Source organism: Urocampus carinirostris, chromosome 4, assembly GCF_059441175.1.
Source record: "Urocampus carinirostris isolate Australia breed hairy pipefish chromosome 4, RoL_Ucar_1.0, whole genome shotgun sequence".
NCBI lineage: Eukaryota > Metazoa > Chordata > Actinopteri > Syngnathiformes > Syngnathidae > Urocampus > Urocampus carinirostris.
The window spans coordinates 33,960,028-34,032,116 of NC_142352.1; the positions used below are offsets into that span (position 1 = coordinate 33,960,028).

Consider the following 72,089-nt stretch of genomic DNA (forward strand, 5'->3'; position numbering starts at 1 on the left):
AAGTCAAGTGTACTATTATATATTTTGGGGGATATTGTGATATTTTGAGATGTTATATTTGAGTTTTGGCATAATCGTCAATACTGAAACAAGTAAATATTTGCAATATTTCCGTGCATTTGTGATGCATCCAGAATTTATGATTTTTGACAATAGCTGTTGTTATTGCAACATCCGTTGCAGCCTGGTCATCCCAGAAGGGGGACTATCTCATGTGCAATTAATCCCATCTCAAGGTTTCTCCATTTTCTTCATGTTGAGGTTTTTGAGTTCTTCCTTGCCCTCATATAGGTTTTAGATCAAGGGATGGTTTAATAATAGTCTGTACTTTGCTATAATCTGTGGTCTGTGCAGCCCCTTGAGACTACTTGTGCTAAAGGGCTATACAAATAAACTTGACTTGACATGTTTTTTTAATCACGACAACACTTCAAGTTTAGTCGTGCCAATTGTCTTACATTCACATTTAAGATTTAGCTTTTCCCCCCAATTTTTTAAATATTTTGTCTTTCAATTTCTGTATTGAAATGACATAATTTGTCAAGTAATTGTAAAGCCTTAAGTGTAAACTGAGTCTGGCCCAGTCTCTTTCAATTCATATTCCAAACTTAAACGAGTAATTTACAGTCCAAATTTACGTAAACCATCTTCAGCTCTAAAGCCTTCCACCGGGGTAATCGAGAACACGACAAAACTATTTGGTTGTCTTGTCTGGAGACAATAAAACAACTTATCATTCTGACAACACTGACATGTTCACAGACACAGAAATTATCATTTGAACAAGAGACTAAACATTTTACACACACACACACAAAATGTATTTTTTGCAGGTAATCCGTAGTGTTTTGCTTTTCGTTTGCTGTGTTTTGAGAAATGACAAACTGCACTGTGAACTTCAAGTCTGATCTGAGAAAGCTATACTAAAGCGATTGTGAAAAACAATACGAATTAAATATCAACCCCAATAACAAAATGGGATTTTATTTTATATGTTGCGTCCTGGGCAGCATGGCGGCGCAGTGGTTAGCGCATGTGCGCACAGTTCTTGTCTTGGGAACCTCCTGCGTGGGTTCAAATCCAGCTTCTTCCTGTGCGGAGTTTGTATGTTCTCCCCGTGCTTGCGTGGGTTTCCTCCGGGCACTCCTCCCACATTCCAAAAATATGCATTTCAGGTGAATTGGCCGGTCCAAATTGTCCCTAGGTGTGAATGAACGAGTGAGTTGTCTGTCCCCGTGTGCCCTGCGATTGGCTGGCGACCAGTTCAGGGTGTCCCCTGCCCACTGCCCGATGATTGCTGGGATGGGCTCCAGAACCCCCGCAACCCTACTGAGGATAAGCGGTGCAGCTAATGAGATGAGATGAGATGAGATGTTGCGTCCTCATGATTCCTGAAGGTTAGACGGAGACAATCGAAAATAACTGTTTTCATTTTGTCGAAGAGGATATTATTATTTATTTATTTTTTTGCTCGCCAGAATATTTACTTAACCACCGAACCAGAAAAAGCCTTTCAACTGGACATCTGCCTGCATGGATTCCAAAATTCAGACTCGGACATCTGTCAGAGGTCACCGACCTTGGGAGTGGTCTGGCAATCTTTTTGAAACGTTAATCTACAGCGCAAATTTATAATTAAAGTACAGTGTGTGTATCAATCCTGCCATCTTGTGTTCAGAGGCTGCACTTACATGTGTGCGTCTGACATTGATGAAAGCATAGATAGATAGATAGATAGATAGATAGATAGATAGATAGATAGATAGATAGATAGATAGATAGATAGATAGATAGATAGATAGATAGATAGATAGATAGATAGATAGATAGATAGATAGATAGATAGATAGATAGATGGATAGATAGATACAGTATAGCAAAGGCAAAGGCGTACAAAAATTTAACCATCTACAGTGGTGGTAAAAGAATGACTCCTAAAAAATTAATATAATAAATCCTGAAACAAATAACCCTCAAAAATGATATGCTGCATATGTAAGGGCTAACCTTAAACTAACTAACTAACTAACTAACTAACTAACTAACTAACTAACTAACTAACTAACTAACTAACTAACTAACTAACTAACTAACTAACTAACTAACTAACTAACATCTTGGATTTGATGTATTTGGTTTTAGTTACATTGAATGAAGTGATCAAGTGTTTAAATAAAGCTCTTATTTTTAATCCAACTCGGCCATTTTATAGTTTTGAGGACGTGTTTTATAGAACGTCCACAAGGACGTTAAACATGAACAAATTCAAAGTGAAGTTGAACACTTAGAAGGAATCCTTTTTTAAAATATCTATATATTTTTTAAAATAATTCACACAACTATAAGATAATAACTACTGCATTTAAGAGTCAAAATCGTACAGATAAGAAAAATAAAGCCTTTACTTTTGATAATTACTTTTTAAACGTTACCATGTATTGCTCATTTTTACCCGAGTTTTTCCAGTAATAAAAAACTGTAACACTCCGGTAAGCTAATGTTTTCATGTATATGTAGAATAAGGTTTTCGCAATAACTGTAAAATGTTAGTAAATCGAAATACGCTTAGATTTTTTTTATGTGTACATTGGCAAACAGAAACTGTGTTTAAAGTTACCGATACAATGTGTAATATTTGACCACTATATGGCACTGCATTGTCTAATGCGAATAAAAACCAGTGCCAAATGAGCACAGCGTAGCAGCAAGATTCTAGACAAACATGGCGGCTATAACGGATTTCGCTATGTAAAAGAAATTGACATCACTTGACCTATGAATACTTATCTAAATTAACATTTGTATGATAATTTATGTATTTTTGCCCATTATTCAAATCAATGTTTTTTCACTGAATGAAGGGTTTTTTGTACCACAAGGAGGCAATACATATTACACACTGTCCCTTTAAAACATGTCAGCCTGGTCATCCTGGAAGGGGGATTACCTCATGTGCGGTCCTTTCTTAAGGTTTCTTCATTTTCCTTATGTTGAGGTTTTACTTGATTTGACGTCAGTGAAAAACAAAAAACAAAACAGAGTTTAGACTGTTTAGTCCGCTAGAGGGAGCCCGAGTTCCATATATTGATGATCACAACTTTTAATGTCCAGCAAGGTCTCAAACTCGCAGCTCCCAGGCTATTTTGTGCCATCGGGATGATAGCGTGAGGCTCCATTTTAATATGAAAGTTAAAGATACAGATGCCGCTGTATTGTGTCGTGCAACTTGTCTTTCAAATATTCTTAATTCTTTCCATCTGTATTTTCTGTTTTGGCTCTTTTTATAATTTAAAAAAAATTATTTGATGCATTGTACAGTTTTAAATGGATAGTGTGTATTATTTGAGTACTAGATGTTGCTGTATTGTGTGGTGCAACTGAAAACTAGTACAAAAAAATTAAAAGAATACAAACTACAAAGACTCAAAGTGAACATGAAGCACTATTTTTCTTTTTTTTTTGCCCATTTTTTACCACTAGGAGGCACCAAACAATACACACTGTTCCTTCAAGTACAGCCCTAGTGGATTATGAATACATTTATAATTGATTGATTTATTTTCATATTAATTCCGAATGTTTTTTAAAGAAATATTTTTAGGGAAACGTGTGGGGAATTAAAAACAAAACAATATTTAAGAACAGAGAATGTTATCCCAACTTTTTTTGTGGAAAACCCAAATTGGGCTAACCTCACCCAGACCCTTATTTTTACCGCGCCCATGTAAATTGAGTTTGAGTTATAGGTAAGATCAGGCTTAAAAAATCCAGCCTAATCCAGGCATGTGGGTATTAAAGCCAACCCAGCCCGAGCTCGACCAATTAACCTGATTTAAGGGACCGAGCCCAAAGCAAACCAGAATTTTTATATTACATTTGTAAGGACTCAGTAAAATGAGGGGGATTTTTGCTGACTAAAAAAAAAGTCAGCGAGAGAGAAGCCTGGCACGGCCCGGGCATAATGATAGCCGTTTTAGGCCCAATTTTCAGATCTTACCTTTACTTTAAGACCCCTGGAGTACAACATTGTTAATCAGCAAGACTGTCCAGAGCTGACTCACAGTCGAGGTGGGCAATGTTCAAGCAACATTAACACTCTTTTCAAGTGACTTTCTTTGAAGTTTTTGTCTTTTGGCATTACAGAGTGAAAATGTGAATATTGCCATGGTGTCTGAAAGCTAGAACACCCTAGAGCTTCCCATGAATCAGAAATGTTTTTGTTTAATTTGAGGATATTTCAAATGGCATGCCGGCCTCACATGCATCTTTGAAGAGCTGAAAGGAAACTTGTGGTCCTGTGTGCAATTTGTGGTTTATTTTCCGTCTCCAATCCATCCATATAATTCCTGTCTATTTCAGCGAAAGAAAAAAAGCAATAAAGATTTAAACTATTCAAGCCTCTCAGTTGTAAAAGAAAATCTTGGAAGCATATTTGACTGTAGCAGGCATGGCTTTTCTCCCCGTTATGCTCATGAAAAATAATTTAAAATGGACAGACAGCCGTAAGAAAAACTAAACAATCATTTTCTTGCTGTTGTCCTCAGAAGGAATGACAAAGATAACCTTGTCAAGTGGTCTTTAATAAAAGACAAATGATACATTGGGGGGAAGTTGACTTATCATTGGTTTGGTTTTACGAACAGATGATTCATGCCAAGCCCGTGTGAGTCAACCATAAATGCACATGCAAACGGAACACACACACAAGCAGAACATGACTGATTGACTGAGATCCATGTACTCGCCAGACAAATCAGCACAATTGAGGAATATTGAGCACATTACCGGTAAAAGGTTATGGACAGATCACAAAACCATCAGAACTGGCAAAGATAATTCTCCAGGGCACAGTCCAAGGGGACAGGCAGAGAGGGAGACTGAAAAGGATCTGGGCTGACAACATTAAGGAATAGACTGGTGCCAACTTTGCCACGACCCACCACTTTTAATAACACGCTCCTCAAAATTTTACCACATTATGTACCACTACTGAGTGGCAGACATACAAACCTGCTCAAAACTCGAGGGCATCGAAACTGTTGAGCACATCTTTATATGGCAGAGTTAATATCTTTGCTGGTTTACATACATTGGTGCCAACTCGTTTGTATAAAAAGTAAGTGAACTTATGAGCAGAACTGTATGTATCACTATCAACCCGACATTTACGTTCATAAATTTAGATACATATCTAAACTTTTGAGCTCAATTTCATGTCATTACAAGTACCGGGCATACAGTGGTGATTGTAGGTTTGAATACTCGACGTAAAGTATCTATTCTTATGAAGAAAATTGCATTTACTGTTCTTCGATTCAATACTCGTTAGTATACTGTACTTGCAGATCTGGTCAAAGGTTTTCATACAAAGTAAATAAGCCTATGAGCCCATTTGTAGGTAGCACCATTCATTCATTTTCTAAAAAAGTATATCTAAACCTATAAGCCCAACTGTTTAACCATCAAGCAAAACGCATCGATAGGCATGTGTTCATAAGTTTGCATGCAAAAGAATGTAAACTTAGAAGCACAATTGTATTGTGTTGTGCTATTAACACAGGTATTTAAACCGTATATGCAACCTATCACGTCTAGTTGGCAGGCATACAACTTGTGCTCACAAATTTAAATAAATTAAAGAGAGAGTGTGTATTATTTGACCACTACATGTCGCTGCATGGTTTAGTGCAAGTGAAAGCTGGTGCTGAAAAGCACAAGGAAGAATACAAACAACGGAGATGCAAAGTGACCAAAACGGACCATTTTATTTCTGAGGTTTTTGAGTTTTTCCTTCCCCTTATGTAGGTTTCAGATCAGGGGATGGTGTAATAATGGTCTGTAGTTCTCAATAATCTGTAGTCTGTGCAGCCATTTTTGACTCCTTGTGATTAAATACAAATGAACATGACTTGACTTGGCTATTTTGCACAGCCTTTTCAGGTCTTAGGTACTGTAGCAGCAGAATTGCAGATATTTATGTCAGCTCCCTTTAAGTGAAGCTCATGTTATGTAAATTAAATGCTAATATATTGACATAGAAGTATTAAAAAGGCATGTTTGATAGTTTGTGTATTTTTGCCCAATATTTAGATAAATATTGTTTTTATCACTATGAAACACTACATTATACACAGAGTCCCTTTAAGGGATTAAATGTTTGTCCCTTTTGTCACAACAGTAGGCAGTCGGTCGCACATGAGAGTCATTGTCCTACTAGTGGTAAAACAACCCAGTTGTGACTGGTACATAAACCTTCGGTAGGAAACTAAGGACTATAATTAAATATTCATCCGAACTTTCTTAAAGTCCTTGTAAGCACATTTCCAAGTCTGGTCTTTGTTCTCATTAGTAAGCATTCAGGCCTCTTTGACATCTTTATTTTATACTAATAGTAGTAGAAAATGCTCTTGCTGGTAAGACATTGATTTAAATGGTTATTATTTATCAGCTACTCGTGGTGATCATTCATTAACATTTTTTTTGCTTTGAAAAATGAGCAAAAATACATAAATAGTCATTTATACATGCATATTTAAAAATATATTGTTAGTTTGGGAAATGTGTATTTATTTTACATAACATGAGGCCCACCGAAAGGGAGCTGACATCCTTGTCTGCCATCTTGCTACTTCGGGTACCCCCCCCAAAAAAGCTTGTGAAAGGTTGGGAAAAATAATGAGGAAAAAATGGTTCAGTTTAGTCACTTTGAGTAGTTTGTTTTCTACCGTGTACTTTGTAACTCCCTGTTTCATTTCCAGTACACAATACAGCAACATCTAGAGGTCAATTATTACCAAGTGTCCCTTTAAGAATGCATTATTTTGTACTTACAATACAAAGCGTGAACTAGTACACGAGCCTTCAGGTAGCGATCAACTATATTGAACAAATGTTTCCATACAGCAAACTACTAATCCATTTTAGCAAGCAAGTACAACTTTGCCCCATTAATAACTGTAGTACCTAGTATACCAAATTTGGTTTATTAATGAGGACAAATAGCTAAATTCTTAAAGGTGTTCATTTTAAAATCATATTATTTGGACAAAAGTGGCACTAGGAGTGGGAAAAATAACAGATTTATTCAGCAAGTGCAGGCAAGTCTTTCCACAAGTGTGCTGGATTGTTTGATTTGTGAAAATACAAACTTTACAGTACTAGTACGTGAACCTTTAATTGTATACAGTGATACGGGGTACAAAAAAAGGCTTGAAACACGCCTCAATGAGACACAGTTGCAGGATGTTACAGCTATCACTATGGAAACGGATACAGGAAACAGGAAGTCTATGGTCAGAAACCAGGGAAGTGACACCAGCAATCAATGGCGTGTGAGCGAGTAGCGGGCGGGAGAGACAACACAAGTTTTGGGAGTAACGTGCAACAAGTTAAGGCGTTCCTGGAAGTCAATTACTTTCCTCGGTAACTAGTGCTTTAACGCGTTATGAATGTTTATAACCTAACCGTCATTTCAACATGGTGCGTTGCTCTGCTACTATTTAAAAGCAGTTGATGATTCGCAACCTTTTCTGTTCTTTAATGGTTTACTTACGCTCACAAAGCGAAATTCAACCATTGAATGCTGACTAGTACAACTTAGAACGAATGAAAAGGGATCTTTGCCATACAAGTCACATTTATTTACAAGCAATGGGGAAAATATGTTTATGCTTAGCATTGTGTGTCTTAACCATTTCCTTTTAACAGTTGAGCGAAAGCAATTTTACACCAGAACCAACTCACCACAGTATGGAAACTCAACACTGCTCTCCCGCGGCCTGAAAGAGCATTTGTACGTATTTATTGATTAGAACCATAACTTTGGATACAAATTACCAAGGGACTCGCTTTTTTTTTGACATACTCAGAAGTTTGTGGCGGACCAGATAAAATCCAACAGACCAGATTTGGCCTGGGGACGTATGTTTGAGAAGCCTGGTGTACTTGTTCTCTCATATAATATGATTTTGTGGGTATTTTTAAGCAGTTTTACGGTGTCAGCTTCAATGTGAGTACCGGTATATACAGTAATTTGTAACTAGAGAGCTACTTTCATAGTAACGCTCTTCTTTAAGGTTTCAGTAATCAGGGGGTAATGCAATTACTTTTTAATGAATTAAATAGCAACTGTAACTAATAATTTTTTATCTATTTTCATAAATCTTAAAGTGTCCCCTCGTCCAGCAGTTTGTTGATGCCGTTGCAGATCTTCCTCAGAGACAGTCTGTACTCGTCGCTCTCCCCGTAGAGCTCGGCCAGAAACTCGCAGTGGGCGAAGTGATTGAAAACGTGGTCGATGCGAGCGTGCGAGCGAGCCGTCAGGTGCTGCTCGACCAGCGTGTGTAAAAGGTCCCGGCACTCCAACAGGAGCTCGGACAAAATATTCCGGTCAAAGGTGTAATCCACCTCGTAGAAGGACACCGCCGTCATGGCCGCCTGGTTCATCTTCTTCTTGAAGCGCTCCACCGTGTCCAGCTCGTCGGGGCTGAACTGGTGGTTGCGATACAGGATGCCGATCTTCAGGGCGATCTTGATCACGTCCTTGATGATCTTGTGGGCTTCCTTCTTGCTCTTTGTGAACTCGCGGCTGGTCTTGTAGAGCTCGTCCAGGATCTCGCTGCTGGTGTCGTCCGTCAGCATGTTGGCCACCGCCATGGTCGCCATCTTGCTCAGGATCTTCTTCTGGGCCTGCAAGGCCAGAGAGCGAGAGTTGAAGCTCTCGTGTCCTTGGGAAAGGAGAGGAAAAAGCAAGGGATGAGAAAGATGCTCAATAACAGGAGTTAGAAGCTCATAGAGATGGCCACCCTTAGGTGTATGCACAGATAACTACATAGTGATTGAGGTCTTGCCCAGTTTGCCGCTCTGAACTTCTATAATAGTCCTCTTTTGGAACGTGACTTCTTTTTAATGTATGTACAGGGTTCGTGCATGTATTACATGGCCTAAGTCAAGCACTTTTTAAGGACTTTCAGAGCCAACTGTCCAATTTTTCCAGGAATATTTAAAGAACAAATCTGATGTGAATCATGTATTTTGCAGAGCTACATACAGTACATACCAGCAATTTACTTGCAAGATGTTTAATCTTGAGTGTGCATTTTTAAACACATATTTTTTGAGTAAGTCGCAAATCTATTTGTTTTTGAGACAAATCTCTCCCCATATACTGTATGTGGATAAAAATGACAGTAACATGTAGATTACATTTTCAGTTGCAGTAAGTTCTTCCCATTCCAATTTACCACTGGGAAACGTTACTAGGGCTGCTTGATTAACTGAAATTGAATCGATATTGCGGTGTGACGTAGTGCAATAGTATAACCGCAAAGCACTGCTTTTATCTCCAAGGAGTTATAGTTCCAGTTTGTTAATTGAGGGATGGAATGTTTGGCCAAACAGAATTGGCACATTTTGGCGTTTAACAGCGCTGGCCAATCAGAAGCAGGGTTTAGTGGCATTAGTCAATAAAGGTGAGGCAAAGTTTGCAAGACGTGTGTGTGCGACTTTGACAGGCTGGTGTAAGCTGTCAGTCGGTCAAACAGTCCTTGCACAAATGGCGACTAAAACAAACGAGACAGCTCATAGCTATAGCTGCTCTTTACATTCAAAAGGAATTCATTAATTAAATCGGACTCTGAGGAAAGTTGGAAGAGTGCAAATAAATGCTGATCACCCACGGGTGGTCCATGGATTAGTGATGGGAAAATGAAGCCCCATAAAGCAGTGAAACCCTCAGGGTATATGCGCCACACACCCGTAGGGGCTTCAAGATGATTCATTACCTCGACTACGGCATCATGTGGACAGAAAAATGTATAACATGTTTTTGGACCCAGGTGGTTTCTTTAATGAAGGAAATTTCACCAGCTTTTGAAAAAACTCGTTCACAGGGTACAGATGAAGCAGAGGTGCATAGATGTTTGATAGCAAGATGGTAAAAACTCATATTTCTGTGATTCAGTTTGATGAAGGGGACTTTAAACTCTTATTTCGAACCACACTCAAGGCAAGCAAATTATTCCCTGAATCTGTCACGTGGTACACCTGCTTTGTGGGACTTTCCACCTTCCCATTCAATTTAGCACTGGGAAATGCTTCGAGGGCTGCTCGATTAACCGAAATCGAGCAGCCCAGCCCTCATCAACACACACCTCGACTTCCGATTCATGAACCACTTATCCAAAATACTTGGCACATGCTTCAGGGATTCAAGTCGAGGAGCAAGTCACTACCCTGGATTTTTGTACTGTCCAGGAAAATACTGAGGCGGCGTTGTAAGGGAAAGCTAACAGCCAAGCTAACAACTCATAAACCACCACTGATGAACGTGGCTAGTCATCAAGGCCAGATTCATTACCCATGAAGCAGAGGACTTGGAACTGTGATTCGTTGAAAATTGCTACATTTGTGATTATTGTATTTTAATCATCACAGAGACCTGACAAAGGTCACGGTTATGCTACACGCTTTATACTACACTAGCGTGCAGCAGGCCTACCATTCTCTTACACTGAAAGAAGACATCCTTCAATGTTGTACTTTTGTATAATGACAATAAAGTCAATTTATTCAACTGCAATTCTGTTTTTATTTGTAGTTCTATAGTTGTCTTTTGTGACAGTAGTTTAATCTCAGTCGGTAAGGATGTAAGTTTGCATGTCACACGATGTTTAAGTCCTCCCACAAAAATGAAAAATCGCATCGAAATTGCAAGTCAGTTCTAAGAAATTCACTATTAGGTTTTTTTCAAAATTGTGCAGCCTTAAGCGCTACCTTATTTTTGCATAATACATTTCCATAATTGATGCTTTATCCTTGTATTAATACACATTTCATAGTGCCCTCTTAAGGTGTAGCATGCCCCTGTCCTCTTGTGCCGACTCGTAAGGAGCGATGACGCTTCATAGGACAATGCCCTAAAAACTAATGTCATCTGCAGTAAATCAGGAGAGACAAAGAAATGCAATGGCAAAAATAAGACACCAGAGAGCGGTGCCTGTGTCATTTTCAAACAGACTTGTTGAGAAACATAAGTATTTACAAGCACTCTAACCCAAATTCAATGCTTAAAAACACATTAAAATTCACACATTTTCAAGGATTTCAAGCACCCGTACAAACTCTCTTTTATATATATATATATATATATATATATATATATATATATATATATATATATATATATATATATACATATATATATATATATATATACATACGTCATGAACCGGAACAGGATCAGGACCTAAATGCATGACGTTTCTCACACAAGCCTTTTATTTTACGGGATATTGGGGGTGAAGCACGTTAGGCAGAAGTCTGGCGTGGAATGATAGGAAGCCAGAGGCCGACGAGATCGATACCAATTGCCCAAGCAGATATCAGACAGATGGGGTCGATACCGGACAGGACAGGACAGGCAGGATCGATATCAAAACAGGAAATCGAAAATAAACAGGACAAACTAGACGGAAACAAAACTGGAAACCGATATTAAACAACGGGACAGACAGGATTTATATCAAAACAGGAAATCTAAAATAAACAGGACAAACTAGACGGGAATGAAACTGGACAGGAAATACTAACAGGAAACAGGACTGGGTCAAAACCCACGTCTTGCGGGGGAGAGGTTTGTTGATGGACTGACAAAGGGTGAGTGAGAGCACTGAGCTTAAATAGATGGGAAGCCAATCCGTCAACAAGCCGCAGCTGGCGCCAATTGGGCGCCATGGCAACCGTGACACAGTATGTATTTATTAAACACTTGATTGAGGTAAAAAAGGAACCTTTATTAAAGGTCAACAATAAAAAAATAGTTCAGTGTTTCTACATTTTTCAAACTAGCTCAATGTTACAATAGTTCCAAAGTTATTCTATGGAAAGTAGAATTCATAATTCTTGTACTTTAAGAACTTTTTTTGAATGAAAACTTTTATTTCGAACATAAAAATAAAAAAAGGACAAAAACAAAGAGTCAAAAACAAAATAATGTCACATAACATGTTCGAAAAGGGGTAGTCAGAAGCAGATGCTTATTTTTCCTACCCCTTTATCTTCCCTATTAAACACATTTTACAAATTCTCCTTTCCTCTTATGTCTAATATAACAAAATCTCGTGGATATACTTATTACATAGGTCAGATATCAATAATTATAATAGTTACAATAATCACATATTTTATACACTAATCTTCGCAATACCCATCCCTCAACGTCATAATGCGCAGAATGGCACTGCGGCACCAGTGATAATAACAATAAAAATAAACACAATACTTATAATAACAGTTCTGATGTAATTACAGCAACAATAACAACAAGTTAACCATAGTTTGAAATGCAGTATTTCCAATCTCCCTCACAACGGGTCAGGTGCAATCGACATTTCGTTCTGTGTACATTGTTACACAGAATGACAATACAAGGAAATTATTATTATTATTATTATTATTATATCCCATTTTCTTCATTCCTGTATTCTGCCAGTAATGCTTTTTTGTATTTAAATTTGAAGAACTTAAAGAGAGGGGCGCCTAAGTCTGGATCGTGGGCCATTTGAGTCACTTTTCTTTTTTTTCATTGCAGATTCCGATAATATACAGTACGCTAATATTGTCTGGAATTCTACGTAGTCTGTCTTGTTGTAAGTAAATAGGTGCCATGTTGTGTTTGTAAGGTTTATTATCGCTTAATAAGGAATATTTTCAATCATTAATAAGGGGACCAAGTAGCGGAGGTTGACTGTTGATTATACTGAGCACTTAGTGTACACTTAAAGGGACAGCGACTCATATTTAGTGCCTAGTGGTACAAAAAAACCTCCATTCAGTAAAAAAAACCATTGATTTGAATAATAGGCAAAAGTACATGAATTGTTATACCAATGTTGATTTTTAAAGATATTTATAGGTTGAGAAATTTGCATTTTTTTTTTACAAAGCGGAATTCCTACCTAGTAGTCCCCGTCATGTTTGTCTGCCATCTTGCTGCTACTCTGTGCTCATTTGCCACTAGTTTTCATTGGTATGACACATACAGTGCCCTCTAATGGTCAAATATTACACAATGTACCTTTAAAATTTATGTTACTGTTACTTTAAAGGTGTTTTTCGGAATTTTAAGTTTTGTTACTCTTTGTCGCCATCTCCTGGCTCAAAGTCATGATCGCGGTTCACCCATAAAGTATGTGCATTTCTTAGGTGTGCTGAAATAAACTCTTCCCTTTTCAACTTTATGGGTTATTGGTTGGACTGTATTTGAGACGGGCCTTTTCTTAACTTTGCCATTTTTATTCTACACTAAAACAACTGTGATGACGAGCAAGAAATCCCTCTTTCAGCTGCTGTCAAGGTTGCCCGTTGCCCTCACTTGGGCCCGCAGGTTTGGCGCCAGCTGCTGCTCGTTGCCTGATTGGCTTCCCTCCTATGTAAACTCAGTGCTCTTATTCACTCCTTGTCAGTCCGTCAACAAACCTTTGCACTTGCAAGACTTATATTTTGACTCTGTCCGGTATCCTGCTCGTGTATCCAGCATCTGGTATCGGTCCGCCTGTCTCGACTTTCCAGTGTCTTGCTCCAGTCTCCAGAATACAGTATCGACCTCGTCTGTCTCGTCCTGTCCGGTATCTTGCTTGTGTATCCAGTATCCGGTATCGATTCCGTCTGTCTCGTCCTGTCCGATATCTTGCTCCAGTCTCCAGTTTTGCTCCTGTCCTGTGACTTGCTCGTGTATCCAGTATCCGGTATTGATTCCGTCTGTCCTGCCTTGTCCGGTAACTTGCTCCAGTATCCAGTATCGATCCCGCCTGTCCCGTATCTTGCTCCAGTCTCCGGTATCGATTTCATCTGTCCTGCTCTGTCCGGTATCCGGTATCAATCCCGTCTATACCGTCCTGTATCTTGCTGTTGTATCTGGTATCGATCCCGCCCGTCCCGTCCTGTCCGGTATCTTGCTCCAGTATTATGTATCGATCTCGTCTGTTCCGTACTGTCCAGTATCTGCTCCTGTATCCTGTATCTGATTTCGATCTCGTCTGCCTCTGGCTTCCTTTTTTCCCGCGCCTGACTTCTCTGTCTCACTTCTTCCACCCAGGGATCGCCGAATCACTGGCGTTTGTGTTCACGCGCATGACTGCCCCATTCCCGTAAAAAAAACCTTGCGTGAAATCGTTACGCGTCCGGGTCCTCTGTCTGTTCGAGTTCTGACAGCTGCAGCTTTTCCTGCTTCATAATTTGTTTTGCGAGTCCCGAGCTCCTCTGATAAAAGTAAGATAAAGGAACATAGGCAAGGTGGAAAGAAATTAAAAAGGCTCTTTGAATTCAGTTGGGCATTGTCAACAAAAACTGAATAGAGAAAATCTTCTATTTTCAACATTTTAGGGACCTCTCAAATGACACACCCCACCTATTGATAAACATACACACTAAAAATGTTTTTTTTTTGCCTGTGGTAGTTTTCTTGCGCAAACTGGACGAACTGATGCTGGCAGTATGCGGTCATGTGCGATGAGCAGTCTAGTAGTAGTCTTTGGGACAGCTCATAAACTAGAATTTTCCTCGTATAGCAAGCATTGTTGTAATATTTAAATATGTCACATTCCATATTTAGTTATGAATATATACTTACCTTATATGTAACTTCTTCACTTATCTGTAGTTATGTAACTTCATTTGTTATTTTATTAAATCCTACTTCTTTGAGTGTAATACAAAATATTAGACAGGAAACATCCATTTCAGTTCATGAGATGTCTAAACAAGCATATTCCTGAGAAGATCACACCAAGTAAAGTCCTGCTGTTGTCCCTTATAAGAAAATACAATGGATTTCCTCATTAAGGGTTGAGCGGCTTGAGTAACATTTCCCCAAACATGACATTGTGCTCATTAGTAAAATAGTGCTCCATTCAACAGTATGTTTGATTTATATATAGATTTTCAATCAGTTTATGGACTGTCCTTTCAGTCTTTGCACAAGTGAATTGCTAAAACCATTACATGTTAGTTCATTTATGCCCGGAATATAATCTGTAAATATAATCTTCAAAGGAGCTGCTCATCTGTTTTCAGCCTCTATTTTGAAAAACCTGCCTTCTTGGTATTTGGAACGAACAAACAGAGGAAAAAGCCATTCCTCAATATCATATACCGAAATTCTTGTGTTTAGAGGTGCTCTCACAAAGAGGTACCACTGTACATGCTTTTATTCTTTAGTTTTTCTTTTTGAGCAATTCTGTTAAATTAAAAAGTAAGCAAGAATATTGCTTAGTTTATTCTACACCATGTCACCGACTGGCCATCTCATAGCGTAACAATGGATTCACTTTGAAAAAGGAACAAGTGGAAAACCTGCATTGAGATAATATAAGAATCATAATATACTCACGTAATGCACAGCTAGCCTGCGTGAATAATGGACTTAAACACACACCCCACCCACAGCTCCTGTTAGCTTTCCTAAGCAAGTCGCTAGATTCACTACACAGCTGTGGAAATATTGTGGAGCTGAACACATGTACTGTGGAGTTGTGCAGTGCAAGCACATTCTAAAAAAGGGCGGCGGCCTTCTCGGAGTTGGCAGCAATGCGGTTTTAGGCCCACCGAGGAAGGAATTATTACTATCTACAGTGGAGAACATCAAAAGCTGTAGAAAGATAACAACATCTGTCCACATGCGGCACGCGTAGCTGCGGCTATACTTAGCCAAAGTATTCAAAAACACTGACTTCCGGCATTTGGATTTGAGGAGCTGAAAGACGAAAGGTTCAGAACATTGTTTTCTTGAGCAGTTTTCAACAAGTCACCCTCCAGGACCTACCAGACCCCCTTAATTATAAGCCGTGACCTGAATCAAAAAACTAGTCCCACTTCTCAAAATTATGAGATAAAAGGACTGTGCAGTTTAAACAAGATATAGTAGATAAAATTCACATTAAAAGAAAGAAAAAAAAAAGAAGACAAAATGACCAGCAAAACCATCCATCCATTATCTGGAATGCTTATCCCCAGTAGGGTCGCGGGAGTGCTGGAGCCCATCTCAGCCATCTCCCGGCAGTGGGCAGGGGACACCCTGAACTGTTTGCAAGCCAGTTGCAGGGCACACAGACAATTCGCTCGCTCATTCACACTTAGGGACAATTTGCACTGGCCAATTAACCTGACATGCATGTTTTTCTGAATGTGTGGGGAAACTGGAGTGCCCGGAGAAAACCCACGCAAGCACGGGGAGAACATGCAAACTTTATCTGGTTCGATCTCATGACTTTAGAAGTGTGCCACATATCCGCTAACCACTGCGTCGCCGTGCTGCCTTCCAGCAAAACCTAAATAACTTCTTAATAACTGAATTCGCTGTGTGTTTAATGGATTTCAGAATGCTTCACTTCTTTGTTTTTTTTTTTTCAAGATAATAAAATAAACATCTCATTTTCTGCTCTGTATTTGCATTTGGTCAAGCAAAACATTCGCAAACAAACTTTGTGGTGCGAAATGGTAGGTGTTAGAAGTGAAATCAGGCCTAAAAAATCCACTACAACCCGACCCAGCCTGCGAGTGTTGAAGTCCAATCTAGCCTGAGCCAGACAAATTAACTTGGTTTAAACGACCTAACCTGAAATAAACTTGAGATTTCCGTTTTTATTTGTGATGCCTTTTTTTTTTTAAATGTGAGGAGGAAGAGAGCTTCTCTCTTGCTGACTTATTTTAAATTAGCCACCCGTCGTTGTTCTTTTTTTTCTTTACTTTGTGGACGATCTCCAAGACGGATTTTGTGGCACAGAGAAGAATAAGCTAAGAACAATGACGGGTGGATATATATTTTTTAAAAAGTCAGCATGAGAGAAGCCCAGCCCGAACCTGAACATTTTAGCCCCGAGCCGAATTTCACTTCATTCGTTTGTTATCATTTTTTTGCCAAAGTGCAGGCCTGCAACCCACTTCAAATGGGTTTGGGACCCACTGTTGGTCATGACCAAAAGAACAAGATTCTGGATATAATCGACAGAAATGAATTTCTCTCAGAGGATCCAGGTGAGGTGGCTCGGGCCTCTGATTAGGATGCTTGCCTTGAGGGTTGGCACAGGTATGACCCACCGGCAGGAGGCCACAGGGACGACCCAGGACACTATGGACAGACTATGTTTCAAAGTTGGCCTGGGAACGCCTTAGACCCCGTCGAACGAACTAGACGAAGTGGCTGGGGACAGTGAGGTCTGGGCTTCCCTGCTGAGGCTGCTGCCCAGCGACCCAATTGCAAATAAGCGGACTAAAATATATATATATTTGAAGCATATATTGTGAATCTCTGTGTGGTGAGAGAATCAAATCCCTCGTCCAAAACAATGCATTTTTTTCCCTTTGACCTACAACAATTTTTTTATGGTTCCAATGATACTTGTAGTGTTATATTGAATTAGGTGGCACTTACACTCTGTTAAAAAGTTTAAGGACTGCTGAAGTTCTCCATTTCAAAGCATTTGTCTGTTAGCGCTGATCCACCCACAAAATGTTCAAAGCTACAAAAGCCGGTCGTTGGCATTTTGTGAGTTACTTTCAAGCAAAATGACATTTTCCTGCTCATTTCGCCTAGCCTGATATTAAACAGCCAAAAGCAAATGTCTGTCTGCAATCATTTCAAAATACAAATGACAGCATGCGCCCTATTTCTGCTCTTTTTTGTGGCATAACAGGAGGACGAGCAGCAACACTGAAGGAACTGAACGTCCGGCTCGAGCCGGCTTTGAGGTTGTTAAGCAACACAACAAAGGAAAGTTAATGGACAAAGGAGTTTGTTTTACTTGTTTGAGTTGTAATATTGAAATCCATCACTGCCTATTCATGGTTGTATGAGTTCTCAGCTATAACCGTTTTTTTAATTTCAGTTATTTATTTTTCTTTCACTTCTTATTCGGAGTCAACTTTATGAATATCCATATAATTTAATGTAGTTATTTACTTAAATAGTTTGTGTGCTATTCACTTGAAGTTTCAATGTTTCCATTCACCCAGTTGTTATACCGTCTTTACATTGTTCTCAGTCATTGGCTGGTAACCATTTTTGACCCAAAAAGCCACAACAGCAACGTATTTGCTTGAGCAGAGTTCTTTTGTAAAAATGTTACAAAATACTGCAAACGAGATGTATTTAGGGGAGTGCTCTACCAGTATATGTGCAAAGATCTGCCCAACCCTTCTTTTTCTTTTTCCTTTTTTTTAAGTAGCTCTGGGTGTTTGGCTGGCATTTTTGGATGTTTACAGTTTGTTTTTTTGGGTTTTCATCATAAAGTACCTCAACAATGAACATACACTGTTTAATGAGCTTCCATATAAAGAATTCCTTAGAGACGTACAGCAAAAAACAGAGTATGTTGGTGTGGCAACGACTGTAAACTGAATGTAGGTTTTAGATCAGGGGATGGTGTAATAATAGTTTGTAGTTTGTATCTATCTATCTATCTATATATATATATATATATATATATATATATATATATATATATATATATATATATATATAGCTATGTGTGTGGGTGGGTAAAGCTGAGATTTGGACAATTTTCCACTGACTTATAGCAATGATTTTTTTTAGCTATTTTGGCTATTTTTAGCTATTTTAAAAAGTGCACGATAACAGCCTAGTTCTGTACTCACAAGAAAATAATATGATTTTTATTTGTTTTATTGTAATAAAAACAACATAAACAGAACTGCTCAACTCCAGCATTTGTTTTATCCTTCACGTCCCACAACCCGGTTGTTAAACAGACAAGTTCTCCTTCAATTGGTGAACCAAACGTGACACTTGGATGTCCCTCAAAGTTTGGATTGCTTCTTGTAAGAATTGATTGGATGAGTCATAGTAGAAAGCAAATGAAAATGAGTAAATCAAATAATAAATTGACTGGTACTTGATTTAGACTCAATCCCATTACTTCCCCTTACTCTCCATTTTGCCCCATAGCAATTTTCATGTTCACAAGGAAGAATGACTGTCCAATGTATTGTTCTTTTAAATTGCAGACTTTCAACATTTTCCTGGTTTAAGAGTAGACTGTTCATCTTTTCCTTCGCTAGAAACCCATATCGCTCACCAGGCTTAAAATCAATCTTTTTAAGACACACTCAGTAAAAGTCTGTGCAACTAAAATGTGTATAGCCAAGTGGGACAATAGCATCTGTATCCCACATCTACTTCTTCAGGCATAAAATTAACCAAATTTAATTTAATAGTTTGATGGAATAATTGCCGAGAAAATATCCGACAGCTTGTCAGAGATTCTTGCGGTTAACTTATTTTTGGGTTTCATATGAGGCAGAGTCTGTTTCAGGATTTCATAGCAGACACCAAAAGTCATCTCCTTGGCCTGGGCAGCTGTGTCTTGGCGGTGTTTCGAGACCGCCAGTCACAGCGGACATTCCGGTTCTCGTATAAAAAGTTGTCAGAATTAGAAGAACTGCAAAGGGACCACATGGCCACCCTAACATGCAAGTTTATGGAACAAATTAGCACCATTGCAACAGCAAGTCTTGGAACCCCTCATATGAATCTTGAGGTCCATACTGTGCAAAATGAAGTTGAACAGGACCACAGACGAATATCCTACCAAAGCGCTTGCACGGGAATGCTTTGAAAGATTTTTTTAACATCAGGATTAAATAGGTGGCTTTTACCAGACAGTCCCTCTTTGTTCAAGCTGCTTATATTTGGAATACTGAGTCAACACTTTGTGCGTAGTTAAGTCAAAAACGTGGGCAGTCGCCAGGCATGCCTACTGAAAAACCTGATGGCTCAGGCTACAAATGACATCTGTTTTTTTGTTAATCCAAATATTTTAAGACATGGATTCATACCTGTCAACCTCCACGGCTCCATGCCCTTACAAACTATCGTATTTTCCCTTACAAAATACAAAATAATCTTACACTATATATTTTTTTAAAACGTGTTTATTTATGTAGTTTAACATGTTATATTTCACATGTGTTTCGTTATATCATATATATTGTTAATTAACATTTTGTTGTGAGATACCGAGTTGCTCGACATGAATGAGGTTTATTATAAAAAAAATTCAAAAATGAAGTAGCTTGGACGTTCACTGTAGAAGGAAAAAATACATGCAAATATAATTAAGTAGAATAATACATTTTCTTATTCAAATTATCAATCCATTTTCTGCATTCAATTATTGTTGTAATATACTGATTAAAGGGATAACACAAACCTGTCTTTTTTCATTTTCTCCTTTTATACTTTTCATTTTCCTTTATACTTTTCCTTCTCCTTTTTTCTTAACATCTTTATACAACATAATAATTCGTAACATAATGCATCAAAGCAGGTGAGCTGTTTGAGAGCCGGCTCTCTTTAAAGAGTTGAGCCGAAAAAGCCAGTTCTGTAAAAAGAGACGGAATTCCTTTCACCACACAACTCGAACTCGTTTGACTTGATTGATATGTATATGGTACCCATCATTGACAAATTTGCGTTTTTCCGTACAGATTTTCTCCTACGTCGTACACGTCCTAAAATGCATAATAAACGTACTTTGTATGGCAAAAACGTACAGGTTGACAGGTATGTGGATTAGTGACAGGAAATATATGTACAGAAACACATCCTAAAACAGAGTGAGCAGGAATATGATGTCGCAACTATTTGGGGCGGCTCAGGAGGTAAAGCGCTCGCCTAGGGATCAAAATGTCGCAGTTTCGATTCCCGGCTCCTACATGTTATATATCGAAGTGTCCTTGGGAATTCCTAATGCCCCTGATAACAGGTAAGTTGCTTTGCATGGTTGATGCTATCGGTTAGTAGGTATGTAAAAGGGAAAAGTGTGAAGCACATTGTCAAGCGCTTTGGGAGGTCTTTATTGACTTGAAAAGTGCTATATAAATGCAGACCATTTACATATTGGCAGATTGACAAAAATTACAGCATTATCCTTTAAAATAGGAGTAACATGCATTATACATGTGCATGCAGATGCAATTCTGGTTTTCTTCCTTAACAAAATCAGGGTAACCTTAGCTCTTTCTTGATATTAACGCCACTATTTTTAAAGTCAGATAAGTTACCCCAGATGTGAAAACTGTCAAAAAATGCCGACTTTGAATTTTTTGTTTTTTTTCTGACTCAGCTGCTTTTTCTCACACAGACATTCTACTCTCTCAGCCCATAACAAGTTTGGCCAGGATCCCAATCTTATACAAGCAATCAGGTAGGTCACGTCTAAACGCGGGGGATGCTCTAATGACGTGCAGCTAGTTAAATGGAAATATTAAAACATTTTAGCTAAACCATTTCAAAGACAATGTCTAAATGAAGACACGAAATATTCGATTCTGGCTGGATCAGATATCTTCCACACGTGCACGCAGCTGTTGACAAGGTACAGAACGTTTAGCACTGGATGACACCAGGTGCCTCATGCGTCACAAGTGCGTCCTTTGTTTCGCTGCAGGACACAAACACATGCAAAAAGCATGACGAGTGCTCATGTTATGCGTGCAGAGCACACACACAAGAGAGAGCAGGGAATCTATTTACGACAGGATGAGAACCCTTTTGTCCTCCCTCTAAATATTTTTTCTACCAACAGTCAAAGCAATAGAATGCTTACAGCTACAGTATGTTGGCAAGTAATAATGGTTCATATCAGGTATTTCTATTTACAGGGTTTATAAACCTTTTACATGGTCAAATTAAAGCACTTTTTAAGGACTTCCAATTGCAATTTTGTAAATCATGTATTTAGCTGCACTACAAATGTATCTGCAATTTGCATATGCGATTTTAAATCTCACATGTGCATTTATAAGGACATACCATTTTTAGTAGATAGATAGATGATTTTTAGATCTTAGTAAACTGGGAATTATTTGTTTCTTTTAAGACAATTCTCTCCCCATATAGGTGTTGGGTAAAATGACAGTAATATGTTGATTTCATTTTCAGTTGCAGGAAGTTCTTCCCATGACAATTTACCACTGGGAAAGGCAACCTTAAAGCCCCAATGTGTAATATTTGACCAACAGATGGTACTTTATTGTCTAATGCAAAAGAAAACCAGTACCACAGAGCACAGCGTAGCAGCAAGTTGCCAGACAAATACTGCAGTGACTTTAGGGATTTCACTACGTGAAAGAAATATAAAATCTTTTATTTTTTACAAAAATGTATATTGGTATTATAGTTGATGTTCCTTTGCCAAGTCTTCAAATCTTCAAGTTTGTTTTTACTGATAAAAAGTGTGTATATACCACAAGGAGGCACTACAAATTATACTCTTTCCCTTTCATTTTTTTGCAAGGCCCATTGTAAATTTTCAAAATTGTTACATAATCCTTGCACTAATACACATTTCATAGTACCCTGATTAGGTGTGGCATGCACCTGTCCTCTTAGGCGTGACCCGTAGCACGATTGTATTTTAATCATCACGGAGACCTGGCTCAACTGGAGGTTACCCAATGCTAGCAGCTAGCCAGCCTCTCTCTAAATTGCTTCCTTGCACTGAAAGAAGAAGCCCCCCGATATCATTGTACTTTTGTATAAAGATATTAAAGATTATTCTTTCAACTGCAATTCTGTTTTGTGTTTTTATGACACTTCATAGGCCAATGATGTACAAGCTAATGCCATCTGCTGTTAGTCTTAAAGGAAGAAAAAAAATGCATTGGCAAAGCAAAGCCACCAGAGAGCAGTGCAATTTAGGCAGATTTATTGAAAACAATCGCAAAAACTTCAAGCATTTACAAGCACTTCACCTACAACTCAAGCACTCTTCAATCCTTAGAAACACACCATTAAAACTTAAGCATTTCTAAGGATATCAAACAGCCATATGAACCCTGTATTTATTTTCCTTTTTTTTTTACTGTGTTCATTATTTCTCTGACGTGATTGGCCCATTAAGGCTCCAACAATTCTTTCCAAATGTCAATGATGAGAACTTCCTGAGCATGGTCTTCATTGCCATTAATAGCTTGCTCAGACTTTTTCAGACCAAGCGCTTTGAGAGGGGAAATAAGGGCACTCATACGGAGATATGAATTCCATCCAGTCACGAGGGGTGAGGTTTGTTTTTGATGAGGGATTCAGAGAACAATACTACATCTTATTCACCATTTGATTGGCAGACCAAAAAGCAAAATAAATACTCTAGCATGAGAAAAACGTGTTATTTTCCTACCTTTATTTACAAAAAAAGTCCAAGTGTTAATTCTTTTAAATAATCAATAGATCAATAGGTCATCCTCCTTTATGAAAACAAATACTGGATGGCTTGACTTGCTGTTAGCTTGCTAATAGAGTACTCAATCGCCACTTTGGGCTCCGGTTAGCGCTGGTTCACTGGTTTGGGGATTTGGAATTGAATTGTTATTGATATAACATGTTGTGCATTGTGTTCTGAGCAGACAGCACACAGCAAATGCTATTACAGGGGGAATTAGGGAGGGCTTTGTGTGTTGGGTGGGAGTAATTGTTTGGCTGCATGTCCGGCCTACTGGTATGGCTAAGCCACGTCACAACCCTCACACGGTTCCCCTGCGGAGCCTGTATCTCAACCCTGCCAGATCTATTACCCATGAAACGGATGACCTGGAGCTACAACTCGTGGGAAACCGCTACATTCGGGACGATTGTATTTTAATCATCGCGGAGACATGGCTACACTGGGTTACCCAATGCTAGCAGCTAGCCAGCCTCTCTCTAAATGCCTCCTAGCACTGAAAGATGAAGCCCTCCAATTTCATTGTACTTTTCCATAATGACATTAAAGGTTATTCGTTCAACTGCAATTCTGTTTTGTGTTTTTATTTGTAGATATTTGCTGCAGTCGTATATTCTCAGTCAGTAAGGACGTCATATGGGGGTAAGTTTGACCCTTGAGGGCTTTTATGACGGTGCAACACTACTTTGCAGATTTCAATTTCCCAGGGATTCTGGTCCGCATTAACCACAGTAGCCGAGATATTTAGAACTACTATCACTAATTTGATTGTTTGGGGCTAAGGCGTGTGCCAAATCAGAATCCCTGGTCTTACTATCGCCCGCTGCCATAGGCAAGAGCATGGCATTCTTCACTCTGCATGTGCACATACTAGTTGTATTGACAGTATTCATATTATAATGTGAACATTCTGCTATTTTCAAAAAGAAAATCTCAAAATTGTGAAGTAAGAAGAGAAAGAGCTTTGACACTGAATTAAAATAACCATTTCATATATATTTAATTATCTATTTCCATGATGACCGGAGAGGCTATGCCTTACCTACCTCTCCTGACTGCATGTCACTTTTTGAGAGGGATGTATACTACCTCTTAGATACATTAGGGTATTGTGCATTATTTTGCACCCCCTAGTGCCGGTATGTAACACATAAGGCCCGAAGGCCAGATCCGGCTTGTTTGATGATTTAATCTGGCCCACCATGAATTACTAATGCAAGCCGAATGATGAAGCGTTATACTGAAAAACAAAGCTAAAAATGTGGGGGTCACATTCTTTTACTAATCTGGCCCGCCTGAGACGAGAAAGTTTGGATAAGGCCCCAGAGCCAAACTAAGTTTCAATCCCTGTAATAGCGATAAAAAAAAATTTTTAAATCTAAAAAGATGATTTGAATAATTAGCAACTATGATATAAACATGCTTAAATAAACAAAACTATTCTACATAAGATAACACTAAAATAAATGGAAATAATAAATAATGAAATATTGAAAAGCAAAAAAAATAAAAAATGAATGAGAACGGCATAGTTTGGTCACCTTGAGTCTCCATAGATTCTATTCTTCCTTGTACTTTCTAGAACTAGTTTTTTGTTCAGGGACATATAGTGGTCAAATATTACACAGTGTCCCTTTCAAAGTAAAGTTAAATTTTATGTACGCTTGTTGAAATTAAACTTTTATGTATTTTCTATATTATCTTTGTAAGCCACTGATGGTCTTTCTCACCCTTTTTTGTCATTATTGAACTTTCTAAACAGTTAAAAGAAAAAAAAATCACTTTTGGAGAGAGAGAGAGAGAGAGAGAGAGAGAGAGAGACAGACAGACAAAGAGACAGAGAGCGAGACGGACAGACAGAGACAGAGAGAGTGTGTGCGTGTGAGAGATAGTCACAGAGAGAGAGAAAAAGAAAGAGTGAGAGAGAGAGGAGAGACAGAGAGAGACAGATACATAGAGAGAGAGAGAGAGAGAGAGAGAGACACAGAGAGAAACACACATAGATACAGAGAGAGAGAGAGAGAGGGAGAGAGAGAGAGAAAGAGAGAGAGAGAGAGGTGCCTCTTCCTGGACCAAAGCGGTACCCTAACATCACAACAAAACTCAATGCTTCTTTATTGGCTCATAAATCACGCGACACAACAAATCGATGATGAAATTAGTTTTGATAATAGATTTTAACCAATTTGTGATTCCTTGTTCCAGCCCTAAAATATATGAACCGGTTTGGTTATCTTACACGGGGCTAGAACCGGCCCACGGTGGGTGGGGCGGGGTTATCTTTATAAAAGCTGAAGTAGTTGATACAGCCCTATCAGATAAGATGGACTCAACTTTGGTACTGGTACTAAGCAGAGAAATACTTGGGTCAGCTCCTGGTCGAAAAGCGCCACACCAGGGGTAGCGAACACGTGGCTCTAGAGCCGCATGCGGCTCTTGGCCAATAAGAATGCGGCTCTTTGCCTCATCATATTTTCTATATACTGTGGCTCTTTGCCTTGTTTCATGTTTAGTTTTTTTGTGTGTATTGAGGGAGGACGCTTTCCTTGAAATCTACACAAGAACAATACGTGTTGTATTGTAAGGAGAGGAGTGTGTTATGGAAAATAATGTGTGTCTGTCTGTCATGGCAGGTCAGTGCGTGGTGTGGCTCTTTGACTCTCACAGTTAAAAATTTCGTCTCTTTGTGTCAAACGTGTTCGCCACCCCTGCGCCACACCTTAATAGACAAACACCGCCATGCTAAACTTCAGAGAACATTTGCTTTAACGCAACATGCATGGCAGCTTGTGTTTTAAATCCGTATCAATCTCTCCTTTTTTAACTACCCAGCAGAAATTCCATATTGACTGTTTGAACTGATGTTTTCGCAAGGAGACCAGCACTAGAGGATTGATCCAAATATTGATAATATTGATACTAAGAAAGTACTTGGATAGGATCACTACTTCACCACTCCACCAATTCATTTAAAGCGCTGCTTTCCTGGTCTGCTGCATCTTGCCTGCCAAGCAGAAGTTTAGGGCCAAATATACGGGCCCCCCATACCAGAAACGTAGTAGTGTCGTGAGGACTTTTTCTTCTTTTTTTAAACAACAGAAAGGGATAAATCCAGGTGTAATTTGTGTGGTAAAGTGGTCCGCTTCTGTAGCAAATTTCCATGAACATTTACACATATTTTCATCCTACAGAGAGAATGAGGTGCGAACAAAAAAGTAAACATGTAACTGTTCCTGAACAAAAAAACGTGAATTCATTGTCACTATGGCAACAGAGCCAAAAGGGATTCCCTCACTGTTGATTTTTTGGTTTGACTCTCTGGCCTTTGTCTCTCAAACAGTTATTGTAGTAGAAGTATCTTATTTTTTATACTGTTAAAGGTTTTTACATTCTATTGTTTACACCTGAGGTCTCCAGGGTGCTCCCAAAAGACAGCCCCCAGGCCTGTTCTGAAAATAGCTTACCAGTGCTGGGTCATTGTGATTTTCTAGTTAAGTGATTTTATTAGTGTGACTAAGTCTATTTAATCCGACTTCCAATACCTTATCTGGTATTAAAATACTAAAATCATAGCAATAACATGGTAAGTTGTTATTTTAGAAACACATATGAAGCTAGGTTCCCATTGTGCAAGTTAGCTACAAAGTAGCCCTCATCTTAAAAGGTTTCGGAAACCCCTGGTTTACATTTTTTGCACTGTCTGACATTATTTTCAAAATATTCTGCAACAGAATGTCACGGTTGCTCATTTCCCTCAATTGGCCCCGCCTGTTTGGCGCCAGCTGCGGCTCCTTGCCTGATTGGCTTCCCTCCTATTTAAGCTCAGTGCTCTCGCTCAACCTTTGTCAGGCCGTCAACAAACCTCTGCACCCGCAAAACGTGTGTTTTGACTCTGTCAGGTATCCTGCTTGTGTATCCTGTCCGGTTTTGGTCCCGTTTATCTCGTCCTGTTTGATATCTGACTCCAGCTTACAATATCTGGTATCGATCCTATCTGTCCCGTCCTGTCCGGTATCGACCCCGTCGGTCCGGTATCTGCTTGTGTATCTTGTATTGATCTTGTCGTTCTCTGGCTTCCTGTTTTTCCACGCCGGACTTCTGTCTTACTTCTTCCGCCCAGCAATCGCCGAATCAAAGGCGTTTGTGTTCACGCGCATGACTGTCCCATTTCCGTAAAATAAAGCTTGTGTGAAAACGTTACGCATCTGGGTCCTCCTCCTGTTCTGGTTCTGACACAGAAGGTATAGTTGACATTGTTATAGTTTTATTATTGTTACATTGCTGTTTTTCAAGTCAAGTCAAGTCAGGGTATTGCACAGACTATTATTTCAGACTATTATTACATCATCCCCTGATCTGAAACCAACATGAGGGCAAGGAAAAACTCCAAAACCTCAGCATGAGAAAAATGAAGAAACCTTGAGAAGGGACTGCACATGTGGTAATCCCCCTTTCAGGATGACATTGCTGTTTTTTTTTATTTGTGTTTCTTTGATTTTGTTATGAAACAGTTGTAATAGAAAAACATCTATTGTATGCAGTTTAAATTCTAGTCGTTTAATAAAAAATGAAACATGTTCAGTTCCTGAAATTGTAAAAGGGTTAATTGATCATTACATTTCCAGGCAGTAAGTAACAGTATCCGGGCAGCACGGCGGAGCAGTGGTTAGCTCGTGTGCGGCACAGTTCTGAGGTCGTGGGAACCTCCTGTGTGGGTTCAAATCCAGCTGCTGGCCTTACTGTGCAGAGTTTGTATGTTCTCCCCGTGCTTGCGTGGGTTTCCTCCGGGCACTCCGGTTTCCTCCGGGCACTCCGGTTTCCTCCCACATTCCAAAGACATGCATTTCAGGTGAATTGGCCGGTCCAAATTGTCCCTAGGTGTGACTGAGCGAGTGAGTTGTCTGTCCCTGTGTGCCCTGCAATTGGCTGGCAACCAGTTCAGGGTGTCCCCTGCCCACTGCCCAGAGATGGCTGGGATGGGCTCCAGCCCCCCCGCGACCCTAATAAGCATAAGCGGTACAGCTGATGAGATGATGAGAAGTAACAGTATCCAATCGGTATCGATCGATAGTACCATGTATTTACCTGGATCGGATTGATACTGAAATTCCTGGTATCGTCAACCCCTAACTAGCACGTGAAAAATCTACGCGGTGCTCTTTCTGGCAATTTGAAGTAGCAAAAAAAGGTAGCTAATTGACAAAGAAAATGGTCTCCACACAGCGTTGTGTATGTGTGTAAGGAAGATATCTTGTTCTTGGTCACGCCATGTGAAATTTTCCTCTCATTCCAAGCTGAAGGAGGTCACGCACCTCGCTATTAACAACTACTCAGCATGTAGACCGGCAATCGGGCCTGCGGGGTGTGAGGAGATCATTCTCATTTAATTCCCCGAGTCTTCTGAACAGCACAACTTAAAAGTCTTATGCATTAAATGGATGTAGACGGTGTATTATGGACAAAAGTAGTGCGTACATGTTTTCTTGAATGTCCTGCCTCTGAAAGATTGCTGGAAATAACTAAAAAGGGCTATGACAAATAGGTTGCTGGTGTTTATGTGTCTTGGCTGATAGAGCACATGCTAATTAAGTTCACTTAAAGGGACAGTGTGTTATATTGAGTGCCTACGAGTGGTATAAAGACTTTTATCCAGTCAAAACAAACAAACATTGATTTTGAATGCTAGGCAAAAATACATGAACTATTATACCAATGTCAGAAATTTGTATTTTTTTCACCGTGGAATCGCTTCTTGGATCATTGCCATGTTTTTCCGGCATTCTGACGCCACTCTCTCCCCTTTATCACTTGCCCTTGCTCGTACCAGACAACAAAGTGCCATCTATTGGTCAAGTATTACACATTGGGGCTTTAAACAATTTATTCGACAAACAATGATGATTTTACTTATGTAAATGATTTGTCTGTAACCTGGATATATATATATATATATATATATATATATATATATATATATATATATATATATATATATATATATATATATATATATGCAATATAGATCTATATTCATGGAAAATGTTAAGAATGTTCGTGTCATATTTTTTTCTCCATCAGAAACCATTTCATTTTCCATTATCAAACATTTTTGAAAAACGCCTGTTCCTGACCCCCGCCTAATGCAAATGTTATTATGCCAATGCTGCCTGCGACTCGAAAATTTTTGCCCAACTTGTCAATTTTCCGTGGCAGAGAAAACGTCTTTATACAACAGGTATTGTGGATTTCAATTTCCCATCATTCCCTAAAGATGGGAACGAAAATGTTGTGTGTGCATGTGAGTGGGTGGCATGAATATACACAGGTGTAAGAACACAAATCTGTACTTATGTCATGTCATTCAGAAACGGGTGACAAAAACAATATAAATCCGGATTAGGTGTTGAGATTGCAAGAAAAACTAAAGTTGACAAACATTGTAGCTTCTGTCGCATTCCCTTTGCGTCATGTTCACATTCCCACTGACTGGACACATCTTTCCTCCTCCTTCAATGTCGCCTCTCACTGTTTTATATTGCCCATCTCTTCCGCTCACTAAGCAAGGAAGTAAATAAATGTTTTCCGGTCCCGTTTCAGTCTATCTGTCATTTGCCGGGCCAATTCTCAGCGTGGTGTAGCTTTGTTTTTATAAAAGAGACTCACATGGCCCCCACGTCAAGCACACTACGTACAAACAAAAACAAAAGTCCTCGCCTTGCCAAGTTGCCAACCCTCCACGTAACTCTGGCCTCTTGGCTTTATTTACTGGTTAACCCATTTGGACTCAGTGGAAGTGCAACTGAGCCAAGGAGAAGCTTCATTAAGGAGAGTGGGGTAATGTCCTCAGCTGCGCCATTTTCTTCTACCCCTAATTTCTCTCAATCATGTTTTTTGGGATCATTGACCTTTCTAGATTACGATCAAGAGAGACGAACACATATTTACTTTTGCGGAAAGGAAACAAGAAAGAGGGCTGAATCACACAGACGTGTCTTTCTGTTTTTTTCATTAGTGTGTTGTACCAAACAAAAAAAATTGTAAATCACCACCATTCTGGCAGTAGAAAAAAAAGAATTTAGGGCATCACGTTTCATTCACTTGTCCTCGTTCCTCATGGATTAAAGGAAACTTCAGCGACCTGACCTTGACGCCTATGAAACAATGAGAGAACAGAAGCGTTTTTTGATAGATAAGTACCACTGTTCAATTCGAAAATATAAATTGATAACTTGATATGTGGGTCGAAATAGAGTAAAAAGGTAGTAAATGTTGAATAAAGTACCTACTGTCAAACCTCTGGTTTTGCTCCTGTTATGTATTATATAAATCATTTTGATAAAAACATGGGCTAATTTCTCTCGTAGAAATGTTTCCAGACGTCACCACGGTGTTTTGTATGCATATTTGTATGCTCGCCGTTTTCTTAAATATTTTCAGGCATTTCTCGTCTGCACTAGTTCTAAGCCACCTGTTTGGTGCAAGCCTAAGCGACACAAAAAAAACGGTCGGGGGTTGATGCTGAAGCCCATGTCAGTTGTGATTGGGCAGTGGGCAGAGGACACTTTGAACTGGTTGCCAGCCAGTTGCAGGGCCATCATAATTTAAATCAAGTTAATATTTTAGTTGTATTTAATGCACCCTATGGTGATCTAAATATTTATCTTATTATTTCATTTTTTTCCTTTACTTGACGTCTCAATTTATCAATAACTATTACACAGTCTCTACATTGCTCTAAGTTGTGTTCTCATTCAGTGTTGAGGGCCTTTATACTTACCTTGAGTATTATCATTATTATTATTCACCTGCATGATTCAGTCTGGACGAACGACCATTGGAGCAGAAATTATTTAAAAACAATATATGGGATTTTAAACTGCAATATTTTCTACTGTTGGTTGTAATATCAAACATTCATAAATGATGGTGCATTCTCCAAATACGTATTAAACAATATATTTTTTGTAGTGTATATCAAATTTAAAAATGACAGTTACAAACTAAAAATAGCATCTGCATTTTCTCAGTGTTATTTTCAGTTTCACAAGCACTGTAATCTGACCCTGCGCTTAGTTCAATGTTGCGCAGTCACTTTGTGGCTTGTGAAGCACAATTATAAAACCAACCTTTGGGCACATCTGCTCCTCTCACATCTGGAATATCTAACAGCCACGAAGATTATAAATAGCTTGCGGGATTAAAAAAGAGTGTCGAAAGAATCGCTTGACATACTAAATCATCAACTCTTATGTGGGCAAGTACTATATTGGAACTATATGATGACACATACATGGTAAAACTGGTGCTCTAAATGTTAAAGTGGAGAAATTCAATGAAGCGCGGGTAAACGGTGGGGCTAACTGAAAGTTAGCCAATCAGAATGCAGAACACAATCCACGCTGTAAACAGTGAAAAGTAAACGGTAATAGAGCAAGGGATTAATGTATTTATTCAGTCAAACTTGTCATAAAAAGTTAGCTAGTTGACTATCACGTGACGTTAAAGCTAAACTGCAGACCTCAAGTTGTATGATATAGAATAGCTGCCCGCCATTAGGCAATGGCATTAACTACATGTTTTCTTAACTAATTATTCACCTGAGATTTGAACAAAGACACTGGAAACAATCAAAAAGCAAAGGCTTGAGGAGCTCCCGTATCAACTTTTGTATCATCTTTCCAAAACTCTGATGGGAAAGGCCCAACAGCGACTCCAGAGGGTTTTTAGAAGAAGCAACCTGGAACAGAAGCTGCTGGTGTCCTTCCACGAAGCCACAGTGGAGAGCATTCTGGCAAATGTTGGGAGCATGGCAGCAGACAGGAAAAACATACAGAGGGTAATCAACACAGCCCAGTGGATCATCTGCCTCCTTTGAAACAAGGACAAACAAGCTCAGAGACAGCGTCTTCCCTAGGGCCATCATCACCCGAAACAAGCACACAAAACTGTGAAGACGACTTTATTTTTGGGATTTGTTTGCTACCAAATGTTATTGTACTTCTTTTAATTGCACTATTGTTACGATGCATTATTTAAAAGGGCGCAATAAAAGCTAATGCAGTATTGTTATAACTTAAGCCAGTCTCTAAGCACTGTGTTGTAAATATGTTTTGCCTACTTATCCTAACAGTCTTTTGTCTGTTTTTCTCTTTAAAGTATTTATTACGTGTTTACCCTGGATTGACATGTCTAATCACAAGGGATACAATGTTTATTATATTAATATCAATGACAATAAGGACAAATCAATTCAATTAAATATTTTCCCCTGCTTTGATTGGTGTTACGTTTTCCCCTTTAGCCTTGAGTAGCCACAAGTGTTGATTGCAACACTCGAGTGCTGGCGGCGTTCTCCTCCAAGCACTACCGCTAACTAATGACCAGGAAATAACTGCGCTTCACGTCCTCTCTCAAACACACGGTAGGAGTCATTGCAGCCTCGGCGGGAAGCTTTTCCTCTGGAAACTTAACCCTCTCCACTGATTCCGCAAATCCAAACCCACACCAGTTGCATCTTATCCAAGAGTATGAGAAAAAATTCCATACTTGAACCTTCCTTTCCTTATCCTTGAAATAAATACTGTAAACCGCAAAGATATCTGTGGTTTGCTTGAGTTTCCTGCAGGGTTTATTGGCGAGCAAGAGATGAAGATATTTCAGTACTGGGGTGGGGGATACTGGGAACTTTAGTATTAATCCAATCCACTAATGTTGATCAATACTGATCTGATACTGATATTTTTTGCTCGGAAATGTAATGATCATTGAACCATCCTCCTCGAGTTAGTTTATACTTACTAGAAACACAGCACAAAGATTTTAGATATGCAAAATGGTTCATTTTTTATTAGATAAGTACAATTTAAACTTTAACAGTATAAACAATTATAAAAATTTAACAAAAACACAAATATAACATGTCAACATGTCAACTATACCTTCCATTGCATAATATTTTGAAGATAATGTCAGAAAGTGCAAATAGACTAAACAATACTATCTTAAAACCATTAACAATCTAAAAAAACAAAATACTTCTACTAAAACAATTGTTACAGAGCAAAAGTCAAAAGAGCGAAACCCCAAAAATCCGCAATGTAACTAACAAGCCTTTTTGGCTCGGTTGGCATAGTGACAACGGGTTTACAGGTTTTGATCAGGAACAGTACATTTTGGGTAGCAGCTCATTGCTCTCTGTATGGTGAACTTTTTTTCCATGTTTATGATAATTTCTCACAGTAGTGGAAAAATTTACCACTCAAATGACACCTGACATTGTCCACCGTGCGCTGCACTTCGAATATGCCTCTTTCATATTTAGCTTCTGATAAGGGTGTGCCCCTAGATTTGGCTGTCTCTTCTGCCTTGCAGGCAAGAAGCAGCAGCAGGGCAGGTAAGAAGAGGTGCTAAAACTGTGCCTGTCAGACACACAACAGGCACAAACTTAGACCAGGAGTCTCCAACATGGGCACCAGGGTGCCCACTAAGGACAGCTGAGGGGCCCGCGGACCTGTTTTGAAAATAGCTCACCGGTGATGGGTCATTGTTATTTTATAGAAAATATTTTTCACGTGGTTGACTGACTGTGTTCAATCCTATTTCCAATAATTAACCTGGTAACAACGAAGTAAAGTAGTGGTTGTTGTAGAAATACAAATGAAACTGGGTGCCCTTTGCGCTAATTAGTAACAAAAAGTAGCTCTGGGCTTGAACAATGTTGGAGACCCCTGACAGGGAGAGTGGCCAATGAGGGAGAGAAGGATTATGCAATCAACATACATGTCAAAATTTGGGGAGGGGTGAAGTATCAATCCCAGGACAATAGTATCGATCCGATCCAAGTACTTGATTAGTATTGATCATAATCGATATTCCGATCGATCTGCCAACCCTAATTGTAAACCACATAGACATCTGTGTTTTGATTTGTGCTTCCTTCAAGGTTTATTCACAAGGAAGAGATAAAGACATTTGTGGACTTGAATGGAGCGCCCAACAATGAAGCAAAGTTTTAAATGTTTTATAATGGATTATTAATGATCTCATAAAGAAGCTCCCTATTTGGCAAGTTTGTGCTACAGCTTCAATTCTCTTCTAGCACACATAATATGTATTTTCCTTATTGATTCTCCACTCGGTGTAATGTGTTGTGAAGATTCATTAAGAGATCCTCTGCTACTGTAAAGTGTAATGATCCACTTCTATTTATAATTTAGCAAAAGCAAAGTCAGGCAGGGAAGCAAGCTCCACATTAAAGTCATGAGGCTATTGTAACGGTGAATCCATGTTATTTCATAATACTGGTAAACAATTCATTAATTGTTTACCCAGCTCAGTGATGTGTAGTGAGGTTTGTGTCTGGTGAAGCACGTTCAGATTTACAAATAAAATTTGATTGGCAGGGCAAGGAAACAATATATAAACTGTAGCATAGAAAGAATAAATTGTATTGTCTTAACTTAAAAATGAGGTATATTCGCTGCTTCTTTTGAATAAAAACATTAGATACTGGTAGGCTTGACAAGCGTGCATGCTGCACTTCGCATATCCTCCACAAAGATAAAGAAACATAGTCACGTCATGTTTATTTGTATAGCCCTTTAAGGGATTTTCGAATTCTAAAACATACAAAATGTGAAAAATTAGTACATGCTTTTGGCACAATATCTGTATGTATGTAATTGGTCTATTCCAATTATTAACCGAGATAATGCATTTTAAAGACAGTCTGTCTCATCTTTGACTTAGTGAGCTCTGACGTCACGTGAAGCACAGCAGCCCCCTAGCAAGCCAGTCATCTTATTGGTTTACATGTCAACTAGTCAAAAAGGTTTTGAGTGTTTTGAGCTAAGTTTTAGTAGTTTTGGTGGAGAATGTCTTGGTGTTGTGTCGTATATGTGTGCAGCAATGGTACAACAGATGGCGAGCAGCCAAAATGGAGCCAACTGGCAAAAAAAAACCCACAGGCATGCTAACTGCCTGCTAAAAAAGTAAGGCCGGCTGACCGAAAACATGCAGTAGGCAGCCCAGAGAACTGCGAGCCAACAACAAAAATTCTACCAGCAACAAACACGAAACCAGCTAGGAAAAAAGCAACGAGCATGGCAGGCAAGCCAGCTAGCCGACTGTGAATGGGGCTAACCTAGACCAAATGTAACTAGAGGCCTTGGGAAGCCCGCACGCTAATGGGGAGCTATCTGGACAATATTATATTCATCGCAAAACATGCAGCGAAAAACAAGGAGGGAAAAGTCACAATCACATACCTAAGAGGAAAATAAATATACGCTGTACAAGACGGCAGGTCGACTTATGGCTATTATTAGGCAGTTTTAGGAGACCAGTTTCAATGTGAGTACATACAGTAGTTTGACTACATAGTTACTTTCAGAGTAGCACGCTACTTTTGGGTGTCATTTATCTGTGAAGGTGAAATCATTACTTATTAAATAAAGCATCTAGTAATTGTAACTAGTAACTTTTTTCAGTAACGCATGCAACTCTGCTAATAAGCATGAGTGCTTCTGTTGTGCCAGACTTAAATGTGTGTGTGTGTGTGGGGTTGGGGGGGCTTGGCATTTTTTCTTTCAAGACACCTCCTTTGTTGTACTTGCTATTTGCCAAGGTAGTGTTCTCATTCAAGCCAAGCAGTTTGAATAATCACCTTAATAGTTCACGAGTCAGCCGCTGTTGGCATCGTCACCCAAATAAAACCGCAAACCTCAGTGAGGAAAGCTTAAAATACCTCAGTAGGTTAAGTCTCTCTTCCAGAAAGACATTTATTTGCTTAGCATTGCAAAGAATTCTGAAGCAAGTCACATGATGTATATAACACCCGCAGGTTAAAGTTTGCTCTTTGCAAAAACATGGGAAAACAAACTCCCGAGTTGCATTTTCCACATTTGGCTTCGCTCTTTTCTCTTTGTCACCCCCCCTCCCTTTTTTCCAGTTTAAGTTTAAATTTTCCAATAGCGAGGAGAGTGTGGGGTGTGTCGTGTGCAAGGGTGCAGTCTCCATCTGCGGATTAGATTTAAAAAGTTGGGGGATGCACCCACTGGAAAGCTCTTGGGTATTTATTGCATATTTGATGGTCAGTTTCAGGTTCTTGTACGGCTTTGCTTTTTGCCCTCAAGCAGCAAAATGATCACGTTGCACATGTTTTTTTTTTCTTAATGTATCTGAGTATGAGTGCTGTTTTCCCCCTCTGGTGCTATTGACAGTTTGACGAAAAGTTACTGTGCTGCACTAGCCCGTGCACAAGTCACAGTAAAAGGCAGAAGAGAAAAAAAATAACGTAAAAAGTCACAGTATTAAAGTACAGATTTTGATAAATATTATTTTTCCTATTTTACTTTATTTTTAGTTTTCAGGTTTACACACCATTAGTGCTGTTAGAATTTTAGAAAAACGGTCTATTAGTCCTAAGAGTGATTAATTCATGTGCTAATTTAAAAAATATACATTTTGTTTCTTATGTTACTTTACTTTGACTTAATTTACACCACTGATTTTATTTTCAAAATGTTGTGCAATGAAAGGTTCCGTATTTCCGGGACTATAAGGCATACCTGATTATGAGAAGCACCTTAAAAAAAAACACACTATATGCATATGTATATACATACGACTATACTCTCATTTGCACAACTATACTGAGAATGCTCTTGGTTTAGCCAATCAGTTCCAGAGTTGGCATCTGACGCCAGCTAGAAGGCCTTGACAAATGTCACCAGTTCTACTACATGTTGTCACAAAAGTGAATACACCCCTCTGCAGAGATTTCATCATTATGTTTTATTGAACAACAATGAACAAACATTGCTTTGACACTGTCACGACCAGAACGGAAATAGGACCCAGATGTGTAATGTTAATCACAAATTTATTGAAAAGGAGAGGAAAGGCAGCGCGGGAGGCAAGACGCTCACAGAATTGGAACGTGTTTCAAATGCGGAAGCGGGTCGTCCGGAGCTGGAGATCATAGTGTGGTAGACGGGAAAAAAAACGCGTCGTTAGCCGGAACGGGAGATCAAAACGTGGTCGAGGTCAAAATAACGGGTCGTAGCCAGAGACAAACGGGGAAATCAGGAACGGACGAGTGGAACACGGATGAAAAACGGGACCGACGGGAGTCAGAGTCAAGAATGCTTGCCTTGTGAAAACATAGGTTCGCTGACGGACTGACAACAAGCGACTAAAAGGACGGAGCTTAAGTAGGACGGGGAACTAATCAGGAAGCCAGCAGCCAAACGAGCCAAACAAGTCGGCACAGGTGAAATTAATCAGTCATCATGACAGACACAATGAAAGGTAGTCTGTGTAAAGCTTATATAGCAGTGTTAATGTATGTTTCGCCTCAAAATAACTCAAAATGTAGCCATTAGTAATGGGGGCGACATTAGCTCAGGAGTTAGAGCGCTCGTCTTGGGATCAAGAGATCGCAGGTTTGATTCCCGGCTACTCCGTGTTATATGTCGAAGTGTCCTTGGGCAAGAGACTGAACCCCTAACGCCCCCAATAAGCTGGTCGGCGCTTGGAATGGCTGCATGGCCGCTATTGGTGTGTGAGTGTGTGTGTGAATCAGTAAGTGTGAAGCATATTGTAAAGCGCTTTGGGAGGTCTTCATTGACTTGAAAAGCGCTATATAAATGCAGACCATTTATCATTCAAAACCCCTGGTAACAAAAGTGAGTACACCCTAAAGTAAAAGTTCCTAAAGTTCAATATTATGTGTCGCCACCATCATTTTGCAGAACTACCTTAATAGTGCTGGCCATGGATCAAGCTGGATCATTGCCCTGTACCCAGTTTCTGGAAGAAGGGGGATTATTCCTTCCTCCAGTATTTCACAGTACATGCTTGAGTTCATGTTTTCCTCAATGAAATTATATTTAACTCCAATTGCACTCATGCAGCCCCAAACCATAGCATTACCAACAGAATGTTCGACGTTAGGCACGACACAAACATCTTTGTACTCCTCACCTGGTTGTCGCCACACATGCTTCACACCATCTGAGCCAAATACATTAATATTTGTCTCATCAGACCAGAGGATAATTTTCCAGTAAACCATGGTCTTTGTTGACAGTCTTTTCATTGTGTCAAAGCGACATTTCTTCAGTGATGTTCTATTAAACATTATAAAGAAATCTCTGCACTGTCCTCCCTTCTGTGACATACTCTATGGCTGGTAATTCACCAAACCCATCGCGCCATCAGCTATAAGAGGTGCCTCGGGAAATAATTCTGTTGTGTTGATTTAATAGCGAATAGTTCGACAACTCCAAGCACGCAAGCCTTTCGCAAACGGGAAAAGGTTTTGTCTGCCACTTTCAGACTAGAGGTAAGATTTTAAGCCCGAGCCCAAGCCCAAGCCGATCCAAATCTCGTGGCGGTCGGGCCGAATATGTCAAACATTACTTTCCGGTCTTTTTTCAAATTATTCGCCTGTGCTTGTTCTTCTCCTTATAAAGTCTCGTTTAACCTATATTGCGTTGCAAAAGACAGGCTTTATACTGTGCAACACGGGCCCCCTTATTTCCAAGAGCTGAATAATAGAGCCGGTTCGTTCGTGAACGAAACATCACTAATTTAGAGCTGAAAGCAGAGGTGTAAACTGCACGGTCTGCCACTGATTTTTAGTGTGGTATTTTTAGTGTACAGGTTCACTACTACATGCTGCTAATACCACTAATAAAATAAGAATAAAAGTCCAGGCCTTGACCAATGTAACACAATAGCAACATTTTGGCCGGTCTAATACTTGAGTCAGAGCACTTTGATGCTATTTGCAACTTTATACCTGTTGCTAGTTCATACAATGATATCCTGCCGGGGACTCACATTTGTGTTGTGTCAACAAATAACAGCTTGAGTGTCTTTGTTTGTACAACAACTCAAAAGAGCAGCTCAAACCTCCCTGTGTGTTTCACAGCTAGGGGTGGGCGATACTGGGAATATTGATCGATCCAGTCAAAGTAAGTACATAGTAGTATCAATCGATATCGATCTGACGCTTTTTGCTGAGAAATGTCATGCTCATTGAATAATTGAATCACCCCGAAGTTAGTTTATATTTATGATAAACACAGCACAATGATTTTAGAAACAAAACGTTTTTCTTTTTTTTTTAATTAAATAAAAACCTAAACTTCAACTGTATAAAAAATAGAAATATCAACAGTTTTAGAACAGAAGTCAACAGAGTAAAACCCCCAAAATTCAGCAATGTAACAAAGAAGCCCTTTTGGGTCTGTTGCATCCATGATAATGGATTTGCGCATTTTTGTTCAGGAACAGTAACATGTTTACCCTTTTTGGTTGCAGCACCTTGCTTTCTGTAAGGGTTACTTTTTTCCATGAGATTGTTTAAATATGCCACAGTAACAGTCCACTTCACCACAAAAATTACACCAAAGAAATGTCGATGCATCTGACCCCCACAGTTTCCTTGAATGTACAGATATAAATAAAGTTGTATTGTATTTTGGCTACGTATAGTATTTTACCATAGTGCCGATAGTGCAAGAAGAGTAGCTAACCAGATGTGCAAAATGGGCAGTCAGGTTAACAAGTCAGGTACACAGTAACATTAACACTGTAACAATAACGCTGTAATTACAATAGTGCAGAGAGCAATGTGCATATATATATATATATATATATATATATATATATATATATATATGTATATATATAAGACGCATAGAACTATAAAGCACACAGGGTTAACACAGAAGAAAAAAAATATTTCATAGAACATAAATATTAGAGACTCTGGTTTCACTGACAGAGATGGGAGTAAGCTTACACCTTGTAGCATGGATTACGAACAACCTGACAGGCAGACTCTAGTATGTGAAACGGGGACTGTACATCGGACACTGTGGTCAGCAGCACAGGATCACCGCAGGGGACTGTGCTCTCTCCGTTCCTATTCACCCTGTTTACGTCTGACTTTCAGTACAACTCTGAGTCCTGCCACGTGCAGAAGTTTGCTGATGACACTGCTATCGTGGGATGTATTAGAAGTGGGCAGGAGGAGGAGTACAGGAAATTGATTCAGGACTTTGTCCAATGGAACGACGCTAACCACCTGCACCTGAACACCACCAAGACCAGGGAGATGGTGGTGGACTTCAGGAGAACTAGAACTCACACGGTTCCTGTAATTATCAAAGGAGAATGTGTAGAATTAGTCCAGACCTACAAATACCTGGGTGTGCAGCTGGACAATAAACTGGACTGGACTTCCAACACAGAAGCTCTATGCAGGAAAGGACAAAGCCGACTCTACTTCCTCAGAAGGCTGGCATCCTTCAACATCCGTTGGGCAGTCGTGGTAATCACAGAAAGTCACATAATTCTTAGACTTACATAATTTAGGGGAAATCATTTTAAACTTGTTTATAATAAGGTAAAACATTGTCCACCAAAGGCTAAGCTAGCTTGCTAACCATTGCCTGGCCACACGGGCATTTGTAGCCGTTCTCACTCGCCATTTGTGTTTACAAGCGGTCGCACGATAATGGAGTGTGAGTAATAATTGAGAAGAACCCAAAGCAGAGTAGAAGTACACAAGTTACATAAGTCCTGTATGCAAAATATTTTGTTTTGCATGACATGCTGCCTGCATCAAACACTGTCATTAACAAAAAGTTCCATCACCAAATACGCTTACTATGTAACAACAATCAAATCATTCAAACTAAAAAGCTCACTGAGACAAAACATATCAATCCAAGAGTCTTGAGAACATTGGAATTCCCCATAAATCCTTAACTACGAATGGTAGTAAGACAAAAGTTGTGCCGTTTTAAAGCTCATAACAATTAGTTTTCTTTTTACAAGGCTATTGATGTTTCTAATTATTTTTCAGACCCATTAATAACATTCTATCAACCTGACAAGGCGTTTGTGTGCTTCAATTTGCAAAAACGGAATCATGGACTGTTGTTCAACGTGCATTTCGCAGAAAATGAGCCACCTGAGATAGAGTCCACATAGAGCTGGCATGATAAATTCATAACAGACAGGTGCTTATGTAAAGCTAAAAGAACGAGACGTCCCTCAACATCAGTTGATGTGATTGAACAACTTAAAACTGCTTTACAGATACCCCCCTAAATCTATCAGAAGAGCCAGCAGAGAATTTCAGTGTCCTACAACACCTGTTTTGCGTGTCTTAAGAGGACGACTGCATATGAAGCCTTGAGCGCTACAGCTAGTCAAACAGTTGAAGGACACTGATGAAGTAGCATGACTTTCGCGTTGCAATGCAACAGAAGATGGAAGATAAAGCTTTGACAATCGGTTTGTTTTTAGCGATGAGGAGACTTCACGTAAATGGCAAAGTTAACAAGCACAACAATCACATTTGGTGTACTGCTCACATGAACTTCTTGAGCATCAGCAAGATTTCCCAAAGGTGAACGTGTTTTGCGCTGTCGAAAGCTGTCGAGGGGCTATTCTTTTTTTGAAAGAGCAAGTCAAAGGTGAGTGGTACCTTGAGATGGTGGAAAACTGGTTAATAACTAAATTAAGTGAGAGTCTAATGACTTAATTTTTCAACAGGATGGGGCGCCACCACACTGGAGCCTCAGGGTTAGACAGTTTCTGAAAGCAACACTGTCAAACATATGGATTGGACGGTCTGGGCAGAATGATCACAATCCTGGCCACCCATATCTCACACAATGCGATTTCTTTTTGTGGGTTTTTGGGAAAATGTTGGTCTATTTTCCCCTTATTCCAAGAGACGTGGATGAGCTGAAGACATGGATCACAGAAGCTGTTGCAACCATTTACTTTGCAATGCTGGGACACGTTTGGCAAGACTATCTGTTTGATGTGTGTCGTGTAACCAATGGTGCTCATATTGAACATCTTTAAAAATCCATCTATCCATTATCTGCACTGCATATCCTCAGTAGGGTCGCGAGGGTGCAGGAGCCCATCCCAGCTCTCTTCGGGCAGTGGGCAGGGGACACCCTGAGACAGACAACTCACTCGCTCATTCACACCTAGGGACAATTTGAACCGGCCAATTAACCTGACATGCATGTTTTTGGAATTTGGAAGGAAACCGGAGTGCCCGGAGGAAACCCACGCAAGCACGGGGAGAACATGCAATTCCACACAGGAAGGTTTGATCTCACGACCTCAGAACTGTGCCGCACACGCGCTAACCACTGCGCCGCCGTGCTGCCTGCCATATTTAAACATTCCATGTAAAAATTGAGATTATAGGCTTTCTGAATTTAACAGAAGTGTTTTCATATAGTTTTCAAGATATTTAATGTCTAAGATGCCTGGGATTTTTGAATCACTGTCTATTTGCTTTCATATTCTTTCTGTATTAGATGCTATGTTTAGCACATATTGTAAAGTGACCAAAACACATATTGGAAGCTTAAAGCACATTTGTAGTAGTCCATCTTGACCTTATTAAAAACCATGGAGCAAACAAATGTTCATGTTACTTTCTATCCTTTACCAGAATACCAAATGATAAAAATTGCTTTTTAGCCACAAAGGAGGAGGTATCTAAGTATGAGTCAGATCCTGTTTAGACGAGGAAAAAATCCTTTTCCTTCACTCCCACCAAAGAGTCCAGACGAAAAAGTCTCCTGTACCTAAAATGATCCACTTTAGACAGTCTGGGACAAAAGAGAACGTTAACTGGGTTGCCTCGGATTATGGCTGCTTATGAAAGTGGCCTTTCAATCCTAGACGTTGCCGTGCCGCATCTCAACCACCACCTGGCTCACACGTCGGTATGGCGCCACCTCTGCGATGGGATCAAAAGATAGACGGACAATGTGCCAGATGGACAAACAGATGGCGGGGTTCAGAAGAGAATCAACAACATAAAAAAACAACAAAGCTTGAAAAAACAAAAACAAAACAACAGGACTTGTAATTGTGTAGTGTTTAGGGAGGGTTACTTTAAAAATGTAACCTGATAGAATTAGCAGTAACCTGTTAAAAACGGAATCAGTAAGGTGATCTGAATACCATAATACTGCAGTAATGATACTTGATTACTTTCAATAATGCTTGGATTACTCCAATGCCAAATATGCTAATAAGAGAAAAATAAATGTATGTAAAGTATATTGCTTTAATTTATAATTTCAAAATGTTATAATTGAGAATCCAATTTGGTGGTTACCGATTCAGCCATTAGGTAGGGCTGGTATGAACTGATGTGAATTTCATCGTTCTGCTTCAACATAGTGAGCTTATGGCTACGTCACACTTGTTTATAAAACGCGGGTTGTATGTACTTTTAAATAAGATTGCATGTCAGGACCAGAACAGAAACAGGACCCAAAAGTTTTGTCAAAGGAAAGAGGAAGGTTTGCGCCCACGATCCGGTGATTGCTGGACGCGGGAAGCAGATCACTCTGAACGCAGAAGATCCACTTCCGCGGCGAGTGATGGCGTGTCGGGAACAGAAAAACGGGTCAGTAGCCAGGACAGGAGAGCAAAATCGGGGTCGGGGTTGTAAGCGAATCGTAAGCCAGGAAAGGAGAGTAGACGTGGTCGGGGACAAAAGAGGTCAAAAGCCGGGACGGGAGATTATACGTGGTCATGATCAAAAACGAGCCGGAGCCAAGGGACAGACAAGAGCAAAAAACAGGTGGGAGTCAGGGTCGAAAAAAGGCTTGCCTAGTGTTAACTGAGGTTCGCAGACGGACTGACAAAAGGAGACAGATAGGAGTGGGTTTAAATAGGGACAGGGAGCCAATCAGAGTACGAGGCAGTTGGCGCCAAAGGAGCACAGGTGATTCACATCGGTAATCATGACATTGTAATCCTGCAAAGTAATATTTGCTTTTACTAAATATACCTATACAGAAATTAGATTACATTTTTTTTTTCTGTACCAGTGACGGAATACGATTACTTTTTTGTATCCTAGTTATTTAATGCATTCCGCTACTCCCCAAGCCTGGTAGTGTGACAATACCTTCTGGGAGACTCCAGGCTGTGAAACCACAGCAAGTCCTACCAATATATGCAATTACATTAAGCTCTAGGGACAAGTTCACTGTTTGACCTCATTAGTGGAACAAGTGAATGCAGACTGGTACTATAAGCATTAAATTGTAGAAGCCATTTGAACTAATATAAATTCAAGGCACTTAAAAACTGTTTCTGCAGTTATTCGATAGCAAATGCATAATGGGCATAAAGCATTTCTCCCATTGCGATCTTCACGAGTGTCCCAAAACCTAAACTACAAGCCGGAAGGATAAAACCATTGTCTGTATGTATGTAAAACGACTTTAGTCAAAAATTTAGGTGTCATACTTGACCCCGATCTGTCCTTTCAAACACACGTTAAGAATATTACTAGAAAAGCTTTTTTTCATCTTCGCAACATTGCTAAAATTCACCTGAAGCTGTCTCTCTCGGATGCGGAAATTATAATTCATGCGTTTGTTACCTCAATTTTTGTCTCGATTACTGTAATGTACTGCTCTCCAGTCTCCCGAAGTCCAAAATCAAGTTCCTTCAGCTAGTACGAAATGCTGCAGCGAGGATTTTAACTAAGACAAGAAAGTTTGATCACATTACCCCGATTTTAGCTAACGTGCATTGGGTCCCTGTCGGTATAAGATGTGATTTTAAGATTCTGTTGGTATTATACAAAATCATGCATGGACTTGCTCCCTAATATCTTTCAGATTTAATTTCCCCCTATGTTCCAGTCCGGAGCCTTCGCTCTGAAAATGCTGGTCTACTACTATTGATCCTGAGAGCCAAGAAGAGAAATGCAGGTTCGAGTGCGTTCTCCATTCGAGCCCTGGTGCTGTGTAATGCTCTTCCCCCTGAGACTCGATCTGCAACCTCAGTGGAAATGTTTAAATCTAAGCTTAAAACACACTTCTATTCTATAGCATATGAATAACCTATATTTTATGTTGACAATATCTGTGTATTATTTTCCCTCATGTAGGTGTCATAATAGTCTGTGGTTTGCAATAATCTATGGTCTGTGCAGCCCTTTGGGACCCTTTGTGATTAAGGGCTATACAAATAAACGTGACTTGACTTTACCAGTACAGTGAATTACAAAGTTATCAATAAGTTTATTGTAAAAAATAAAGTCAAAGTCAAAATCATCTTTATTGTTAATTCTGCAGCAAAAACAAATGAAAGTGTGTTTCAGCACTTGGTGTCTACAAAATAAAAAACAGAAAAACACTACTCAATTAAGATCAGGACACTCAAGAATGGTGGTCCTGCTACCTGGGGGCGGACCCCCTAAGGCAGCAGGACTAAAAATACTTGTATGACGAAAAACACACACCACATAGCAGTCAGGTGTCACGATGAACACCAATGAGAATTGTTGTTATCATAATAGACCTGAGGAACTCAACGACTTCAGGCCGGTCGCCCTGACATCACATGTGATGAAAACCATGGAGCGGTTGCTGCTGCACCACCTGAGGCTACAGGTCCGTCACGCCATCGACCCACTGCAATTTGCTTACCAGGAGAAGGTGGGAGTGGAGGATGCTATAGTATACATGTTACACCGATCCCTCTCTCACCTGGATAGGGCTAAGGGGGCTGTGAGGATTACATTTTTGGACTTCTCCAGTGCCTTCAATACCATACAGCCTCTGCTACTGAGTAGGAAACTGACAGAGATGGGAGTTAGCTCACACCTTGTAGAATGGATTGCTGACTACCTGACAGGCAGACCCCAGTATGTGAAACAGGGGGGCTGTACATCGGACACTGTGGTTAGCAGCACAGGATCTCCGCAGGGGACCGTGCTCTCTCCGTTCCTATTCACTCTATATACATCGGACTTTAAGTACAACTCTGAGTCCTGCCATGTGCAAAAGTTTGCCGACGACACTGCGATCGTGGGATGTATCAGAAATGGGCAGGAGGAGGAGTACAGGAAATTGATTCAGGACTTTGTCCGATGGAGCGACGCAAACCACCTGCACCTGAACACCACCAAGACCAGGGAGATGGTGGTGGACTTCAGGAGAACCAGAACTCACTCCTGTAACCATCAAAGGAGAATGTGTAGAATTTGTCCAGACCTACAAATACCTGGGTGTGCAGCTAGACAACAAACTGGACTGGACTGCCAACACAGAAGCTCTATGTAGGAAAGGGCAAAGCCGACTTTACTTCCTCAGAAGGCTGGCCTTCTTCAAAATCTGCAAAAAGCTCCTCAAAATACTCTATGAGACAATTGTGGCAAGCGCCCTCTTCTATGCGACAGCGTGTTGGGGAGGCAGCGTCAAGAAGAAGGATGCCTTTCGTCTCAATGAACTGGCTAGGAAAGCGAGCTCTGTTGTGGGCAAAGAGCTGGACAGCCTAACAACAGTAGCTGAGAGACAGGCACTGGAAAAGCTGCGGTCAATCATGGACAATCCATCGCATCCACTACACAGCATTATCTCCAGACAGAAGAGCAGTTTCAGCGACAGACTGCTGTCACTGTCTTGTACTACGGACAGACTGAAGAGATCTTTTCTTCCTCATGCCATGAGGCTCTTTAACTCTACCCGGCAGAGTAAAAGCACACAGTAAACCACACCAACTACATTGCATATTACCGAATCTTATTGCAATATGTATTCTGTGTAGCACTATTTAGTTATTCTATATAACACGCTACAGTGGGCATTTGCTCGTCACACTGAGTATTTGTATATTGTATTCTTTTTGCTTTATTATTGTATTGTTCTCAGCTCAGGGATGCTGCTGGAAATGTGAATTTCCCTTCGGGGATGAATAAAGTATCTATCTATCTATCTATCTAGATACTCTTATCATAGAGTATGCTGAAAATGGATGGAGACTGCAATGATAATGATGGTGACTGTGAAGATGGTGAGGATAATGATGATGATGATGAGGGAGTGACTGTGCATCCACAAAACCTATGTAAATATGTATATTCTTGAGGTGTTTGTTATATGTAAATACACAGGACATTTGGCTATAAGACACAATTATCAAGGAAGTGGGGTAGCATCAAAAAGCATATGCTTCTTTCTATTCCTTTTCGGACATGTTACGTTCACATTGTTTTTGTTTTTTCAGGGGCGGCAGTAGCTCAGGAGGTAGAGCGCTCGTCTTGGGATCAAGGGATCGAATCCCGGCTTGTCCGTGTTACATGTCGAAGTGTCCTTGGGTAAGACACTGAACCCCTAATACTCCCAATAAGCGGGTTAGCGTCTTACATGGCTGCAATTCAATGCCGCTATTGGGAAATGTGAAGCACACTGTAAAGCGTTTGGGAAGTCATTGACTTGAAAATCGCTATATAAATGCAGATCATTTAATTTCATTTTGTTTTTTGACCTGTTGTTTTGTTTTATTTTCGTTTTCTCATGTTTTAAATAAAGTTTCATTAATTCAAATACATATTTCTCAAGATGAGCAAGTTTAGTATTTGAAATGAGTAAAAAAATTTGAGTGCCAAATATAAAATTTTATTGGAAAACGTGATTACTTTTCAGATTTTTTTACCTCCACTACCGCTTCACTTACTTCATAAGGCAGTCAAAAGAATAACCGAATAGAATGTTACATTACTTGTCTAGTGTGCCACTGGAAATGTTATCTTTGAAAGAAAACGTGCAATTGTTTAGTATCTTGGCTTTCTTCCTGTTATTTAACAATCAACCACGTCAGTAGGTGGCAGCTGATAATTATTCTTTTTAATATGCTATCTATCAAGTCATGACCTAGTAGTGTATGTTTAAAAAGGTTAAGATTGCACCGCAGAGCATAACAAATCAAATAAGGTCAAACTTAAACAAAGGAAATTATTATTTCCACTGGCAGATAATTTTTGTTCATTTTAAGTACCGTATTTTCCGCACTATAGGGCGCACCGGGTTATAGGGCGCACCCCCAAAAAATAGTTTTTGGTCCTATATCTTCCATAGATAAGGCGCACCGGATTATAAGGCGCTACAATGGGAACGTCGACAAAACAGTCAGATAGTTCAGTCAAACTTATTACCCCCTTAACATTCCGAAAGCTTGCAAAGAAGCAAATTCGTGTCGTAGACACGTGCGGATGCGGTGTCCGTACAATGTCACTCAAATGCATCGTTCCAAATATCATTCGGAAGGTTAAAGTCTTGGGATTCAAGAAATGCCAACCATTCCTTAGTTTCTATTTTATTTTTCGCTCGCAACTTTACTGTGCATATGACAATAAACACTTGGAATTTAGTTTAATTTAAAAAAAGACCCATCACAGAAACATCAATATCACTCTGAAACAAGATACTGGGAAAATATATAGCCGGAGTAGCTCACCGAAGTCGTTGTGTTCAATAATAATGTGCAACCATGGTCCTCTTATATCTGTGAGTGTAGTAAATCCAGGAGAATAAAATATTTCCAAATACAGAATAGTAAAACATGCTATCTCTATGCCGTAGACAACCAACCAAACTTGCTATTCACATTTATCTTTTTCGGCCAATTGCAGGCTTTGTTTTGCCCCATTAGCCTATGCAAGCCCGTAAATTATAAAAAGGATCCGCCCCCTTTACCTCCGAATAACTTTAGCCAATAGTGATCGATTCAACTGATGATTGACACCTCTTTTTCGGCCAATTGCAGGGTTTGTTTTGCCCCTTTAGCCTATCCGAGCCTGTAAATGATAAAAAGGATCCGCCCCCTTTACCTCTGAATAACTTTAGCCAATAGTTATCGATTCAAATGATGATTGACACATTGGTTAGCCAATGAAACGCCGTTATATAAATCCCATCATACACCGCGGACTACTTCACGTTCGGGGGAAAATCTAGTCGGCGGCTGTTGCATTAGTTGCAAGACTTTGCGACACACCATTGAGCCATATATAAGGCGCACTGTATTGTAAGGCGCATGGTCAGCTTTTGAAAAAAATTAAGACTTTTAGGTGCGCCTTATAGTGCGGAAAATACAGTATTTTTTATTATCATTGATGATTTTCCAGAGAAGATAAAAGATACTGTACTACTATAACAATAACATCCTGAGCTGGGCAGCATGGTGGATGAGTGGTTAGCGCGTCCGTGGCACAGTTCTGAGGTCATGGGATCAAACCTTCCTGTGTGAAGTTTGCATGTTCTCCCTGTGCTTGCGTGCGTTTCCTCCAGGCACTCTGGTTTCCTCCCACATTCCAAAAACATGCATGTCAGGTTTATTGGCTGGTTCAAATTGTCCTTAGGTGTGAATGAGAGAGTGAGTTGTCTGTCTCTGTGGGCCCTGTGACTGGCTGGCAACCAATTCAGGGTGTCCCCTACCCACTGCCCGAAGATAGCTGGGATGGGCTCCTGCATCCCCGCCACCCTACTGAGGATAAGCGGTGCAGATAATGGATGGATGGATGGATAGACATCCCGAGCTACAGTGACCACAAATAATATGATATGCTTACTTATACTGATAATTTAAGCCGTGGCTCAAAAATAGTTAAGAAATACTGACTCATGCAATGCAGTTGAGTATTTGATCTGTCCGTGTCCGTCTGTCTGTAAATCCCTCCTGACTTCCTTCTCTGTTGCTCTCCCTCGCTCTTATTTCACTACTGTGCAGATTTGTCTTCTTCGTGAAGACAAAGAACGTCCTCGTACATCTCCAACTCCGTATCACGTTTACAGAAGAAATACTCAAATGCTTTCCCCTGGCAATGAACACCCCAGACTCCAATAAAAGTGCTGAAAGATTTATGCAACCTCAAATGAAAAGTTGAACAAACACATGTTGGAGTTGGCTAGAGATTTGCAGCCACTCACAAAGGTATACAGAATCTTTAAATGCAGACCACAAATGCCCAATCTTTGAGAAATTAAAGCTCATATTCGGATGCAGAAATGGATTTAAAAATAAATAAATAAATGATAAGTGTTGGCGGATCAATCTAAATATCGATATTATCAATACTAAGCAACTACTTGGATTGGATCGATACTATTGTACCGCGATCGATATTTCATCCCTGCAATTTCCTCGGAGTGCAAGCATCTATATTTAGATAGTGCAGTCCTTCTCTCTGTTCTTTGATTCCCACGCCCTTTAGGACGGGTCTGCTTTTGTAACTTTAAAATGTTTATTAATAAGAAAAGTTTCAGGGAAGGCCTTTTAAGCACAGGTTGGAATTTCTCATCTGAGGTTGGGCTCTCCTTTGTGCATGTTCAAATTCCTTTGATGTATTTTCTCCTCAGATAATTAACTTAAAACAGAAAGTAAGATACAAAAGGTTATTATTCTTATAGCATATGTTATTACCAGTTCTGGGTCGTTGTGATTTTCTAGTAAAATTATGTTTTCCTGTGCTTAACTGAGTCCAATTAAGCCAACATTCTGTTTTTCTTACACTTTTACGTTCCTTCTTTCATTTTTCTTTCTTTCTTCCTTTTGTCTTTCTTTTTTTATCTTTCACTCTTCTTTTCTTCCTCTCATTTGTTTTTTTTGTTTTTTCTTTCTATCTTTCTTCACTCTCTGCTTTTATCTTTTACTCTTTAACTCTCTGTGTTTTTCTTTTCTTTATCTCTCTTTCTTTCTGTCATATATTTATTTTTCTTTTTTCTACTTGAACAATTAAATCGGTACTAACCTAGTAAGATCGTAATAGTAACATCTATCCATACATTATCTGCACCGCTTATCCTCTGTTGGGTCATGGGTGTGCTGGAGTCCAACCCAGCTATCTTCAGGCAGTGTGCAGGTGACACTCTGAACTGGTAGCCACCCAGTCGCAGGGCACACAGAGACAGACAACTGTTCACTCACAGGTTCGATTCCCAGCTCCTCCGTGTTATATGTCAAAGCGTCCTTGGGCAAGACACTGAATCCCTAATGCCCCCTATAGCAGGTAGTTGCCTTGCATGGCTGACGCTGCTATAGGTTAGTTAGTGTGTAAAAGGGAAAAGTGTGAAGCACATTGTAAAGCGCTTTGGGAGGTCTTCATTGACTTGTAAAGCGCTATATAAATGCAGACCATTCATTCATTCATTCACTCGCTCATTCACACCTAGGAACAATTAACCTGACATGCATGTTTTTGGATTGTGGGAGGAAACCGGAGTGCCCTGAGGAAACCCACCCAAGCACAAGGAGAACATGCAAACTCCTCACAGGAAAGCTTGATCCCATGACCTCAGAACTGTGCCGCACATGCGCTAACCACTGCGCTGCCGTGCTGCCCAGTAGCAACATAAGTTGTTATTTTAATTGCATATCAAACTGGGTGCTCTTTGCACTAATAAGTAGGAATAAGTAGCTCTCTGGTTAAAAAAGGTTGGCGACCCTGGTATAGTGCATACCGTAGCTCAGGGGTAGGGAACCTATGGCTCGGGAGCCATATATGGCTCTTTTCATGAGTACGTATGGCTCAGAAATAAAATGTAACTATTGCGCATCTCTCTGTGGCGTTCCAAAGTCAAGTGATTTCATCCCGATTTTGGTCCATATAAAGACGAAGCAACTTAATGCAGAAGTTTGATGAGAAACCATTTAAACTGATAAATAAAAACGCTGGCAAACGACTTTGATTGGGTGAGCAGTACAGGTGGGCGGATCCCTGCACACAGCGCAAGGCACTTCCTTCTCTCTCTCGCTCAGTGCAGTCTACACCAAAAGTGAATATGACGATATGCTTATCGTTTGCAGTAATTTGTGACATTTTTACAAAAGAACTTTGCATGCACATTGTTTTAAAACCGTTATTAGGAAAACATTTGATGGAAAAAAAATTGCCTCAACACTCTTAACTGAAGGTGAAAGACAAATTGTAAATGGCATATTTACATTGATTTGGGACACAGGATTTGGCATTATTATCATTTCATACATTTGATTGAATCATCAAATGACACACAGTGAAATAAAATGTGCTTAAAAATAAGCTTTTGTCTAGAGAGCGGGTTTGGCAGTTTTTTTCAATTTTGTCTGAAAATATATGAAGTGGCTCTCTCAATTTCTTTTAAAAACATTTTTTGCTTTTATGGCTCTTTGGGTCAAAAAGGTTCCTGACCCCTGCCGTAGCTAATAAAAATTCATACAACATGTGTTGGATTCATTATAAGGCTTATGAGATTTTTTCTGCAGCTGCAGACAAAGTTGTTTTGTGTTTTTTTTTGGGTCGAATATGGCTCTTTTCACTTTTTGTGTTGCCGACCCCAAAGTTAGAGCTACGCCAAAGTAGCACGTCTTACTTCAAGTCAAATTTGTGTAGCAGCAGAGATGTATCATAAAATGTTCACAGAATATGGTGGCAATATTGAAAGTAAAAGGCTTCTGTGGAGTGCATTTAATTCTTTGAATGTTGGGAGGAATTTGAGAAGTCGTTCATGAAGTGTAAGCTGCGAGTGCTGAGTGGTCTACCTGGCGAGAAGTCTCCATCACTTTGGTCTCCAGAATCCGAGTCCATGATCCTCTCACAGGACACAAGGAAGTCAAAGCAGCTCTTCTGTCTCGCTCCCTCTTCTGAATCTTTTTTCCCCCACAAAAGAAAAAAAAAGATGGAAATCACAATTTCTTTTCTCCCCGGTGAGCTTCTTTCCCCTTTCACAGCCAAGCCAAGGATCACAGCAGCGGTGGGAGGATCATTTGTTAAGCTGTCCTTTTCCTCCTGATATGATTCCTTCACTTTCCTTCTTTCTTTTCCTCCTGATCTACTTTTCTGGTGCCCCCTCCGTCCGCCTTCTCTCTTCCTCGTTCCTCCTCTCATCCGGTAAAGTCCACTCCAAGTAGTGATGAGAATTTCGGCTCTTTTTAAAGGACGGGCTCTTTTGGCTCGGCTCACTAGAGAGAGCCAGCACTTTCTGCTCCCACGCGGCTCTTTACTTGGTTTGCAAATAAGTGCACCAAATTAATTCATTTTGGGAATTAATTATGCTACTATATTATAATAGCCTTAATTGTTTCAATATGGGGGCAGCACGGCGACGCAGTGGTTAGCGCATTAGCGACACAGTTCTGAGGTCATAGGTTCAAATCCGAACTTCCTGTGCAGAGTTTGCATGTTCTCCCCGTGCTTGCGTGAGTTTCCTCCGGGCACTCCGGTTTCCTCCCACATTCCAAAAACATGCATGTCAGGTTAATTGGCCGGTCCAAATTGTCCCTAGGTGTGAATGAGAGAGCGAGTGGTCTCTGTGTGCCCTGCGACTGGCTGGCAACCAGTTCAGGGTGTCCCCTGCCCAATGCCCGATGATTGCTGGGATGGGCTCCAGCACCCCCGCGACCCTACTGAGGATAAGCGGTGCAGATAATGGATGGATGGATGTTTCAATATATAGTGAACTTTTACCTAATTTAAACTTTCAAATCGTTTATACTGAGAATAATACACAGAGATGACGCCCGACTCATTCTGACCACTCATGAGCAACTCCAAGATAATGGGAGAAAGAAAGAGAGAGATAAAGAGAGAGAGAGATAAAGAGAGAGCGAAAGAGAGAGAGAAAGAGAGAGAGAGAGTGGAGGGGAGAGTGAGCGAAAAATTGAAGGAAAAGAAAGACCAATAGAAACACTAAGCAAACGAGAGAAAATAAGAAATAGAGACACAAGAATAAAAAGCGAGAGAGAGAAAAAATGTAGCGATAAAGAGTTTGACAATGAGGGAGCAAGAGGGAGAGAGAAAGAAAAAAGAGTCATGAAGAGTAAGCGAGAAAGAGTATGACAGAAAAGAGTGACAGAGTAAAAGGGGGAAGGGATGAAAGAGAGAGTAGGAGACAGAGGAAATGAGAGAAAGAAAATAAGAAAGAGGGAGAGGCAAAGGGCGAGAAAGAGGGAGAGAGGGAGGGACAGAGAAAGATAGAAAATGATGAACAAAGAGAGAAAGTAAAAAGGGAGAAGAAATGGCAATGAAATAAAATGAAAAATAGATATAGAGAGTAAGAGAGAGAGAGAGAGAGAGAGGGAGGGGGTGGGGGGGGCTTCCAGGGAGCCAGCTCTTTATTAAGAGGGATCCGGTTCTATCGCTTCAAATAGCCGGCTCATGAAGCCGTTTCGTTGGTGAACGACCCATCACTAACTCCAAGTCTTTCTGTATGCAGCCTAGCCTTCCCTCGTGCAATCCTCACCACCAATCCAAACCCTTCCACCCCCATATACACGCGCGCACACACCCACACACTGCATCTCAGTGTTTTTTTCAGCGGAGCAGTGGGAAAGTTTCTTTCAAAGCAATTTAAAACACATCCCAGCAGTATAAATCGCACGACCTCTCGTTGCTGGCTCCCAAAATGCAGGCAGGCCCCCTAACTGGCGTGACGGTCACATGGCGTGAGTCGAGTTGCTGTTTAACCATCGGCAGTAAACGTGATCTCTTGGTCTGAGCCGGTGAGAACATCGGCCCACTACGGGATTGTAAATAAACTTTGAAGGAGTGTTATGGAAACACGGTGAGGGTCAGGGACCCACAACCGATCTGTTTAGCACTCTTGTTTTCAATACTGGCCCTGCTGGTCTTATTAACTGTTGTGTGATTGAATGTCCTTGAATGAACTGTTCGTGACTTTTTCCAAACCACTACATTTTTACTCTTATTGTTTACTCCTAAATGCACGTGCCAACACTACTCATTTCATCGTGCATCGCAAAAGTATCGCCCCTCAATAACATTTTTGACTGAAACATTCGTAAGTAGAGACGCCTTTTGAATCTCAATGCACTAATCCGTTACATGCCCTGCAAAAGTATGTTTTTTTTAATTAATCATAAAAGAGCATATTAACATGCGACAAATTAGACTACCACAAAGAAAACATAAAATGCGAGGAACATATTGTAAAAAAGTCAAAGAACAATGGAAATAATACAAATATTAATTTACGTTTAAACTGGCCTCTATGTTCATGAAACAGATCCAATGACATCTGCAATCCGTCATCATAATGAGCGATAGATAGCTTGACCTGTCAACATTTTTTCCTGGGTGATTTCTTTCCACTTAGTGGAACTTTCCAAATTGTCTTTAATTTGGGGTGATGGAATAATGCAGGAGTGTCAAACTCATTTTAACTCAGGGGCCACACGATAGAACAAACATTCTGTCGGGGGCCGGACTAGTAGATTAAAGAGAAAGAAAAGGAGAGTTGAAGAAATAAGAGAAAGAGGGGGGGGGGGGGTAAAGAAAGAGAGAGAGGGAGAGAGCCTGAGAAACAAAATAGAGAAAATGAGAAATCGTGAGAGAGGGGCAAAGAAAGGGAGCGGAAGAAAGAAATCCAAAGAGAAATAGAACGTCAGTAGGAGAGAAAAGAGAAAAAAAGCGTGAAGAGTAGGAAGAGAGATAGAGAAAAGAGAGAAAAGGAAAAAAGGAAGTTAGAGAAGTTAAAAAGACACAGAAAGAGACAGAGAGGAACAAAGGAAGAGAAAAAGAGACGGAGTGAAAGAGACAAAGAGTGGGAGAAAATAGGAGAGAGAGAGAGAGAGAGAGAGAAATAAATACAAATAAAGTGTCTCTGTTCGAGGCACCTTTCTTTGGCAACATCAAGTTGACATATTTCAACCTGCAGCTTGTTTTTCTCTTGCGCTTCTCTGAGTGTTGTCTCGCGGGCCGGATTCAATCCCTTAGCGGGCCTGATCTGGCCCGCGGGAAGCCTGTTTGACACCTGTGGAATAATGGATTCACCCTCCTCCTTGTCGTCTCTGAACTCCTCCTGCACTCAGGTGTGTGTTTTCATACCTTTCTATTGTCTCCTTTCTTGTTTCAATGGCCAGAAAAACTCTATCTCTTCTTTTCCCCTGTCCACTTTTCTGCATGTCTTTCGTGGGGTCCTTTGTGAATGATAGCTCTTTGTAGATGTGCCATACAGTAGACGGTTTATAGAGTGAGATGGGGACATGAAGACCATGCAAGGATTCACGCATACGCAACGGTTTGCCAGGTAAAACTCTGGGAGCTGCAAACGACAGCACTTACTGTGATATATTATCTAGTTTTAGTATTTTTAAAAAGAAAACGTTGTGACCGACTGGGCAAAAATTTGAGAAGATAAATGATGCGATTCGGTGACTTTGAGTTTCTGTAGTTTGTATTCTTCCTGGGGAAAGACTCTAACCATTGAGAAGTTGAAAAAATCAGTGATAAAAGATTTGTCTGGAATTTGACAAAAGTAAGAAATATTCCCAAAAGCAGAATTGTGATTGAATGGAATACGTTTCAATACGGTGTGTCAATAGAGTGTGACACATCAAACTTGGATCAGAGGGAACATGTTCATGAGGCAAAGTCAATAGGAGCTTCCGTGAACAGCTTGACCTTCCTGTGACCAATTCTGTGTCATTGCCTCAGCTGACTCACCATCTTTATATATTTTTATGTGTTTTCAAATGTCCTATATTTCAATGCTAAACATAGTTTGCCTTGCTGGATGAATCTCACCACACACTTTTTTTTTGCGGCCTACCACATCATCTTGGAAGCAATCCACACATTGGAATGTCATAACTTTGGCTAGGTGTGGGCTATGTGTACCGTAAATGCTGGACCAAAGATCGCACATGATTACATCTGAATGCACAAATTTAACGAAGAAAGTGACATTTGTTTCTATACAAGCCGATACCAGATTTTAAGGCACAGGCTTAAACAGCCCAAAAAATGAGCTCATTCATGTCTATTTTGTTAGCCCCTAGGCAGCTTCTGGATTTCTGTCTCAACGGCGAAGAGAAAGCCCCTCGGCCACTCCTGGTTTCCTGTATCAAGGGGCAAGGACCTTCAGCTATCCCATTCCCGGTGTTGCGGCCTCCGTTTATATGTTTTTCTTGTTTTTTGGTTGTTTTGAGGGGAGAGACTTCTAGTATCAGGAAGGTTGTGTTAGGATCTGGTGCCAACCGGGTTTGGAACTGGGCACAGGTGTGTCCAATTCCCAAACACATGTCCTGATAATCCTAACCTTTACAAAGATGTTTTGGACATATCCTCGGGTCCTTTCTGTTGCATTTTGTCGCACTCTTGCATATATATTAATGCCAATTAAATTATTATGGACTGCAGAAAGAGTCGGCAAAGGAGTGTCTTATTCGCGGCACAATGTGTTACTTTCCTTAGACATTTCCCTGCAGCTTCTGCCAAGACTGTGATCTTACTCCATGGGGATTTTGAGAATTCCGTTCATTCATTCATGTGTGTCACTTATCAAATGATGTGACATTTGACTACCAAAGGAAGTCACCGTTAAACTTTTTACCTGTGCTTCATTAAATGTCTTCACTTGGCAAAAATCGCAATCTTTTGTTTTAAACAGCCAGTGCTAAACCAGCAGCTTTGTCAGGATCTATTATGCCACCTTCATCCACAGGCCGTCAAACAGATTTGGAACTGGGCACAGGTGTGTCCAATCACCACACACCTGTCCCAAATTATCCTGAACTTTTTTAATGACATATTAGAGAGCACACATCGTCAGGGCGTTTTGGTTTGTTATGTCATTGCTACAATGGGTTTGGTTTTTGTTTCCTGTTTCTGGTTTGTAGTTTGTTAATAGTTCAGTGCACACTTGTTAGTTTGTTACTTTGTTCCTTGCATTTTCCATTTCCGGATTTGTCTTTGTTAAAGGTATGGATTATGTCAGGTTTTGTTTTGTTTGGACCTTTTATGTTTTCGGCAACCATTGTTTGTCACTTTGGACCTCATTTGTTATTAAATACTATCGCTCTTTTTGAGCACCCCTGCCTCAGTTCTTTTCTCCCACATTGGGTCCACCTCACAAAACCTAAGATCATCGGCGCTGGTGATCAACGCGGGGCCCAGACGGGGAGATCTCCGACAAGGGATCCGGTGCACGCCCTAAATCCGGCTTGCGGAAAAAAAAAAAAAAAAACAAGCTGCACCATAGTTAAAGCAGCAGTGTTTAAGATGTAGAAAAAAATGTAGCAACTTTTAGTCTGGAATTTGCCATAGTAGCTATAGTTTGACCCTATCGTTTCGTGCTCAACTGACTGAAAAAACAGTACACATGTTTGTGTGCAGCAAAAAGTGTAAACACAATGGCCCTCTGTAGGTGGCGGGTCTCGTGTCATGTCTTGTGTCTTGGCACGGATTGCGACGTGTTTGGTGCGGGGGGAGTGCTGCTCAGGTGCGAGTGCAGTCGGCAGCCTGACAACAGCTGCAGGCACCAAAGAACCCCAGGTGTGGAGCTGATAGAGGCACAGCAGGAATATCGGGCACCAGATGCCAAAAGCCGGCCTTGGGCTAACTTTTGTATAAACCTGTCTTTGTGTGTGTTTGTCATTTTGATATTTTGGGTAAGCTCCATGTATAAAGAACAGAGTTAGGCGTGTTAAAAAAAATGAATAGTTATAGTTATTCACTACTACTTCCAAAAAGTATGTTAGTGACTAACTGAGTTACTCTATTGTAAAAGGAACTAGTTACCAGGGAAAGTAACTATTTCCGTTACTTTAAGAAGAATTTGTTGTATGTCAGGGATTTGAACTTTTCTGAGTAGTTGTTACAGGACCTTGTCATATTTATTGCCTGTCACTTGAAGTACAACAAAAAGAAACAGTAAACAAAAGGCTAGTTTAATAAACTAAATCTAACTCGAATGGTCTGTTGTAGGAATGGGAATTCCGACTCTTTTTAGAGAACCGTTTTTTTTTTGTCTTAGCTCACAGAAAAGAGCCAGCTCTTTCGGCACTAAAGTGGCTTGTTGTTTTTTAATCCCTACATTACCATTCATTATGTTTTATTATGAATTACTTAAAAAGTGGGAAAAAAAGCAAAATTAACAAAATAAACGTTAACATTAAAAAACACAAGAAACATGTTTTAAAATATTTGTTAATCTACAAAGAAAAAGCTAAAATACAAAATAATTGTAATAATTTTTATGCTCAACAAATTCAAAGTCGCAGCATGACGGCACAGTGGTTAGCGCGTGTGCGGCACAGTTCTAAGGTCTTGGGAACCTCCTGTGTGGGTTCAAATCCAGATGCCGGACTTACTGTGCGGAGTTTGTATGTTCTCCCTGTGCTTGCGTGGGTTTCCTCCGGGCACTCCGGTTTCCTCCCACATTCCAAAGACATGCATTTCAGGTGGATTGGCCAGTCCATATTGTCCCTAGGTGTGAATGAGCGAGCGAGTTGTCTGTCCCTGTGTGCCCTGCGATTGGCTGGCAACCAGTTCAGGGTGTCCCCTGCCCACTGCCCGATGATTTCTGGGATGGGCTCCAGCACCCCCGCGACCCTACTGAGGATAAGCAGTGCAGCTAATGAGATGAGATGAGAAATTCAAAGTCGACAGCACAAAACCCCTGAAAAAATGCATTTTGACCAATCACAAGAGAAGAATAGTGTCTTGAAGGGAAACGGCTCTTCATTTGCTGGTAGCTGGCTCCCACTTCCAAGAGACGGCTCATAGAGCCCTCTAGTTCGCGAATGACCCAGGTCGGTTGCCGCACTCACCAATTCGCCTTTTCTTTCAGTACTTAGTAAATAATGTATTTATAATCGCTAGCTAACTATATAATAGTCGCTATTTTGAATTGTGACGTAATCCCAAAAGATGTGAGATAAAGAATTCTGTGTTTGGGGTGTGGGTTGGCATTTTCATGCTACACTAACCAAAGAGATTAAAGTCCTTCTCCACTTCCCCTCCGTCATAACCCTTTTCCTGCGTCCCGGAACGGCGTAGCTAAAATTAAGATGAAAGCATGCACGTTGGAAAAAATAATATAAAAGCTCTTTGAACTCAGTTGGACATTGTTAAAATTTACTTAATAGAGAAAATATTGTACTTTTATAAGGACACTTTAAATAATGCATTCCATCTTTAGAAAGTTTTAGGTTGAAAAATCAATATTTTACATAACATGAGGCTCACTTTGAAGTAGCTCACATCACTTTCTGCCATCTTGCTGCTCTCAGTATGCCCATACACCACGTTATACATTTCATATTTCGAAACACTTCCTGAATCCATCTGCTGTTTGTTGGCAGAGATGTTTGTGTCCACTTAGGGAAGATCGTGTCCTTGCAAGTAGGGTGGTAAAGGGAATGACAGTTTGTGCTGGTCTAGATTGAAACGGTGGCGGCGGTACTCCAATAAGTGTGAGTAGGCATTTTTCATTATCCTTTACAGGTCTTAAAGTTTACATCATGATTTTGCAATTCAAAATCATTTTTTCTGAAGTTGTACTAAACCTGACGTCATGGCGACTACGTGGTTAGTGCACACACTGTTAAGAGGTCCAAGGTTATAATCTAGCTATCTGCCTCCCAGTGCGGAGTTTGCATATTCTCCCCATGTCTGTGGCGATTTCTTCCTGGCTCTAGGGTTTCCTCCCATATTCCGAACACATGTATGTCAGGTTAATTGGTGACTCCAAATTTCCCTAGGTGTGACTAAGCGAGTGAGTTGTCTGTCTCTGTGTGCCCTGGAACTGGCTGGCAATCAGTTCAGGGTGTCCCTTGCCCACTGCCCAAAGGATAAATGGACAAAACTAGCATTAACTAGCTCTAGGGCAAAGTGCCTTCATTATCACTTTGCTTTGTCATGTGTGGCCTTATGCTGTCATTTGCTGTTGCCCATCAAACACAAATAAAGCCCCTCCCACCACCACCACCACACACACACACACTAGCAGCGGGCTGTGTATTTCACACCTAGGCTTTCAGAAGTGTTACATCCGAATCAATCCAACCTACAGCTGCAAAACATGAAAAAAAAGCATCAATAATAAAACTGCACTATTATTTAGGAATATATCCAAATTTTACTCACCAAAGACCCTTTCTATTTGTGCACAAAACCTATTCCCCTTTCTTTCTTCAAGAAGACTTCAAGTACTCAGTTGTATGGATTCTCCGTGGATTTTAGTTTCATTTCCGTCCCATCAAAGCTTATGCTTAAAGTCGAGCTTGTCCTATCGTAATTGTAGCATAAGTTTTTATTGGATTTAGGGATAAAAAAAAGTCTGTTTGACAGAAGCTGTGGACACAGGGATTTTCTTCTCAATTTTTTGTTGTGATACTTCCCTTACCGCCAACTAGCCTATTATAGTTTGTGAAACCGCTGATATTTAGTTATGCATTTGCAAAGGCCCTGCTACGCCAACTCGGTAGTTGATTGGCTAAACCAACAGCATTATTGACTCTGATGTCGTGCTTTAGGGCATGCCGAACTAATTGTGAAGGCCTCTGGGTATATTTTTGACCATGGCAACAAGTAATACCTGAAATGTGATTGGTTGAATGCTGTAAGTACATATCTGGAAGCAGCACAACCAGCGAAATTAAGCTGACAGACAATTTGGATTCGTTAAATGAGTATTGATGAACAAAATATAAATAACATAACATAAGTCAGACATTTTTTAGGCCCACCACTGCCCCATGCACACAAACATTGAACAAACTCTCTGGACACTCCATATCTTGTTTCCTGTTTGTAAACAAGGAGAAGAGTTGATTGGAGCATGCACTGGGACTTTCAAATGCTACTTTCCCTTCTTGGATACAGTCAGTTCATGTACTTGTAAGTAAGTGACTGGTTTGCTTTGGCATGAAGCCAGCATGCCTTCTTAATATTTCCTACTTTAGAGTAAAACGTTGGAAATTCTTCCGTCTTGTGTTCCATTAGCGACTATGTGCCTGTTTGTTGTGTGTAACTTCTCAAAAGAGTCTGGTTTCAAGAGAATACTGCGTTAAGAAAAACTGGTTGCCATGAAAACCTGACAAACAAATATACCCATTCCTTATCATTGTTTAACAGTGTCAACACTAAGCCAAATTTTCCGCAGTGCTTATAAGGCTTTTATTTTAAAAGGTATTTCACCTTGACTGGGCGCGTGGGCCAGATTGTGGTTTTTGAAGACACAGCAAGAAACCCTGAGCACAAAGTTTACCACAAGAAGAGGAGCACAAAAATCACAAGTACAAATCCTTTTTCAGTTCATTTCTTTGCAGATTGGTTGGTTGGTTAGTTGGATCTCAAGTAAGAATGTGTTCATCTTTTCACTTCATGTTCAATGTCCCAATATCTTTGCTCCAATGCATGCCTTTAAACTGAAATTCACTCCATGTGGAAAAATGGCCAGCACAAAATGCGGTGCTGAAGAATTTGCCCGTTTTCCTCTAAAACGGGTGGGCAACTAAAGCCTGTGGGGCACCTATGACCCGCCGCGCTTTTAATCCAGCCTGTCCAACGAAAATGTTGAGAATACAGACGGTCCCGTACTTACGAGCATTCGACTTACGTAAAACAATAAATACGAACATTTTTTTCAGAATGTCGAAATATATCCGGACATTGGTGTAAGTTAGATTTTGTATTGTGTGCACCCTTTTTTCGAATACAGGACATAACTGTAGTGCTTCTTTCCACCACTACTGGCGTGTGCCGCTGTGAGAGGTCACCCAGCATCAACCCCGAAGAAGAAATCCGGCTTCTACTTCCTAGTTCTTGTGTAAACATACAGTTCTACGTGTACTGTATCTAGCGCGCTAAGAACTTTGACGTTTTTATTGTTTAATATCTCGTGCATCCATTCAATATGGCTGGTGTAAAGTGTAAAGAAGAGGCGAGCCGTTTCTTTTGGAATAAAAGTGGAATAAGAAATCTTGATGCGGTTGAGATCAGTGTTCCCTGTAAGCTGCGCATGTGCGCAATTGCGCACTGCTCGCACATTCTCAGCGCACAAGAAAATCTAGCCAGCGCACAAAAATGCGGGCTCAAAATTACTAATTAAGAAGCGACTTAAGTCAAAGTTACAGTGCATGAAGGTAAAAATAAACGTGTTCCCCTGACGTTGTGTCCTAAATGCGGTATTTTGAAGTCCAGTCGAAGTAGAACGAAGTTGAGTAAAGTTAGCAAAGTTTGTCGAGAACCGGCTTCTTCGGCTCGGCTCACTAAAAGGAACTGGCTCTTTCGGGTCCTAAACGGCTCTTCAGGTTGTTTTTGCTTCTTTAATCCCAACATGACCAAATATTATGTAAAATTATGCACAAAATGAGTTAAAAGAAGGAGGGAATAGAACAAAAAAGAAAAAAATACCATAATGAAAAACTAGTGAAAAGCTGAGAAAAAAAGGAACAAAAGGAAGAAAAAAAAGAAGGAAAAATTTAGAAAAAAGCTAGAAAAAAAGTAAAGAAAGAAACGTAGGAAAAAAGTAAATCGAGAACAAAAAGAAAAAAGTAACAGCTCGGAAAAAATAAACACAATGAGACTTTTTTAAAGGAATTTTTAAAAAAGTAGAAAAAAAAACATGGAAAAAAGAAGAAAAAGTTTGTGTTGCATTCAAATAATTTCCAATCATATCAAGTGAATCTTGTTGCCAACATTGTACTTCCACTAAAAAATGTGATTAAGTACAGTTCTGTATCTTACAACCGACTAAATAAGCCCCCAAAAATGTGAATATTATCCGACAAAATATATCAGGGAAAAAAAAGAAATGGATATCTTGTGAAAGAATTGTAAGAACACACGACGTTTGTAGGCCGCACAACCTTTTGCAATAGTACATGAGTCAAGTCATTCAAAAGAGAAAAATAATTTTGCCTTGCCGGAAACGCAGCAAAATGTAACTTGATGTCAAGTTTTGGACATCTTTGATAATTAATTATCTTGCAACACTTGGGATTATGGTTGCTCACTGTTGTTTCAAGCGTTGCTCACTGACTTTGTGTGAACGCTCAGACCCGTGGAAAATTAGAGGGAACATTGGTTGAGATAAAAGTCTGAACGCTTTTATTCGGCCACTTTCTACCACGGAAGAGGTCCTCTTGAAGCCCATCTTCCACAAGTAAGTTACACTCTTCATTTACTTTAACTAACTTTATTTATCTTTTTAGAGCATATCATTGTATGAAACGTTTATTTTTTAGTAAAAAAACAATACAGGTTACTTATACAAGCCTTAAATATACTTTTATAAACCTGAAACATACAAAATATAGCACTGATCGTCGGGAACCTGTCTCGTTCATACATTGGGCAGCGTCTGTATGATATTATATGTGATGGTACAAAAGTACTGATGATTACCAATTTTTATTATTTTGGTGGCCAGTGTCCCTTTGGGCCCCCCCTCACCCATCCATGAAAAAGTGTACTTATGAAAGTGTACTGCGCTTAAGGCCAACGTTCAAATAGCTGGATACATTTTTCTGTACTTGCCATTTTATAATTGTGTATCTGTTCAATTTGCAAACATATCTATCAAATTTTATGAAATAAGACCCTTTTGATGACTTTCAATGTATATTATCAAAAATTACAAAATGTATTAATTTTGTTTTATATTTTTCTTTTTGTTTGAATATGACAAGTAAATAGACATCTGTGTGTATATTTATTCATTAATACATATGAGGAAAAATGAATGGGCCTACATGATATTTTTACCATGTATTTATGTGGTATCAGTATAGTCTGATAGAGAAAGAAATACAATCAATCGATCATCTCCTTCTTCCTGTCCCAGGCTCTCTCTAAAATGTATTTACAAAATCTAGCCCCCAACTCAAAAGCTTTGCCCCCCCTCCCCCTGCTCCCAAACAATAAATTGGAAAAAACATGTTTTTAAGATATATCAATGTGCTTAGCTTGTAGGTACTCAGAGTCAATGAAGTCAGGTCAAGTCATGTTCTTTTATGACTCCCTTAATCACAATGAGTCTCAAAGGGCTGCACAGACCGAAGATGATTGCAAACCACAGACTATTATTCCACTATCGCCTGATCTAAAACTTACATGAGGGCAAGGAAAAACTCAAAAACTTCAGCTTGAGGAAATGAAGAAACCTTGAGAAAGGGATGCACATGAGGTAACTCCCTTTACCGGATGACCAGGCTGCAATGAATGTTGCAATAAAAATGATACACAGATATTGTTGACATGAAATATACGTCATTCATAAGCTATGGAATAGAAGTGTGTTTCAAGCCTAGATTTAAACAGTTCCACTGAGGTTGCAGATCGAATCTCAGGGGGCAAAGCCCCCCACGCTCTCGAACCTGCGGATCTCATAAAAGAATCTTTCGGTTGATTGGTGTCATTAAGTATTTTAAACATTCGTATTGAGTTGCACTGCAAAAACTATCCACAATGCATAAACGGTTTGCAATTGGCTATTGCCTGCGAAAACCTCCTTTAGACTGCTTGTAACGTCAACAAGAACAGTAATTGTTTTTGCACACTAGGAAATAATACTGATGAGTTGAATAACTCTTTTAAGACAAAAGTAGCCTCTTGCGGGAGCTGGTCTGCGTTTCGCTTGCCTGTCGCCACTAAATATGGCTTTGATTTCTCAGACAGAGCAAAAGACAATCATTTCTATCCTCACTCATTTTTCATTTTTCTCACGGGAAAGGCTGAATGCTCCTTAAAAGGGGTGTGGCACTGGATATTTAAACCGCATAAAATGAATCACAATACTTGACTAACAAATTTCAATATACTGCCAGACACGGACTCAAATCCCGCAAGTGCAAGACCTCACACGGCATAGCTGGCCGTAACAGCAGAGTTGAAAGCCAAGTTCAACATAAAGTCAACAGAGGAAAACAATGTCACAGAAGATTGCTTAATGCAAGGAAACACATAGGAAACGTGTCAACACTCAAAAAAGCCAAAGAAGTAAAGTACATGCAAGCAGAAGTTCAAAATCATCTTTGAAAGTGCTACAAAAAGGCAGTCAGAGGATTTTTTTGTACTTCATATCTAAAGGAGGGTTTGGTTAAGTCTATGCAGCTACTAGAGCAGGGGCCTTCAACCTCCTTGCCTGCGGGCACCTGGGTGCCCCCGGAAGACAGCTGAGGTGCCTGCAGACCTGTTCTGAAAATACCACAGCAGGCCTGGGTCATTGTGATTTTCTAGTAATTTATCTTTGTTTTTGTCTTTTTTTGTTCCTTTCTTTGTTTATTTCTTTCATTGTTTATTTGTTTGTTTCTTTCTTTTTCTTCCCTTTTTTCTTGTTTTCTTTCTTGCTTTCCATTCTTCCTCCATCCCTTCCTTCTTTCTTTGTTTCTTTGTTTCTTTGTTTCTTTGTTTCTTTGTTTCTTTCTTCTTTCTTTCTTTCTTTCTTTTTTTCTTTGTTTCTTTCTTTCATTGAATTTTTCTTTTTCTCTTTCTTTTTATCTTCCTCTCTCTTATCGTCTCTCTTTCTTTCTGTCTCTCTTTTTATTTATTTATTTCTTGATGTATTTCTCATTCTTTCTTTCTCCTTTCTCTTTCTCTCTCTCCCTCTCACTCTCTCTCTTTTTTTCTCTCTTTCTTTCTTTCCCTCTGTCTTTTGTCTCTCTTTCTTCTTACTACTTCCAATAAATAACCTGGTAATCAACCAAATAACAACATAGTAAGTAGTACAAGTAAATTATTTTTTATAAATGTATATCAAACCGGGTGCCCTTTCCACTAATAAGTAGCAAAAAGTAGCTCTCTGCCTGAAAAAGGTTGGAGACCCCTGTACTAGAGTGACATGCTTATTTGTTTAGCCTGTACTGAAAACATTTCTGTTAACTTTAGTGCAATCTTTAGTATCTTCTGAATGATAAGCCAATCCAGTTTATAGGTCGCACTAGACCATGGATGTCAAACTCGGTTTGGCCCTGGGCCCGGATCCAGACTCTTATCAGGCGAGCAGGATTAGTCATGTCAACTCCAAATTTTTAGCTTCGTATTTCAGTATTATGCTTTATCATTCAGCCTACATTAGTAACCTACACTACATATTATAACCACGAATATTTTATAACCGCAACACATTTATTCACAAACAATGGAGGGAAACAATTTTCATATTTGGCGTTGAATGTGTTAACTGGTTTATTTTAACAGTTCAGTAAATGCAGTTTAATACCTGGACCAACTCACCATGCTGTAAAAACTCAACACTGCCCTCTAGCAACTAGAAAGATCCTTTTGTATGCATTTTTTTTTGCAAATATTAGTATTTATATCTTCTCTTTACTGGTGGCACAAAAAAAATGATGGAGACAGTAACTGAAGACAGTATTGAAAAACAGTTAGTAGGTTTGACATTTCCCACCGAAACAACACAATCATTCACACATTCACACCATCCAGGGATAAACAAACAAACAAAGAAATAAAAAAAGAGACATAAAAAAAAAAGATAATGGTAATAATAATAAATATAACAATAACAATAAGGTTAATATAATTATTTGAATTTGGTATGTATTTATTTGAATATATTTAAAATATGCTTGAAAATTTGGTGGTCCGGATTACATCATCCAACAGGCCCGCAGGCCATATGTTTGATATGCTTGCACTAGACCAAACTAATTGTAAATGCATGGGCGTAACTAGCCCATTTCTGGGGGTGGTGAAGTACTGACAAATTCCACCCAAGCATCGCTCAAAAGTATAGCATTTCTAAAACTCTTTCCCCCTTATGATGTAAATGGTCTGCATTTATATAGCGCTATTCAAGTCAATGAAGACCTCCCAAAGCGCTTTACAATGTGCTTCACACTTTTCCCTTTTACACACTAACATCAGACATGCAAGGCAACTATATGCTATCGGGGGCATTAGGGATTTAGTGTCTTGCCCAAGGACACTTCGACATATAACACGGAAGAGCAGGGAATCGAACCTGCGACCTCTTGATCCCAAGACCATACATAAGTCACATAGGAGTATGTTAGCATTTTATTCTAATAATGAAGAACAATTTTACTTTTTGTCACCAAAAAACGACAAAGATTGTTTTTGAAGTAGAAGAACATGCTCGTCTTCTGTTGAAGAGACACTAGTTTTCAATGGTGAAAAAGGAGGTCGTTTTTATACATCACCTTAAAGAAGATGAGACTAATTTTTCAGTTTGGATAAGAAGAAACTATTTTTTTACGTAGAAAACGCTGTTATGTCACATTGGGATATGCTAGCAATTTTTCATATATCATGAAAAGACAATGCTAGTTGTTGTCATTTATCTATCTACCTTGGTCATAACACTCAAGAGGGGTGACCGACAGCAAGACAAACACATACCACTAACAAAGAAGATAAAAAGGGGAAAAAACGGCAAAAAAAAACACACACAAACATTTTTTGGTACCATGGCCAACCCAAATGCCCAAACACCCAAACAAGTTAGGCACCTCGGCACCTAAGTTGGTCATGCTTTTGTCCCTCCAGATGAAAATGGACACAAGAAAGTGGCCATGTCACTCGGGTCAGGGTGACACAACACACTCTTTTGTCACTTCTGCTCTGTAGATCCTCTTCGACATTCGCTCCTCATCCATCTTCTCCATGTGTCCAAACCAACCGAGTACTCTCTTATCCACACGCTTGCTCAGTTCCACTACTACTCCAGTTCTGTCTCTCACAATCTCATTTCTCAATACTCCCAATCTTGTCACTCCTAACATACTACTCAAACACTTCATCTCAAAAACTGTTGTCATAGACAAAAAAAAAATGCTAGGTTGTAGACAGGGTTGGGTAGGGTTACTTTACCTTGATTACTTTCAATTACTTTTGGATTACTCCAAAACCAAATATGCTAATAAAAGACCAAATAAACTATATATGAATAAAATTATGACGCACCACACGTGGTAAGCTTTCTCTCCTGGCTTTGATCTCTTTGATCTCCGGCAAAACTAACATAAAAGGCGACAGAAACAAAATGAAAATAAATCCAAACAGCTTGCCAACATCATTTTTGCCGTTCCATGTATTCTGTTACTCCCCAAGCCTGCACAAAATTTAGTCATTTTATTCATATTTAGTTTCTTTTGTCTTTTATTAGCATATTTGGTATTGGAGTAATTGAAAGTAATCCAGTTAAAGTAACCCTACCCAATCCTGGTTGTAGACTAGAGAAAACGACACTAGTTTTCATTCCTGAAGGAGAGGTTTTTTGGCATAGAAGACAACAATTTGGTCCAAGAGGAAATCACACCATTTTTCAATCGAAGGCAGATGCAAATTTTCCTTGGAGAGGACGCTATTTCTCTTCATGGAACAAGACGCTAGTTTTATGTCCAAATGATGAAGCTAGCTTTCAGCATAAAGGGGCTTATTATTTTGCAAATAAAGAAGTACATTTTCAGAGCAGAAGAAAGAGTTTTTAACACAGAAGACGACCCTAGTTTTTGGTGCAAAAAGAAGAAGCATGTTGATGGTGTGTTAAAAGCATTTTTTTTCATAGTGGAAGAAGACAAAACAAGTTTATGGTGCACTCCGAGGACAAAACATGCAAATGTAATCATGTTTTTAAACATTTTCTACGCTTATCAAGCCCAGTACAAGAAGAAATGTGCACGATGATGCTTTTCATATAATAGCCTTTCATGCTAAAAATGTGTGTGTATCTGATGTCTAGTATACAGTATAGTCCTCGGTGTGAAGAAACGTATATATTTTTAATGTATAAAATATTTCTTATCCTCGGGAACAGCCAACCTATTATTAGAAAAAGGTGGCTGTATAATTGCCATCTCAATTGAGCACGGGGGCCACATGGTAGAAAAAAACACCCTTACCCTGCCCTGACTAGTAGATAAGACAAAAAAAAGAAAGAAAGAAAGAAAGAAAGAGAAAAAGAAAGAAAGAAAGAAAGAAAGAGAAAAAAAGAGTGAGAAAAGGGGAAAAAGAAAGAGAGGTAGAGAAAGATAAGGAAAGACAAAGAGACAGAGAAAAAATAAGAGAAAAAGAAGAAAATAAAGGGGGAGAAATTGAGAGAGAGGGGAAGAGAGAACAAAGTAAGAGAGAGAAACGGAGAAAGAGAAAAAAAGAGAGTGAGAGAAAGAGAATGGAGAGAGGGAGAGAGAAAGAGAATGGAGAATGGAGAGATAGAGAGAGAGCGAGAGAGAGAGCGAGGGAGAGAGAGAGAGAGAGAGAGAGAGCGAGAGAGAGAGAGAGAAACCCAGCTCCAGTTTCCAATTGGAAATGATCAATTCCTAGTTTTCTGTGTGCGTTAATACTTGATTTGCGTACGTCAGTCTGGTTGACTGGGTTCTTCAAACTGAATTGGATTCACACCAAAAGGGTAAAAACGGTTTAAAGTAGTGCAAAAACAACATATGTTCGCAAAGAAGACAAAAAAGGCTTCACATCATACGTGGTTTTAAACCAAAGCATCTTGTGATTGTGAATAAGGGCTCTAGGTTTCAAAAACTAGAACATGGTGAACATCAGTTCTACCGGATAAGGACTTCAACTACGTATATCCTAAGTTACACCGACATCTGCCGACTGTTTTATGTAATTACATTACGACAGGTTGATGAGAGGAGCACAAAAGAAAAATAAGCCTCTATCGCTCAAAACAATGACCTGTCATTTCAAACATGTGCACTGGATTTCGCCAAAGCTAAGCGCAGCTCTCCCAAAGCTGTATCTGCTCAATAACATTTATCAACCGGAGAACACATTGCAATATTATTTGACTTAAAAAAAATCGTATAAAATGAATACTGGAATGAATACTCTTTCATAATTTACTTTAATAATAATTTAACTCCAACAATAATAAATAATAATATTTTTTATTATTAAAATAATTGTATACTATAACACAGTAATAATAATAATAATCACATATTTTAATGCGAATATTTTTAATAATCATTTGTTACTCTGTTTAAGCAAACAATTGCACTTACCTGGTTGTAAAAATATGTAATTGAACATTGGTGGCTCAGACACTTTACAGAAGTCTAAAGAAGCTTTAGCTTCTTTCTGAAATAAATATGAAATCTACCAGCGAGGGTAATAAATTCAGGCAGATGTTCTCATTAAAAATACAAACTGAAAGCAGAAAGACTTTAAAATCGGGCAGCACGGTGGAGCAGTGGTTAGCGCATGTGCGGCACAGTTCATGTCTTGGGAACTTCGTGCGTGGATTCAAATCCAGCTCCAGACTTCCTGTGCGGAGTTTGTATGTTCTCCCCGTGCTTGCGTGGGTTTCCTCCGGGCACTCCGGTTTCCTCCCACATTCCAAAAACATGCATTTCAGGTGAATTGGCCGGTCCAAATTGTCCCTAGGTGTGAATGAGCGAGTGAGTTGTCTGTCCCCGTGTGCCCTGCGATTGGCTGGCAACCAGTTCAGGGTGTCCCCTGCCCACTGCCCGGTGATTGCTGGGATGGGCTCCAGCACCCCCGCGACCCTACTGAGGATAAGCGGTGTAGCTGATGAGTTGAGATGAGAAGACTTTAAAATCATTAAATCGATCATTCAAAAGAGTGTTTCTGTGCAATTTTTTTCACATGCTTGTTTGCATGAGTTTCCACAAGTTAAATAACATGTAGCGAAAATGAATCAAATCCTAGTTTTGCTTTTTTATTTAAAGGTGAAAACTGTCATATCTATAGACAGTTTATTACAGTGCAATATATAACTTAGTGGGACCTTCCAAAGCGAAGGATCACCTGGTCAGAACTCTGGAGTTTGGAATCTTTCAGGATCTCTTTCTTGCTCCGCTCAGTGTATGGGGGTTGAGGGAGGACCCACAGTGCAGGCTATGTAGTGGGAGAGGGACACTGGCGCACGTACTAACCGGATGCCAGACTCCTCTTAGCCAGGTCCGATACCGCTGGCGTCACGACAAGGTCTTCAGCAATGTTCCCTCTAATTTTCCACGGGTCTGAGCGTTCACACAAAGTCGGTGAGCAACGCTTGAAACAACAGTGGGCAACAGCAATCCCAAGTGTGGCAACTAATCCATTATCAAACATGTCCAAAACTTGACATCAAGTGACATTTTGCTGAGTTTCCGGCAATGCAAAATTATTTTTCACTTTTGAATGAATTGACTCATGTACGATTGCAAAGGTTGTACGGCCTACAAACGTCATTTGTTTTTACAATTCTTTCACAAGACTTCCATTTCTTTTTTTTTCCTGGTATCTTTTGTCGCATA

The 72,089-nt window shown here is 39.7% G+C and overlaps 1 protein-coding gene across 1 annotated transcript; it reads right to left on the reverse strand.

Annotated features, from left to right (window-relative positions):
* Positions 1–7,063: 7,063 nt before the first annotated feature.
* Positions 7,064–53,162, reverse strand: tnfaip8l3 (tumor necrosis factor, alpha-induced protein 8-like 3). The gene is made up of 2 exons (XM_088334295.1): positions 52,620–53,162; positions 7,064–8,726 (listed from the first exon to the last, which is right to left on the reverse strand). The coding sequence occupies exons 1-2, from the start codon at positions 52,963–52,965 to the stop codon at positions 8,164–8,166; spliced, it is 909 nt and encodes a 302-aa protein (XP_088190421.1). The 5' UTR covers positions 52,966–53,162; the 3' UTR covers positions 7,064–8,163.
* Positions 53,163–72,089: the final 18,927 nt, after the last annotated feature.

Bases quoted from the DNA above. Each gene is read 5' to 3' on its own strand.
- tnfaip8l3 (XM_088334295.1), bottom strand. From the start codon at position 52,965: ATGAGAGGAGGAACGAGGAAGAGAGAAGGCGGACGGAGGGGGCACCAG. The intron at 8,727-52,619 runs GTAGACCACTCA...TCCTTTCCCAAG, and splicing joins TGATGGAGACTTCTCGCCAG to GACACGAGAGCTTCAACTCT.